This window comes from Pseudophryne corroboree, chromosome 12, assembly GCF_028390025.1.
Source record: "Pseudophryne corroboree isolate aPseCor3 chromosome 12, aPseCor3.hap2, whole genome shotgun sequence".
In the NCBI taxonomy this organism is placed as follows: Eukaryota; Metazoa; Chordata; class Amphibia; order Anura; family Myobatrachidae; genus Pseudophryne; species Pseudophryne corroboree.
In genome coordinates, this window is record NC_086455.1 from 30,176,875 (window position 1) to 30,248,963 (window position 72,089).

Genomic DNA, 72,089 nt, shown 5'->3' on the forward strand with positions numbered 1-72,089 from the left:
AATAAATCTCCTGGGCTGGATGGACTTCACCCCAGGATTCTTATGGAACTTAACTCAGAGCTATCGAGACCCCTATATCTGATTTTTTTCAGTGAGTCAGTTACATCAGGAATGATACCAAAGGACTGGCGTATAGCAGAGGTAGTCCCAATATTTAAAAAGGGAGGGGGGAGAGGGTTAGATTTAGGCTGCCAACAGGGAGGGTTAGGTTTAGGGGGCCATTGGGGGAAGGTAAGTATACTTACCTACTCCTGTCGGGATTCTGATTATCGGGATGCCGCAATTGGTATTCTGACTGCTGACATCCCGACCGCCGGCAACTCAATTCCATTCTAAATGTAATAGCCTGCACAATGAGTTCCCAGGGAATTTGCCCAATGTCTTGTTTTGCCTTTTAAATGACTGCCCCTTTAAAACACCGGCCAGACTCTCCGGGAACTCGCCAATGACTATTGCACAGTCTGTTACATTTATCACTCTGTTTGTTTTGGAAGTTTAAAAATAAAAATAAATTAGATAACATTCTTGTAAAGTATAGAGATTACTATCCTTCGTTTTTCAAAACTGTTAGATTTAAAACAGCAACAGAAATAAATGCTAAAACTGCCTAGTTTAGCATTTATTTCTGTTGCTGCTTTAAAATTATCAGTCAAAACTGCCCGCAGCTAGAACGTGATTGCTTGCTATAAATTGCAGCGCTTCTAATGTGCACCTGTTTTCAAAAATGCCCTAGAAAAGTTTAAAGATAGCAAAGGCGGAATTCAATTCTCAAAGACGTGCAGCCACAATGTTCAGCTGCATACATCCCAGAGAATTACGGTAGCCAAACTGTTGAAAGAGGAGTGTGCTACTGTGCAGAATCCAGCCTTCCTGTTCTTGCCCCATTCCAAGATGGCCACTGAGCAGTGGCTATCTTGTTCTTTATTGTGTAGTGTGACATGGTGGGAGACAGAAGTCTCCTGCTTAGCTCCAGAGAGACCTGTGATTACATGCAATCCACCACAAGTTCCAGCATCCCTGCACTGCTGCCTGTTTGCAATTTACATTCAGCTGCTGGTGAGGTGTATGAAACACCACTCTGCTCCATCACCAGTGTGCATGTAACAGTGAGTATATGTGTACCTGCTATCCATCAATAAATCAACCAACACCACTCGTTAAGTAACTGGGCTGTTCATAGTTTGAGTCATCATCTGGAGTGTGCCTATATGACTCTGCAATATCAACACCTGCACACACACCCCACTTCTAACACCAACATCATCAATTTTCCTGCTAACCTCTATGAAACGTAAAACTGGTGATGTTAATGTCAAAGAGGAACCAGCATTCTGACCATCCCCACAGCACTTCGTCGACCAAGAACTGAATTTCGCAGAAGAGTTTTACACATTTTTTATTTTTTTTAATGGAAGGTATTTTATTTTCAGACAGGAACATTAATTTTGTTGGTAGTGTTCCTGAAGCATACTTTGCTGCATGCAGAGATATGCAATCATATTGCACATACAGCATTTGCCGAGTTCTCAGAAATTACTATGGAAGCTGTGGCATGAAGTGCAATTTCAAGTGATCTATCTATTTGTAATACCTTGCAGAGAGCCAGGAAGAAGAGAAGATTTAGTTAATGGATTCTGAGGTCGTATATGAAACTCCAAAAGCTACAAAATTGTACCAAGGTCAGAAAAGATAGGAAGGGAACCATGCAGAAGATTACTCCGACAAGGTTTCCAACAACATTTTGTTATCCAGCACAGCTTCATAAGAGAACTTTTATGAGCTTCCCTATTATAGAAAAGGTACTTGTATTTCTTTAATTGTTGTAATGGCTTTTAAAAGTATGGTGTTTTTTTTAAAGTAAAACAGTTTGTCATGGACTGACAGTGATGTTGCAAACTGTGAATATGGACACACATCAGCTTGATTCAGAGTCACATGCTATTTTGTCGCATCTGCAGCTGCAGTGCATGTTCTCAAATACAGTGCATCTGGAAAGTATTCACAGCACTTCACTTTTTTCACATTTTGTTATGTACAGACTTATTCCAAAATGGAATAAATGCATTTTCCCCCTCAAAATTCTAAACACAATACCGCATAATAACAACGTGAAAAATTTTTTTGGGAGATGTTTGCAAATTTATAAAAAAATAATAAATCACATGCACATAAGTATTCACAGCCTTTGCCATGAAGCTCAAAATTGAGCTAAGGTGCATCCTGTTTACACTGATCATCCTTGAGATGTTCCATACAGCTTAATTGGAGTCCACCTGTGGTAAATTCAGTTGATTGGACATGATTTGGAAAGGCACACACCTGTCTATAATCTATATAAGGTCCCACAATTGACAGGGCATGTCTGAGCACAAACCAAGCATGAAGTCAAAGGACTTGTCTGTAGACCTCTGATACAGGATTGTCTCGAGGCACAAATTTAGGGAAGGGTACAGAAAAATATCTGCTGCTTTGAAGGTCCCAATGAGCACAGTGGGCTCTCTCATCAATGAATGGAAGAAATTCGGAACCACCAGGACTCTTCCTAGAGCTGGCCGGTCATCTAAACTGAGCGATCGGGGGAAAAGGGCCTTAGTAGGGAGGTGACCAAGAACCCGATGATCACTCTGTCAGAGCTACAGCATTTGAAGAAAACCTTCCAGAAGGACAACCATCTCTGCAGCAATCCACCAATCAGGCCTGTATGGTAGAGTGGCCAGACAGAAGCCACTCCTTAGTAAAAAGCACATGGCAGCCCACCTGAAATTTGCCAAAATGCACCTGAAGGACTTTCAGACCATGGGAAACAAAATTCTCTGGTCTGATGAGCTAAATATTTAGCTCTGTTGTGAATGCCAGGCATCATGTTTGGAGAAAATCAGACGCCGCTCATTACCAGGCCAATACCATCCCTACAGTGAAGCATGGTGGTGGCAGCATCATGCTGTGGGGATGTTTTTCAGCGGCAGGAACTGGGAGATTAGTCAGAATAGAGGGAAAGATGAATGCAGCAATGTACAGCAACATCCTGGATGAAAACTTGCGCCAGAGCGTTGTTGACCTCAGACTGGGGCGACGGTTCACCTTTCAACAGAACAACAGCCCTAAGCACACAACCAAACTATCAAAGGAGTGGCTTCAGGACAACTCTGTGAATGTCCTTGAGTGGCCCAACCAGAGCCCAGACTTGAATCTGATTGAACATCTCTGGAGAGATCTGAAAATGGCTGTGCACCGATGCTTCCCATCCAACCTAATGGAGCTTGAGAGGTGCTGCAAAGAGGAATGGCCGAAACTGTCCAAAGATAGGTGTGCCAAGCAGTAGCGGATCTTGCCACGGGCAAGCAGTACTTTTGCCCGGGGCGCCGCCTTCCGGAGGGCGCAGGGCGCCCTCCGGAGGGCGCCGCACCAGGGCAAGATCCGCTACTGGTGTGTGCCCCCTGCTGCCCGCTGCCCCCGGCCGCTACCGCTGGGAAGGGAAACTAGATGCGTACGCGTCTAGTTTCCCTTCCTGGAGAGGTCCTTTACTGTGCGGTGCGCGATGACGTCATCGCGCACCGCACAGCAAAGGTCCTCTCCACGAAGGGAACTAGACGCTACGCGTCTAGTTTCCCTTCGTGGAGAGGACCTTTGCTGTGCGGTGCGCGATCGCGTCTAGTTCCCTTCGTGGAGAGGACCTTTGCTGTGCGGTGCGCGATGACGTCATCGCGCACCGCACATCAATTCAGCTGTGCAGGGGGCGTAAATGACCACGCCCCCTGTACAAAGCCACGCCCCCTAAAGCCGCCCGGGGCGCCACAAGCCCCGGAGCCGGCCCTGGTGCCAAGCTTGTGCCATCATATTCAAATATACTTGAGGCTGTAAATTGCTGCCAAAGGTGCACCAACAAAGTATTGAGCAAAGGCTGTGAATACTTATGTACATGTGATTTCTTAGTTTTTTTTTTTTTATAAATTTTCAAAAATCTCAAAAAACTTTTTTCACGTTGTCATTATGGGGTATTGTGTGTAGACTTTTGAGGGGAAAAAATGAATTTATTCCATTTTGGAATTAGGCTGTAACATAACAAAATGTGGAAAAAGTGAAATGCTGTGAATACTTTCTGGATGCACTGTAAATGAGAATCTCTATCTGTACTTGCAAAAGCCTTAACCTTGGTACAGAAGATGTGTCTGAAATCAGATAGATCTCTGTCTACAAACCCACAAAATGCTCATCCTAAGTGTGAACACCCAGTTACACCGAGTAAACAACCAGTGAACTTTAGCTAAGATGATTGTGGCTGTAAATCACCTGTAGTTGCTAAAAGTTGTATATGCTTGCTGTAACATATGCGCAGTTGCTGAAAAATTGCAAGCAACTCTAAATAAGGTCTACTGTGCTGCTAACATCAGCTGCTGGGTCCCCAAAGGTACAAAGTCTAAATGGTTGTTTATGGGCTTAACTATTGATCCCATAAAAAATAAAAAAACAAATAAAAAATAAAAAATAAACATTTTGAGACACAACATAAACAGATGTATAATATATTGGATAATGTGCCTCTGCTGCAGGCCAAGAACTTCTGTCTTGTAATATCTAAAATTCTACACATACTATATACACCCATCAGCCAGAACATTATCAGGCAGAAGGAGTGATAAACATTAACTACTGTATGTTGTTATAGTGGCATATATTAGACCAGAGTAAATTTCTGAAGTGCGCAATAAATGTTACACTAGGCAGCCGTCACACATCACTGGGGGAACACCACATCCCACCACATACAAGGCAAACAAAGGAGAAAATGGATATGTGCATAGGCGCCCTTGTAACAAAGATGCTTGAAACTGTTTGTCAGATAAAATACAGTACTTTAATACAAAAAAAATGTATAATAGATATATCACATAGAAAATTATGCCAATCCCAAAATATCTCACCCTGGATGGGATTTGCGGTGGGCAGAGAGCCTTTGTGAAAAAGGCAATCCGGTCCCGGTGGAATAAATGTGGCACCACCGCAAATGAGCTTGTTCCAATTGAAGGTAGAGTAGGGAGTCAGGCAATGTAGATAAAAGGCATCCGTGTCGTCCAAACGACGCGTTTCGGAGATTGTTCTCCTTTTTCAAGCTTGGATAACATGGATCCTCATTGTGCAAATATTTATACCCACTATAATCACCCTAATTAGCCAATTAGGCTTTCAGTTCTTCCGGGTTTCGTCTACCGGAAGTGACATGTGCGGTTCATTACTCATTTCCGGTTGCGTTCCATAAATCTATAGCTCATTCTATTCCTACATAGAGCACCGCGTAAACCGCAAACATACTTCATATTGCAGAATCATCTAAATTAACAATTGACAGTCAGATAACTTTGAAGGGAACTTCCGTATGACGGCCGAGACGGTTTTCACTTCCGCCATCAGATACCGGAAGTGATTATGCGTTCCAAACAGCGGCCATTTTAGATAGAGAGATCCGGTCACGTGATCGGACTGTATTTTAGTGAAGAAGCGGTGTGGCCGTTTATTTTCGTTCTTCGTGGCCAGGAACATTATTATAAAAACAAAATGGTTCCGAAGGGCCTCCAAATACAGAAAACTGCCACTTTTGAAACAGCAACAAGGGATTTTCAAGACGAATGGTGTAGCATATTACATAATTGCTCACTATCCTTAATAGATTTGATTCTAAAAGAGAGACATAAAGATTTAAAAGAGGTAAATCATAATATTGAGAAACTCAAAACCTACATAGAACCCTTTGTAGACCTAGAAGAGGTCAAATTAAAAGATAAAGAGATCATAATGAAACTTGAAAAGAGTTCCAGAGATCTAAGAATTAAGAAACGGAAGAAATTCCAAAGAGATTTAGAAATCCTCAGAGGAAATAAAAAGGAACAGATAGAAGTAGATGAAGAGATTCCCAATACTCCCATTGAAATAGTCAAAAGGAAAAAAGGTTCCCAGTTTAAATATCCACGTCCCCAGCAGCCTGATACCACACTCAGGTTCAGGAGAGATACAAGGAAAAATGAACGGTTTTCGTTCAGACCTCCTGTTGCACCTCCAGACACTTATTCAGGAGATACTCAATATAAAAGAAACCCAAATGAGTATAGAACCAATTATTCACAACAAAAAAGGGAGAATCAATCAACATGGAGATATAATTCAAGATATGAGGATAGAGAAAGAAATTTTCGAGTACCTATTAGGAACAGATTCAATCCATTAAGAACAGATTCCCCTCATATAAGACAGAGACAAACATCTTTTTTAAACTGGGACCCTTGGACTCCAAGGAGAGAATAGATACAGAAGTAATCCCCAAAAAAACTCATAGAGGAAAGAGAGGAGGTATAAAAAATAATACTAAGAAACCAAGAAAGAAAGGGAGCACTACAGTAAAGGAAAAGATTGGGATGGGGAAGGTTTTTAATCTTAGTAACTATCCCCTGACTGAGACAGAACAATCTATCCTGGAGAAGGGGCTTAACTTTGCTCCCACATCCCAAGTTAATCCATTTGAGATGTTTTTAGATCTTCAAAAGTTTATTAGAAAGGTCAGTATAAAAAAGTTTTTTAAACAAAAAGGATCTGAAAATCAGGAGACTTTAGCCATCGACACTTCAACCCCTTTAACCCCCTTTAAACCAAGATCCAAGTTCTATCCTAAACACGTTAGAAATGGAAACATTGATTGTTTCAATTCAATCGTTACTAAAGAGTTAAAAAAACTTACGAATATTAAGAAGAAGAATCTCTCTAAAAAAGAATTTGCCGCAATAGAGTCATTGAGAAATAATGACGATGTAATAATCAAACCGGCAGATAAGGGGGGAGGGGTTGTAATTATGAATAAATCAGATTACCTAGAGGAAATAAATAGACAGTTGGGTGATCAACATACTTACAAAAACCTGCGAAGTGACCCCACCCCCAATATCACGAAACAACTTAATGAGCTTACTAAGAGGGCTCTAGGTAAAGGTCTACTGTCCAAAAATGAAGTAGACTTTATATGTATTCAGGATCCAACAATCCCTACTATTTATGTACTCCCAAAGGTGCACAAGCATCCTACAAAGCCACCGGGGAGACCAATCATAGCCGGAGTAAACAGCATCACCTCTAACCTCTTGGCTATGATTGATTTCTTTTTACAACCCCTTGTTTCTAAAACAACCTCCTTTCTGAAAGATACGGGGGATGTTTTGAGAAAACTGGAGGATATAGTATGGAACGAGAACTGCACTTTAATCAGTGCAGATGTCACCAGTTTATATACAATCATTGAATGGGAACAAGGAAAAGAAGCAATTTCCCATTTTTTAAATCTGAGTGACTACTCAGAAGATCTTAAAGATTTTATTTTAGAATCAATAGACTTCATTCTTAGAAATAATTACTTTTATTTCAATGGATCATACTACCTCCAGACTAGGGGAACCGCCATGGGCACCAGGTTCGCCCCCAGTTATGCTAATTTATTCATGGCCTATTGGGAATCCAGCACCATCGGCGAAATGGGGGCGAGCCTGGTTTGCTGGTGGCGGTTCATTGATGATGTCTTTTTTATCTGGCAGGGGGATGAAGTGTCTTTGAGTAATTTTTGTGAGGACCTTAATCGAAATACTTTTAACATTGTACTTACTTTTAAGATGAGCAAAGAATCCTTATCCTTTTTAGATCTAGTCGTGTATATAGAAAATAACCTCATATGTACAAAAACACATAGAAAACCCACGGACTCCAACTCATATATTGAAATATCTAGTGAACATCATAAAAGATGGTTGGAAAATATTCCTTTGGGCCAGTTTATGAGGTTAAAACGAAATTGCACTAATGAGAGCACTTTAGAAGACCAAATGGAAGAAATGAGCACACGTTTTAAACAGAAGGGATATTCAAAACACCTTCTAGAAACGGCTAAACAAAAAATACAAACCATAGACAGAACAGAACTTTTAAAAGAGAAATCAAAACCTACTGAAAAGGATGAACGTTATGAATGGGCTTACATTACCAAATATGGAGCCCATCATAAGAAAGTTGAGGGTATTATAAAAAAGAACTGGAGAATCTTAAGAGATGATCCCATTTTGTGTGACATCATACCCGATCAACCGAGGTTTATATATAAGAAAGCTCCCTCTATCAAAAACATCTTGGTGAAAAGCAGCTTACAGGAAAAAGGAGCTAGTGAACGTAGTGCTGGGTTCCACCGGTGTGGAATGTGCCTCATGTGTAGATCTACCACAAGAAATGGCATAGAAAGGAAAACTTCTGAGTTTGAAGCACATGGAAAGAAATATAAAATAAGAGAATTTATTACTTGCCATTCACGCAATATTATTTACCTCATAGAGTGCCATTGTGGAAAAATGTACATAGGTAAAACCTCAAGATGCCTAAAAACGAGAATGGCAGAACACATTTACAATATTAAAAAGGGTCTCAACACTCACCCCCTTTCTGAACATTTCTCTATGGTCCATGACAGATGTGAAAAGGGAATAAAAAGATTTCTGGGGATTCAACAAATTAGAGGTAATTGGAAGTGTAAAAATACAGAAACTAAATTAGCACAAAGTGAAATGCGGTGGATTTTTAACCTCAATACTCTTATACCAGAGGGGCATAATTCAGACTTTGAACTGAAATGGTTTTTAGAATGAATTCTATTTATTATTGTAATATATCTGTTATTTTTGGTCGTTATTTTAAGGGATTTTATTGTACTAATTTATCCTATTTTATCCTTTCTTTTCCTCTCTCCTTTCGAGGTACATACTTGGAATATAAACATCAATTGTTAACTAGATGCCTATCTCCTGGTATTTAGGGATGGACTGGCCTGGAATACTAAGTACAGCAAAGATTGGTTTAGGTGATATGGCTCTACGTTTACTAATTCAAATTCCAAGTGATGTTATCTCTATGCACAAATGAAAAGCCAAAGAGACTCTCCAAAAAGGCTGTGTGAAAAAGAGAGAGAAAAAAAGTTTAATACGGTGTATTGAGAATATACTAAGTTTTGCAAGTAACTATATAAAGAGAGAACTTTTTGGAAAGATGGCCACCATATGGAACGCAAATTGGAATGCATTCGTTAGTTCCTGGCCACGAAGAACGAAAATAAACGGCCACACCGCTTCTTCACTAAAATACAGTCCGATCACGTGACCGGATCTCTCTATCTAAAATGGCCGCTGTTTGGAACGCATAATCACTTCCGGTATCTGATGGCGGAAGTGAAAACCGTCTCGGCCGTCATACGGAAGTTCCCTTCAAAGTTATCTGACTGTCAATTGTTAATTTAGATGATTCTGCAATATGAAGTATGTTTGCGGTTTACGCGGTGCTCTATGTAGGAATAGAATGAGCTATAGATTTATGGAACGCAACCGGAAATGAGTAATGAACCGCACATGTCACTTCCGGTAGACGAAACCCGGAAGAACTGAAAGCCTAATTGGCTAATTAGGGTGATTATAGTGGGTATAAATATTTGCACAATGAGGATCCATGTTATCCAAGCTTGAAAAAGGAGAACAATCTCCGAAACGCGTCGTTTGGACGACACGGATGCCTTTTATCTACATTGCCTGACTCCCTACTCTACCTTCAATTGGAACAAGCTCATTTGCGGTGGTGCCACATTTATTCCACCGGGACCGGATTGCCTTTTTCACAAAGGCTCTCTGCCCACCGCAAATCCCATCCAGGGTGAGATATTTTGGGATTGGCATAATTTTCTATGTATTATACATTTTTTTTGTATTAAAGTACTGTATTTTATCTGACAAACAGTTTCAAGCATCTTTGTTACAAGTGGCATATATTAGGCAGCAAGTGAACACTCAGTTATTTAAGCAGTTGTGTTGGAAGCAGTAAAAATGGGCAAGCATAAGGATCTGAGTGACTTTGATGCGAGCCATATTGAGATGACTAGACGACTGGGTTAGAGCATCTCCAAACAGCAGGGCTTGTGGGTTGTTCCTTGTATGCAGTGGTTAGAACCTAAGAGCAGTGGTCCAAGGAAGGACAACTGGTGAACCGGCAACAGGCTCATTGACTAGCCTGCTTTGATAAAAAGGTGTCAGAACATACAGTGCATCGCAGCTTGCTGCGTACGGGGTGCTGAGTGGCCGCAGGCCAGACCTTTACTATATATCAGTTCCCTACAGGGTTGGACTGTCCCACAGCTGCACGGGGAAAATCCCCATTGGACCCCACTGGATGAAGGCCCGCCCCCTCCTCTAGGTGTAAGGTTCCATATATTGCACTTAAATTATACATTGTTACGCCTGTCATCCCAGTGTGCTTAATTATTATACATACAGTATGTTAAATTGTACTGCATTCCCAGGTTGATGTTGTATTCAGTATATAGTGCTTTGCAGTTATCAACCTACTACATTATCATGCATGCACTATTAGTATTTAAAATATACTTTACAATGGTTAGCCAATCCTCATTGGTGCTAGCAACACCCCATATGGCTGAACACACCCTTTAAGCATAGGCCACTATCACTGAACTCCCCTGATGGTGCCTTCTTGTCCCCAGTGAGACACCGGTTCCCTGGGACGGGATACTAAAGCATGTGATGAAAACTTGAAGCTCGGTTGAAATTGCATGGCGCACATGGCTTATAGATGCATGTGATCAGACCTGATCACTAGGGTGCATCCCAGCGATCACGTAGTCGCCACCTACAGGGGGAGGGGGAATTCGCTGTGTAGGTGTGCGATCATATGTGCAGGAGAGCTGCACAAACAGAAGTTTGTGCAGTCTCTGCACAGCCCAGGACTTACTCAGTCGTTGCGATGATTGGGGCCGCAGCTGACGTTGCGATTCCTCCCACAAAACGCCGGGTCCCACCTGCATTTTTCAGGACATTGCCTGAAAACGGTCAGTTGCCACCCACAAATGCCCTCTTCCTGTCAATCTTCTTGCGATCGCCGGTGCGATCGGATTTTTCGCACCATCCCGTTGCTGCGGACCATCGTGCCGGCGCATTGTGGTGTGCATAAGAAAGCGCAGTTCAGACCTGATCGCCTGCTTTGCGAAAACGCACAGCAGCGATCAGGTCTGAATTTGCCCCAGAGTGCACTAAGGTAAAATGCACCAAATAGTAAAATGTCCAGTACAGCATACAGCAGCGTGCCCCTATACACAGCCCCTATACAGAGCACAGTCACTTGCGAGTCTGGACACCACACAGACAATAAAACAGAGTACAGTGCAGCATCCGGCAGCATCCGTTAGAGTGAAATGGCGCTAAGTCCCAACTGCAGCGTTTTATATAGAAGCCAAGTCCCGTGAGAATCTGATGCCGGGAGGATTACGTTCGACCTCGACAAAGGATCTGAGTGTTTGGAGTGGTACGAAATCCTTGGAATCCGGACCCCTCATCTCTAGTTACAACATCAGTGTCTGCAGGGGGTGAAGAAAAAGTAACATCTTGTGACTGGGCTGCACAACTACGTTCCTAGCCAAAAAGAGACTGATTACTTATGTAATTGCGTGTTGCGGATTGTTACGGTGTTCAGGAAGTTTTATGGGGCAGAGGGGCATTGCACTTATTATGCATGATAACTTGAAATGTTTTATGGTGTGGTACCAATGGTAGGTGTGATGTGCAGTGCCAATGCTAGTTTTGATGTGTGGATCCTACTACAGTAATTTTAGTATGCGGTTTAATGTGCAATGTTCGGTAGGGCATTCTAGTTTCAATGTGTGCCAGTTTATTGCATGATACCAGTACTGGTTGTTAATGTGCAATGCCAGGGCTTATTGTGATTCTTTCATGCACTGCTGTTAACATGCTACTTATAGTGTGTGCTTCCAAATCCATTTTCAGTCGTGCCAATATTCGTCTTAACGTCATTGCCAAACTACTTGTAATATGCAAAGTCAAAGCTAATTTTAATTTTAATGTGTTTAGGCAAGGATACTGTAGTAGTATTGTCCTGGAGCAGTGCTACCCGGATGTTACAAGGCTTGGCTTGCATTTTTTACTCAATACTATTTTTTCCTGTGGCACAGAATTCTATATTGATATTTATATATGCTGCTATTGCTACTTTTATTGTGAAGCCCAAATCAATATTGGGGCAGATGTATTAACCTGGAGAAGGCATGAGGAAGTGATAAACCAGTGATATGTGCAAGGTGATAAAGGCAACAGCCAATCAGATCCTAACTGTTAATTTACATATTAGAGCTGATTGGCTGGTGCGTGTATCACCTAGCACTTATCACTGGTTTATCACTTCCTTATGCCTTCTCCAGGTTAATACATCTGCCCCAGTGTATGGTGCCAGTGTTTGTTTTATTGTATGCCACAATTCTGCTTTGCCAATGCTACATTTTAATGTGTGCTACCAATATGCAGTACCCATAATAGTTTTATTGTGTGATACAAATGTGAAGTACCAGTTACCAGTGCTAGTTTTATTGTGTGGTGAGAGATAAAGCATATTGTGAGGGAAGAGGTAGGGGGGAGTGAGGTAGGGAACAGAACGGGTATTAGAAAGATATATGGGACAGAGAAAGCGTGATAAAGGCGCCATACTCATCTCAAAAAATTGCTGCTGAATTTTTATAATTAACCTGAAGTGCTGTTTTTTTTCCACGTGTTGTGCGTACACACCTGGGCAGCACTAGGCTTGCCCCTTCGGTGATTCAGGACACTCCCCCTCTGCAGGATCTAGTTGTTCCTTGTTCAGTCTCCTAAAACATAGGCAAGTATGATGGCATTGTGTTGTACCTATTTTGGTTACCATGTTTGCAGTGCCCATGCTGGTTTTCATGTTTGCAGTGCCTATGCTGGTTTTCATGTTTGCAGTGCCTATATTCGTTTTCATGTTTGCAGTGTCTATGCTGGTTTTCATGATTGCAGTGTCTATGCTGGTTTTCATGTTTGCAGTGCCCATGCTGGTTTTCATGTTTGCAGTGCCTATGCAGGTTTTCAAGTTTGCAGTGCCTATATTCATTTTCATGTTTGCAGTGCCTATGCTGGTTTTCATGTTTGCAGTGCCTATGCGGGTTTTCATGTTTGCAGTGCCTCTGCTGGTTTTTATGTTTGCAGTGCCTATGCTGGTTTCCATGTTTGCAGTGCCTATGCTGGTTTTTATGTTTGCAGTGTCTATGCTGGTTTCCATGTTTGCAGTGCCTATGCTGGTTTCCATGTTTGCAGTGCCTATGCTGGTTTCCATGTTTGCAGTGCCTATGCTGGTTTTCATGTTTGCAGTGTCTATGCTGGTTTCCATGTTTGCAGTGCCTATGCTGGTTTTTATGTTTGCAGTGTCTATGCTGGTTTTTATGTTTGCAGTGTCTATGCTGGTTTCCATGTTTGCAGTGCCTATGCTGGTTTCCATGTTTGCAGTGCCTATGCTGGTTTTCATGTTTGCAGTGCCTATGCTGGTTTCCATGTTTGCAGTGCCTATGCTGGTTTCCATGTTTGCAGTGCCTATGCTGGTTTTTATGTTTGCAGTGTCTATGCTGGTTTCCATGTTTGCAGTGCCTATGCTGGTTTTTATGTTTGCAGTGTCTATGCTGGTTTCCATGTTTGCAGTGCCTATGCTGGTTTTTATGTTTGCAGTGTCTATGCTGGTTTCCATGTTTGCAGTGCCTATGCTGGTTTTTATGTTTGCAGTGCCTATGCTGGTTTTTATGTTTGCAGTGTCTATGCTGGTTTCCATGTTTGCAGTGCCTATGCTGGTTTTTATGTTTGCAGTGTCTATGCTGGTTTCCATGTTTGCAGTGCCTATGCTGGTTTTTATGTTTGCAGTGTCTATGCTGGTATCCATGTTTGCAGTGCCTATGCTGGTTTTTATGTTTGCAGTGACTATATTCGTTTTCATGTTTGCAGTGTCTATGCTGGTTTTTATGTTTGCAGTGCCTATGCTGGTTTTTATGTTTGCAGTGTCTATGCTGGTTTCCATGTTTGCAGTGCCTATGCTGGTTTTTATGTTTGCAGTGTCTATGCTGGTTTCCATGTTTGCAGTGCCTATGCTGGTTTTTATGTTTGCAGTGTCTATGCTGGTATCCATGTTTGCAGTGCCTATGCTGGTTTTTATGTTTGCAGTGACTATATTCGTTTTCATGTTTGCAGTGTCTATGCTGGTTTCCATGTTTGCAGTGCCTATGCTGGTTTTTATGTTTGCAGTGCCTATGCTGGTTTCCATGTTTGCAGTGCCTATGCTGGTCTTTATGTTTGCGCTGTCTATACTGGTTTCCATGTTTGCAGTGCCTATGCTGGTTTTTATGTTTGCAGTGTCTATGGTGGTTTCCATGTTTGCAGTGCCTATGCTGGTTTTTATGTTTGCTGTGTCTATGCTGGTTTCCATGTTTGCAGCGCCTATGCTGGTTTTTATGTTTGCAGTGTCTATGCTGGTTTCCATGTTTGCAGTGCCTATGCTGGTTTCCATGTTTGCAGTGCCTATGCTGGTTTTCATGTTTGCAGTGACTATATTCGTTTTCATGTTTGCAGTGTCTATGCTGGTTTTCATGTTTGCAGTGCCTATGCTGGTTTTCATGTTTGCCGTGCCCATATTGGTTTTCATGTTTGCAGTGCCTATGCGGGTTTTCATGTTTGCAGTGCCTATGCTGGTTTTTATGTTTGCAGTGTCTATGCTGGTTTCCATGTTTGCAGTGCCTATGCTGGTTTCCATGTTTGCAGTGCCTATGCTGGTTTTCATGTTTGCAGTGCCTATATTCGTTTTCATGTTTGCAGTGCCTATGCTGGTTTTCATGTTTGCAGTGTCTATGCTGGTTTTCATGTTTGCAGTGCCCATGCTGGTTTTCATGTTTGCAGTGCCTATGTGGGTTTTCATGTTTGCAGTGCCTATGCTGGTTTTTATGTTTGCAGTGCCTATGCTGGTTTCCATGTTTGCAGTGCCTATGCTGGTTTTTATGTTTGCAGTGCCTATGCTGGTTTCCATGTTTGCAGTGCCTATGCTGGTCTTTATGTTTGCGCTGTCTATACTGGTTTCCATGTTTGCAGTGCCTATGCTGGTTTTTATGTTTGCAGTGTCTATGGTGGTTTCCATGTTTGCAGTGCCTATGCTGGTTTTTATGTTTGCTGTGTCTATGCTGGTTTCCATGTTTGCAGCGCCTATGCTGGTTTTTATGTTTGCAGTGTCTATGCTGGTTTCCATGTTTGCAGTGCCTATGCTGGTTTCCATGTTTGCAGTGCCTATGCTGGTTTTCATGTTTGCAGTGCCTATGCAGGTTTTCAAGTTTGCAGTGCCTATGCTGGTTTTCATGTTTGCAGTGCCTATATTCATTTTCATGTTTGTAGTGCCTATGCTGGTTTTCATGTTTGCAGTGCCTATGCGGGTTTTCATGTTTGCAGTGCCTCTGCTGGTTTTTATGTTTGCAGTGCCTATGCTGGTTTCCATGTTTGCAGTGCCTATGCTGGTTTTTATGTTTGCAGTGTCTATGCTGGTTTCCATGTTTGCAGTGCCTATGCTGGTTTCCATGTTTGCAGTGCCTATGCTGGTTTCCATGTTTGCAGTGCCTATGCTGGTTTTCATGTTTGCAGTGTCTATGCTGGTTTCCATGTTTGCAGTGTCTATGCTGGTTTTTATGTTTGCAGTGTCTATGCTGGTTTCCATGTTTGCAGTGCCTATGCTGGTTTCCATGTTTGCAGTGCCTATGCTGGTTTCCATGTTTGCAGTGCCTATGCTGGTTTTCATGTTTGCAGTGCCTATGCTGGTTTCCATGTTTGCAGTGCCTATGCTGGTTTCCATGTTTGCAGTGCCTATGCTGGTTTTTATGTTTGCAGTGTCTATGCTGGTTTCCATGTTTGCAGTGCCTATGCTGGTTTTTATGTTTGCAGTGTCTATGCTGGTTTCCATGTTTGCAGTGCCTATGCTGGTTTTTATGTTTGCAGTGTCTATGCTGGTTTCCATGTTTGCAGTGCCTATGCTGGTTTCCATGTTTGCAGTGCCTATGCTGGTTTCCATGTTTGCAGTGCCTATGCTGGTTTTCATGTTTGCAGTGTCTATGCTGGTTTCCATGTTTGCAGTGCCTATGCTGGTTTTTATGTTTGCAGTGTCTATGCTGGTTTTTATGTTTGCAGTGTCTATGCTGTTTTCCATGTTTGCAGTGCCTATGCTGGTTTCCATGTTTGCAGTGCCTATGCTGGTTTTCATGTTTGCAGTGCCTATGCTGGTTTCCATGTTTGCAGTGCCTATGCTGGTTTCCATGTTTGCAGTGCCTATGCTGGTTTTTATGTTTGCAGTGTCTATGCTGGTTTCCATGTTTGCAGTGCCTATGCTGGTTTTTATGTTTGCAGTGTCTATGCTGGTTTCCATGTTTGCAGTGCCTATGCTGGTTTTTATGTTTGCAGTGTCTATGCTGGTTTCCATGTTTGCAGTGCCTATGCTGGTTTTTATGTTTGCAGTGCCTATGCTGGTTTTTATGTTTGCAGTGTCTATGCTGGTTTCCATGTTTGCAGTGCCTATGCTGGTTTTTATGTTTGCAGTGTCTATGCTGGTTTCCATGTTTGCAGTGCATATGCTGGTTTTTATGTTTGCAGTGTCTATGCTGGTATCCATGTTTGCAGTGCCTATGCTGGTTTTTATGTTTGCAGTGTCTATGCTGGTTTCCATATTTGCAGTGCCTATGCTGGTTTCCATGTTTGCAGTGCCTATGCTGGTTTTCATGTTTGCAGTGACTATATTCGTTTTCATGTTTGCAGTGTCTATGCTGGTTTTCATGTTTGCAGTGCCTATGCTGGTTTTCATGTTTGCCGTGCCCATGCTGGTTTTCATGTTTGCAGTACCTATGTGGGTTTTCATGTTTGCAGTGCCTATGCTGGTTTTTATGTTTGCAGTGTCTATGCTGGTTTCCATGTTTGCAGTGCCTATGCTGGTTTCCATGTTTGCAGTGCCTATGCTGGTTTTCATGTTTGCAGTGCCTATATTCGTTTTCATGTTTGCAGTGCCTATGCTGGTTTTCATGTTTGCAGTGTCTATGCTGGTTTTCATGTTTGCCGGGCCCATGCTGGTTTTCATGTTTGCAGTGCCTATGTGGGTTTTCATGTTTGCAGTGCCTATGCTGGTTTTTATGTTTGCAGTGCCTATGCTGGTTTCCATGTTTGCAGTGCCTATGCTGGTTTTTATGTTTGCAGTGCCTATGCTGGTTTCCATGTTTGCAGTGCCTATGCTGGTCTTTATGTTTGCGCTGTCTATACTGGTTTCCATGTTTGCAGTGCCTATGCTGGTTTTTATGTTTGCAGTGTCTATGGTGGTTTCCATGTTTGCAGTGCCTATGCTGGTTTTTATGTTTGCTGTGTCTATGCTGGTTTCCATGTTTGCAGCGCCTATGCTGGTTTTTATGTTTGCAGTGTCTATGCTGGTTTCCATGTTTGCAGTGCCTATGCTGGTTTCCATGTTTGCAGTGCATATGCTGGTTTTCATGTTTGCAGTGCCTATGCAGGTTTTCAAGTTTGCAGTGCCTATGCTGGTTTTCATGTTTGCAGTGCCTATATTCATTTTCATGTTTGCAGTGCCTATGCTGGTTTTCATGTTTGCAGTGCCTATGCGGGTTTTCATGTTTGCAGTGCCTCTGCTGGTTTTTATGTTTGCAGTGCCTATGCTGGTTTCCATGTTTGCAGTGCCTATGCTGGTTTTTATGTTTGCAGTGTCTATGCTGGTTTCCATGTTTGCAGTGCCTATGCTGGTTTCCATGTTTGCAGTGCCTATGCTGGTTTCCATGTTTGCAGTGCCTATGCTGGTTTTCATGTTTGCAGTGTCTATGCTGGTTTCCATGTTTGCAGTGTCTATGCTGGTTTTTATGTTTGCAGTGTCTATGCTGGTTTCCATGTTTGCAGTGCCTATGCTGGTTTCCATGTTTGCAGTGCCTATGCTGGTTTCCATGTTTGCAGTGCCTATGCTGGTTTTCATGTTTGCAGTGCCTATGCTGGTTTCCATGTTTGCAGTGCCTATGCTGGTTTCCATGTTTGCAGTGCCTATGCTGGTTTTTATGTTTGCAGTGTCTATGCTGGTTTCCATGTTTGCAGTGCCTATGCTGGTTTTTATGTTTGCAGTGTCTATGCTGGTTTCCATGTTTGCAGTGCCTATGCTGGTTTTTATGTTTGCAGTGTCTATGCTGGTTTCCATGTTTGCAGTGCCTATGCTGGTTTTTATGTTTGCAGTGCCTATGCTGGTTTTTATGTTTGCAGTGTCTATGCTGGTTTTTATGTTTGCAGTGTCTATGCTGGTTTCCATGTTTGCAGTGCCTATGCTGGTTTTTATGTTTGCAGTGTCTATGCTGGTTTCCATGTTTGCAGTGCCTATGCTGGTTTTTATGTTTGCAGTGTCTATGCTGGTATCCATGTTTGCAGTGCCTATGCTGGTTTTTATGTTTGCAGTGTCTATGCTGGTTTCCATGTTTGCAGTGCCTATGCTGGTTTCCATGTTTGCAGTGCCTATTGCTGGTTTTCATGTTTGCAGTGACTATATTCGTTTTCATGTTTGCAGTGTCTATGCTGGTTTGCATGTTTGCAGTGCCTATGCTGGTTTTCATGTTTGCCGTGCCCATGCTGGTTTTCATGTTTGCAGTGCCTATGCGGGTTTTCATGTTTGCAGTGCCTATGCTGGTTTTTATGTTTGCAGTGTCTATGCTGGTTTCCATGTTTGCAGTGCCTATGCTGGTTTCCATGTTTGCAGTGCCTATGCTGGTTTTCATGTTTGCAGTGCCTATATTCGTTTTCATGTTTGCAGTGCCTATGCTGGTTTTCATGTTTGCAGTGTCTATGCTGGTTTTCATGTTTGCCGTGCCCATGCTGGTTTTCATGTTTGCAGTGCCTATGTGGGTTTTCATGTTTGCAGTGCCTATGCTGGTTTTTATGTTTGCAGTGCCTATGCTGGTTTCCATGTTTGCAGTGCCTATGCTGGTTTTTATGTTTGCAGTGCCTATGCTGGTTTCCATGTTTGCAGTGCCTATGCTGGTCTTTATGTTTGCGCTGTCTATACTGGTTTCCATGTTTGCAGTTCCTATGCTGGTTTTTATGTTTGCAGTGTCTATGGTGGTTTCCATGTTTGCAGTGCCTATGCTGGTTTTTATGTTTGCTGTGTCTATGCTGGTTTCCATGTTTGCAGCGCCTATGCTGGTTTTTATGTTTGCAGTGTCTATGCTGGTTTCCATGTTTGCAGTGCCTATGCTGGTTTCCATGTTTGCAGTGCCTATGCTGGTTTTCATGTTTGCAGTGCCTATGCTGTTTTTATGTTTGCAGTGCCTATGCTGGTTTCCATGTTTGCAGTGCCTATGCTGGTTTTTATGTTTGCAGTGTCTATGCTGGTTTCCATGTTTGCAGTGCCTATGCTGGTTTTCATGTTTGCAGTGCCTATGCTGGTTTTTATGTTTGCAGTGCCTATGCTGGTTTCCATATTTGCAGTGCCTATGCTGGTCTTTATGTTTGCAGTGTCTATGCTGGTTTCCATGTTTGCAGTGCCTATGCTGGTTTTTATGTTTGCAGTGTCTATGCTGGTTTTCATGTGGGCTTCTAAAGTGCAAATGTAATGCTGATTGTATTGCAGAGCATATTTTAAGGCGTTTTCAATGGTAGGGCACAAAAATGTGAGGGTGATTGACCATTTGAAATGGGTAGGCTTGCAAGGTTGTTAGTCCTTAGTCTTGCGATAGCCATGCAGGACCAAAAATTGGATATTTATAAAATGAAAGTCTACATGTCTACAATATAAGGATGGAAAGTGGCAATTTCTATAAAAAAAAATGGAAATGTTAATTCATTTGGGCTATTTACAATTATAAAATCGTATAAATAAGTTGACATCCACTGCCTGGTGTTAAATCTACTATGTTCCATTATTTTTTTCTGGAGGTGGCATGGCCACGCCTCCTGGATCTGGCCACTTCTCCTTTATTTGACTTTTCATTGCCCCCTCCATATTGTGTCTGTCACTACCCGCTCCAAACTCTTTGTCCCTTCCATATTTCTGTCATTACCCCCTCCATAGCTCTCTCATTGTCCCCTCCATATCTGTCACTGTCCCTCCATAGCTCTCTGATTGTACCCTCCATATCTCTCTCACTGTCCCTCCATAGCTCTCTCATTGTCCCCTCCATATCTCTGACACTGTCCCTCCATATCTCTCTTTGTCTCTCTGTCACTGCACTCTCCATAGCTCTCTCATTGTCCCCTCCATATCTCTGTCACTGCACTCTCCATAGCTCTCTCAATGTCCCCTCCATATCTCTGTCACTGCACTCTCCATATCTCTCTCATTGTTCCCTCCATATCTCTGTCACTGCACTCTCCATAGCTCTCTCATTGTTCCCTCCATATCTCTGTCACTGCACTCTCCATAGCTCTCTCATTGTACCCTCCATATATATCTCTGTCACTGTCCCTCCATATCTCTCTCATTGTCCCCTCCATATATCTGTCCCTGTCCCTCCATATCTCTCTTTGTCTCCTCCATATCTCTGTCACTGCACTCTCCATATCTCTCTCATTGTCCCCTCCATATCTCTGTCACTGCACTCTCCATATCTCTCTCATTGTCCCCTCCATATATCTGTACCTGTCCTTCCATAGCTCTCTCATTGTCCCCTCCATATCTCTGACACTGTCCCTCCATATCTCTCTCATTGTCCCCTCCATATATCTGTCCCTGTCCTTCCATAGCTCTCTCATTGTCCCCTCCATATCTCTGTCACTGCACTCTCCATAGCTCTCTCAATGTCCCCTCCATATCTCTGTCACTGCACTCCAATGCTCTCTCATTGTCCCCTCCATATCTCTGTCACTGCACTCTCCATAGCTCTCTCATTGTCCCCTCCATATCTCTGTCACTGCACTCTCCATAGCTCTCTCATTGTCCCCTCCATATCTCTGTCACTGCACTCTCCATAGCTCTCTCATTGTCCCCTCCATATCTCTGTCACTGCACTCTCCATATCTCTCTTTGTCCCCTCCATATCTCTGTCACTGCACTCTCCATAGCTCTCTCATTGTCCCCTCCATATCTCTGTCACTGCACTCTCCATATCTCTCTTTGTCCCCTCCATATCTCTGTCACTGCACTCTCCATAGCTCTCTCATTGTCCCCTCCATATCTCTGTCACTGCACTCTCAATATCTCTCTTTGTCCCCTCCATATCTCTGTCACTGCACTCTCCATAGCTCTCTCATTGTCCCCTCCATATCTCTGTCACTGCACTCTCCATATCTCTCTTTGTCCCCTCCATATCTCTGTCACTGCACTCTCCATAGCTCTCTCATTGTCCCCTCCATATCTCTGTCACTGCACTCCATAGCTCTCTCATTGTCCCCTCCATATCTCTGTCACTGCACTCTCCATATCTCTCTTATTGTCCCCTCCATATCTCTGTCACTGCACTCCATAGCTCTCTCATTGTCCCCTCCATATATCTGTCCCTGTCCTTCCATAGCTCTCTCATTGTCCCCTCCATATCTCTGTCACTGCACTCTCCATAGCTCTCTCATTGTCCTCTCCATATCTCTGTCACTGCATTCTCCATATCTCTCATTGTCCCCTCCATATATCTGTCCCTGTCCTTCCATAGCTCTCTCATTGTCCCCTCCATATCTCTGTCACTGCACTCTCCATATCTCTCTTTGTCTCCTCCATATCTCTGTCACTGCACTCTCCATAGCTCTCTCATTGTCCCCTCCATATCTCTGTCACTAGCCCCTCCATATCTCTCTTTGTCCCCTCCATATCACTGTCACAACCCCCTCCCTCATTGTACCCGCTATGGACCTGAGAAGCAGACGCAATGCCAATGTATGCACAGTTGAGCTTTTTCTCTTTGTACTGCTCATGCGTCAGAGTCAGACTGTGCACAAGCAGCAATTGATCAGCAATGGTGGACCCAAGTGGCAAATAGTGATTAATTTGTGGAAGGTCATGGGGGTGGCTACAAAAATGCAGATATCGCAGCCGTTGCAGGGACGTGTCTGAACTTGCGACTGTGAATTCCTATGCAGTTGTGAAGGCTCTGACGGCTTACTTGTGACGGATTTCTGAGCAAGTGTTACTCAGAGTTTTGATGGAGCGTCTTAGTATAACTGTGGGCAACTTAGTACACAATCCCCATGGCAGCCCAATTAGCATATTTTCACAGATCCACTGAGTGCAAAAACTCAGTTGCGAATGCAACTGCGCCCACCTAGGAATCAGGCCCACTGTCCCCTTCTCCGATGCTGCCACTGCACCGTATGCTATACGCGCTCCCCCTATGGTGCTGAGCTGCTCACTCAGACAGGAAAGGAACAGACAGACACTTCCTGCCTGAGCACCGTGGAGTTTCTGTTGAGCTTCCTGACTGACATCTCCTCAGATCGTTCACATAGCCACCAGGCCTCCCTAGTTCTACCCTGCCATACAATGACCATTGTTATTAAGTCTAGTGCTGGACAGGCGATTGGCAGTATTTACTATACCAACTAAACTAAATAATTTCTTCCTCCTCCTCCTCCTCCTCCTCCTTCCTCCTCCTTCCTCCTCCTTCCTCCTCCTTCCTCATCCTTCCTCCTCTCCCTCCTGGCTTTATTTTGTGATACTAATGTAATGGATACCTGGGTGCAAAAAATATCCTGCAGGTATATCGTTTGCTTAATGTCAGGTTTTTATTTTAATATACAGTAGCTAATAAAATATGTAAACATATTTTATGTCAAAAAGCTATAGGGGCATATGTATCAAAGCTTGGAGAGAGATAAAGTACCAGCCAACCAGCTCCTGTCATTTTTCCTTCTCAGCCTATAACATGGCAGTTAGGAGCTGATTGGTTGGTACTTTTTCTCCGCCCACTTTATCTCTCTCCAAGTGTTGATATATACAGTATGCCTCAAAAATAAATACGGCACCTATCAGCCCCATCTGAATACTCTTCTGTTCGCAGACTGTTCTAGTGACCTTTATACAATTCCTTCTAGAGCATTTTGTGACCTAAATACACATTAATACAGACACATTCTAGTGACCAGTTTACAATGCACCAAGCAACACAGTGACACCTATACACAATGAAGAGAACATTACAGTAACAATTACACAATACAGAAGTCATTCCATTAATCAATATACAATACAGACAGCATTCTAGTGTCCTCTATACAATACCCACAGCATTCTAGTGATCCCTAGACAACACAGAGAGCATTTTTAATTCAGAGAGAATTACAGGCACTGATATGCAGCACACACAGCATCCTAGTGACCAATATACAACACATAGATAGCATCTTAATAAATAGAAATTAAGAGAGAACATTCTAGTGATCACTATTCAATACACAGAACATTCTAATGAACACTATACAATATGGAGAACATTACAGTGTCCTCTATATAATAGAAATAGCATTATCTAGTAACACTAATCAAAACACAATACAGTCTAGTGATTACTATTCAATGCCACTGTTCTGGATTTCACTATAAAATGCCTGCGCACAAATCTCTGGTGGCTTTATATGATGGCTTTGCTATAAAAAATGCATGCCTTTGGTGGCCTTACTATACAGATTCCAAGACCTATGATAGCTTTATTATACAGACCAGAGAACTGTGATAACTTTACTATACATACCCAAGGTCTCTGGTGGTTTTATAATAGGGATGGCCATCGACCATCGATTCGACCATCAATGATTAAAAATCATCGATGGTCTATGGCTGATATCAAATACTTTTACCATCGATGGGGGAGAACCATATGGTTTTCCCACGCCCACGGGCTCTGATTGGCCAGCATTTCATTACACAGTAATGCAGGGATGACCAGCGATGGGTAAAACCATTGATGGATGACCATCGAGGTTATCTATCAATGGTACCATCGATGGTGACCATTGATGGAGAACCCACCAATGGCCATCCTTACTATATAATGCAGCAGTCCGCCTCCTGTTCTATATTTGTGATAAGGTGCCAGAGGTCTGGTGGCCACTCTTATGAATGACAGTACTTCTTCCTTCTGCGGTCACATGACGAGTCTTATCACGCTGTAGGAGGATTTTTGCACTCAGAATGGTTGATACTTGATACATACAGCTATACATGAATCAGTATGTAGAGACCTCCTACTACTCTAATTGGTGAATGGCTAGTATTATCCACCAATCAGAGTACGAGGAGTTGTCCTCCGATCATTTTCAGCCTTTATGTTATCATATGATATCTTTCTGATTGACTGGCTTGTACAGTACATCCAACTTGTGCTCCTCTACTGCTAATCCTCAAAAAGGTTGGCTTAATAGGGATGGCCACTGGCATGTTTTCCATCGATGGCTGCCAGTGGTGGAAAACATAAACGGAACCATCAATGGTATGAAGAGATGTAATGCTATACTATCAATGGTTCCTACCATCAGAGTTTCACGAATTTGCACTGCAGATTCCCGAATCCCATGCATTTCTCTGCTGGGACCACGCCAGGGTCGGACTGATCCACAAGGGTACAGGGGAAACCTCCGGTGGGCCCCACTGCCTGAGGGTCCATTCCTTCCTGTAGGGATCAGGTTCCAGACTGTGCACTTGTATTATCCATGGTAGATATGTTGCATTACACTGCACAAGACTACTGTGCATTTCAAGCCCCTTTGTAGGCTCACCACACCCCTAAGTATGGGCCCCTATCACTGCATCCCCCCGGTGGGCCCTTCATGTCCCAGTCCGACACTGGACCACGCCCATAGAGGTGGGGCAAGACTATGGGTGAGAGTGGGCAGGGCTGCAGTGCACCTGACAGCACACACACAGCACGAAGAGGGAGGTGATGAACTCAGGTGCATATTTTCTGTATTTTACGCATGTGCAGGACCCGTGGTTTGATCTGATGCTGCATCCTATTCGCCTCCTGCTGGATCCGTTGGCTCACAGCCTAGTAGCTCTGTGCTACAGTGCCAGTGTAAACTGAAAACCATTGGCTGGTAAGTCAATGGCTCCCATCATTGGTGGGAAATTTGTTAGTTCACTACCATTAATGAAAAAAAATATCTATCATCGGTTGATGTCCATCGATGATTTGTCAATGGCCATCCATATGTTATACCATATTTCAGCCACGTATCACGTGTTGAAGTTCTCCCATCTTTCTGTTGTGTGGTAACCAAATTTGCTGGTAAATGTGATAGGGTCTGTATTGAGGGACTTCTGGGCGAGATTGACCGTATTTCTAAAGTGGAAATCATTACTGCTTTAAAAATCGGGCATTCTTGCCCGAAGTCCCGAACGTCCAGCAACGTATCCTTTCTTTTTCCAAATACTGTAATTATGTGTGCACCCTGAAGTATACTGAGCTAAACAGTGCAAAAATCTAATATTTGTGGTGTACATCCAATGCACGTGGGACAACAGCCCTCTCACCCACGTGCATTGCCGGCTTAAGCCTTCATGGCCGTATGCATCTCAGGGGTACAGTGTCCTTTGACTCTGAAAACATGTGCTTAATTTTTCGCAGCAGAGAATGCTGTACCTAACGTAAATGTGCAATCACCAAGCTTTCTCTGGCATTACATGTGAAGCTGCTTCCCATCCAATCCTCTAAAAATACGTATCAGCCACAGATATAAAATGTAAATAGATAATTATCACAAATGTTTATCGTTCTGGAGAATTTTAGTTTATAAAAGCCATGTGTTGTACTCAAAACAGTCATCAAAAGATTATGGAAAACAATGACATCAATCAAGAAAATATATATAAATAAACCAAGAAGTGCAGTTTAGCTGACTAGTCACAAAGATGTGGATCTAGGAGGAATTGGAGAAGGAAGAAGTAAATGAAGAATAGAGGCGTCCTTCAGCGCTAGTAATAAATGCAGCTACAGTACACGGAACCTTACCTCCGGAACCACGCGGGCGGCATCTCCTTTAAAAACAGTCTGCTACGGCAGGGTGCTGTGTCCTCCTGTCTTCTGTTCTGTGCTAGCCGGCTGTCTCTCCTTCACAGATGCATTACTGGGAGGAGGCTAGGCTGGGCTATCTCGGGACCGTGGCCACGCCTCCTCCCAGTAATGCATTTGTGATGGAGAGACAGCCGGCTAGGACAGAACTGAAGACAGGAGGAGGACACAGCACCCTGCAGTAGCAAACTGTTTTTAAAGGAGATGCCACTGGTAAGCGATCCACCGCACCTGCGCCTCTGTCATATTTGGGGGGGCAAGCTGCCCCCTTGCCCTCCCATTCCGACGCCCTCAGGTGCACCCCCTCCCAACTGTAATACAGATGGGTCCATGTTTATCTTGACCTTTAATAGGATTCATTGAGCCAGGTCAATCAGACTTAATCCCCTGCTGTAATGACTTAATCCCCTGCTGTATTGTTCTCTATATTGTATTGCAGCTGAGAACAATAGATAAAGGGTTTATGTTAATAAACCATGTTGTGACTAGGCACAGCAAACTAGCCAAGATAACCGTGGACCCATCTGTATGTCGGCAAATGTGCCCACCCACAGTGCAATATGGTTTTGCTAAAGTTGGGTACACAGTGACCGATATAAATTGACCGTTCGTTCAAATGGCCTATATATCGCAAGCGGGTCGGTGGGTAAGTACAAGCTATATGCTTGTAAATGTCAATGTTCACAGACAGGAAGAGCTAGGGGGGGACATAGCGCTACACTTAACCCTATAAGTTACCCAACCTATATTTGTTTTACCAGAAACAGCGAGGAAGGAGGGGGGGGGGGGGGGGTGAGCACTCACCTTGTGTGTATGTACGTGTATATGGAGATTGACACTATGTGTATAGATTATATAATTTAATTTGTACAATATTACAATAAAATCAATTCACAAACTGGAAAGGAAAGTGGTATACACACATAGGTACACGGTGTTTGCACAATGCACAGTGTTGCTTCAGTGTAAATGCAAATGAGCGGATGCATCAGATGATAAAAGTTCCAAGGTTAAGAAAGTAAGTTTATTCGGTTGGTATAGAACCAGTGAATATTACTCCAGCGCTTGCATGCTGTTGTAGGGTAAACCCATTATTGTGCTAGACAGGTTGGAAATGCTCCAGTGGTTGCATGCTGCTGGAAATTGTAGTCAGGGGGTTGTGACTGGATGGCCGGCGTCCCGTACCCACCAGTTACACTAACTTACCCTTCTGATGTCACCTAGGGCTGATCGTCCTAGGTGACATCAGAAGGTGCTGCGCCCGCGATGTGGTCCACCATCCCCGCTGGTTCCTATGGTGACACGTGTGTGTTGTTGGTATCTTGCGTCTGGTAGCCGCGAGGACTGCCGGTTACCGTGAGATTACCCTGAGTTGCGGTCACGTGAGGTCGTGCAGCTCAAGGTACTCTGCAGTGGTTCCTGCCCGCTCAACTGCGCCGGATGGCGAGGAGACTTGGGGGGGAAGGGGGTGTGCTGGGCTGCAGTCCTAATGCGGGATGTCATATTCGGCCTCCTGGCCTTCTTCAGGCTGTGCCAAAAACAAGTCTCCTCGTGTTCTTCCTTCTGGACAATTACTTCCTCTGTCTGTACCCTCCAAGCCATGGACTCATGTCGGCATTTTGACCTGTCAACATTTTACATGTCGGTATTTTAAATGTCGGTATTTTGACCATGTTGTGATTTTGACCATTGGTCAATTGCTGTCGGTATTTTGACCGTCAGGATTTTGATTGTCGGTAAATTGACTGCATCCCAGATAGATAGATAGATAGATAGATAGATAGATAGATAGATAGATAGATAGATAGATAGATAGATAGATAGATAGATAGATAGATATTGCTACTACAGTAGTATAGATATTTGTAAATATATAATATTTCTTACTTTTCTGTATAAAATATAATTAAAGACAAAACCATATATAAATTCATTGGGGGTTTTTTTTTTTTCATTTTAAAAATAGAATAAGAGTCTTCTTTCCTGTGCTAGTCTAAATGAAAATGACCATTAAGTAATGCAAATAGACAGCCACAACATCATAAAATATAGCCTCAACTCCAATGATGTAAGAATGGCTGGGAGCAGCCTTCAGCATCAGGCGCGTAAAGTAGATCTATAAATGCACAGCGTAAGACTTAAGTATGAATGAGTTAATGCAAACCTGCAATGTCACCTGTCTACCCCTCTCCTTGATTAAATAATGTACATTAATCTTACTAATTTGTAGCATTGATGAATACCCTCATTTAGTAACACACAGTGCTCTGAAGAAAGTTCAAAATAAAGGCTGTATGTACCAAAACTGAGTCTTATTCTGACCAACAGATTACAGATAGCCTGAAGGCCAGGGGCGTAACTATCATAGGTGCAGGGAGTGCAGCTTCTATGGGGTCCAGAGGTGAGAGGGGCCACTTTCACTGTCACAGTTACATGTGTTACATACAAGGGCGTAGCTCATAGCCATATTAAGGGAAGGGAGGGGAGACAGGGCATACTGTATCCGGCCCTCCCCTCTGTCATGTGGGCCCACTGGCCAGAGCACACTAACATAACTAGCTCTCCCTCTTGTGCAGCAGCAGAACTTGGCTGCCAGAATTTGAGCAGGACAATAAGCAGTATCAGGTATCATGTGATACAGTCAGAGCTTCCTGACCAGAGGAGAGACAGAGCTGTAAGTGATCCAGGGTTCCCAGCCTCTCCTCTTCTGCGCCTGGGTGTCCGGGTCCTGTGTAACCTGTTACCTAATGAAAGCATTTAGGTCTTTAGAAAGAGACACACACACACACACACACACACACACACACACACACACACACACACACACACACACACACACACACACACACACAGATAAACCTCATAAGTCATTACCATTGTATAAGTAGTACAGAGGCTGCTGCTATTGCATCTTTTCAAGAGAATTTATACATTTTATTTTTCTATTTGTATTTTACAGTTGTTTAAGTTGTCCTTGTTCCAATGTAGAAAAACTTTAAACAATAGTGATTACTCAATTATGTGGAGCTATAAACAGTACCCAGGCATTATTAACCTATTAGTTTAAATCTAATATACACCACTGGTTTATATTTAAAATACACAATCTAATATACACCCCCTTCCCCCGGACCACCCTGTCTTAAGTGCCCCCCCCCCCTCCCTCCAAGGCTTAACTTGGCCTTGGTGTAGCTACCATAGGTGTAGGGAGTGTAGCTGCTATGGAGCCCAGAGGTGAGAGGGCCCACCTTCCCTGTCATAGTTACATGTATTGTATACATTTTTCACCACTGGGTATAACTAGGGGTCCTTACAAATGTTTGCCTTGTATCCTACAATATATCTAGTTATGCCTTGGATCTGACCATTTTAATGTGGTATAAAATGTACTGGAGGGAATTATAATGTAACATAATATGAAGTGGAGGCACTATAATGTGGCATAATATTAACTGTGGGCACTGTAATATGACATAATATGAACTTGGGTCATTGTAATATGGCATAATATAAATGTGGGATATTGTATTACATAATGTTTACTGCCAGTCCTACAATGTGACGTAATGTGAACTAGGCCACAACTATGGTTTATTAAATAAACTAAGGGGCCTAAAATTAACAACTGCTGCACAGAGGTGTCTCTCTAGAAGCATTGGGACAGGGGCCCCTTCAAAATGTTGCTGTGGGGCCCACAAAGTTCTGGCTACTCCCCTGCTGAAGACAATACAAAGGCCCAAATGTAATAGGATCCCATGTTCTGGTCCTGGTACAATACCGGCAAGATAGCTTCTAGAATTAAAGTGGCAATTAGATTTAAAGTAAAAGCAGATTGTTCCTGCCTTAAAACTGACTTAAACCAATATTACAGTAATCCAAGTTGTGCTTTATGCGCCAAATATGGGAATAAATCTCATAGCTATCAGTGGCTTAGAGCAAAGAGGTCACAGAGTGCAGTTCGCAAAGAGAAGTGCATTGTACTGAACAAAAGAGGGTGTTTTGAACCACTGCGGTTCATCATTGTTGTAGGTCCCAGACACTGCTGGACTACAGGGACACCACTTCAAGTTGGCTGTGGGGGTTGCTGGTACCAGTGGTTGCTGGGGAACTGGGACTCTTCTGGCCACTCTGTTCTCTGATCCAGGCTGTTGCCTAGCAGCCTGGGCTCCTGTGTGTTTGTGCAGCTCTACAGCTGCAATCTGTTTAACCATTAAGGAGCTGGTCTGTCTGGCTCAATGCCATTGGTCCCTGCTCCTGATAAAAGGCAGCCAGCCCTGCACAGCTTTGCCAGTGATAGTTCCAGAGATCCTATTTCCAGTGTCTAATAGTATTTGCTCTGTGTTTGTGTATTTCTTGCTAATTATTCACTGAAACTTCATATTGGACTGCTGAGTAAACTCTGCATACCTTGTGCTTTGAATTTTAACTGTGAGTTCCTATGTTACACTTTATTACTCTGCTGCCTAAATGAAGTACTGAGTATACCTTCATTACTGTGGATATTTATTACAAACTGCAGTAGTCATTGTGCTACATTCTTGTACTGCATTTAATTTCTGGTTCAGATCTGTGCACTCACTCATCAGCTGCTTTCCACCTGTGCTAAAGTATTGTGGTGCACTCCTGACCTCACAATACTCTCTTTTGGTAAAGTCCACATCCACAGACTGCTTATCACTACACTGAGAGATCCCTGCCACACCTTGCTTTAGTATCCTGACCACTTCTAGTATTTCACAGTCAATCTCCTGTTAACTGTTTCCATGCTATTCTGCATTTGCCTGCAGTTACCACTCTAGATAATAATCATGCAGTCTCCAGCCAATTGAGTAAGCCCCTACTGCTAGAGGCTTAAGTCCTGGTGACCACCTAAGTACTGGTGTGTTCATCAAACACTAAGGGAACATTGGGTGGCTGTTATCAACAGATGAACCTTTTGTGGTCCCTAGGGGTCTTATATAATTGAGCTGGAGTTCCCTAACAGAGAGACTGCAATAACAACAGGAACCCAATGCCATCAGTTATATACAGAGCTGTAGAAAGCTAGGCCAGGCACAAATATGTTTTGCAGGACAATCATCAATCATAGAAGTCATTGCCATGCCCCATCAGAAAAAAATAGAATAAAGATTATTTACTGCTGCACAAAGAGTCACTGCGTTTTCAAACCAAAACAAGTATGGAGACATATCTGAACCAGAGACTACCAGCGTGGACATTGAACCACAGAAAAGAACTTCCGCAAGATCAAACATTGGAAATCTACCAAAGAGGTAGAATAAGGAGTTTGCAAACTTTGCATTCAGTGAACTTCAAGATATCCAAGAAGCTAAGTCAAGAAATGACTGGTGTGAGTGGAAATTCAAAATAGGCAAAGAGACTTTGATTGAGCTGAGTCTAATAAGTATAGAACACACCATCAACATTGAGATTAACATCAGTAGTAAGTTCATGAAGAAAGAGACTGTTGATATAGGGCCTAATACAGAATTGTATGCAAACCCAATGGTTTTCATGCAACTCTGATGGTGGTAGGACTGTGCAAGCACAGAACCCATTCTGCTAATGTGCAGATTGTGTATTTCATTGTCGCACACATGCTGCGGCCATTTGGTGGGTGGAGCGAAGGTGGCAACGGGCACAGTTATACACAATGAAGGCACGTCACCCCCGTTTTGTAAGCATGTCCGAGGCCTGGGTCTGTGTTTTTCCAACACAGATTTCTTAGCTCCAGCAGAGGAGTTCCGGCGATCCTTTTGAGTAAGCTTAGGCTTACTTACATGGCTGATGGTTGCTACCGTTGCAACAAATGGTGCATCTTTGGAGAATCTATCATGTTATAAAACCAAAATGCATGACGACCTCTTGTATTCAGTCTCTGAGAAATCCTGGATAGGTGCAATCTCTTTAAAGTGTGATTAAAGTCTCGTAAAATACTATATGTCGATTCTGAAAAAACATTTACCTATTTACATTTTTAAAACTCACTATTGCTTAAAGCATTTTCTTTATATAAAAGATAAGAGTACCTCTTCATTGCTGGTAAAAATAGATATATGGCTATCCTTAGACTGTAAATATATAAATAGAAAAAAACAACCTGGTCTGTAACTTGCCCACAGACCGAGATCTGTGCTTGGGAAGATAAATATGGGCAAAATCCCAGCTCTATTAGTTATAGAAAAATCTAGGAGTACAGAAGTATTTCAGTCACAATTCTTCACAGCAAGCAACAAATGTACGTCTGCGTAGTCCCCGGTTTTCTCAGATTGCTTGCTCATTCCTCAGCGTTGTCACGTATCATTGGACAATCTGTTACTATTACCTAGGCAACCTCTGATGGACCAGAAACATCACCTGACAAGTGCAACCATTTAGCACGAATGCTCTATTTGTGATTATTACGGAATAAATTAGAGGTCATTTAGTGCACTACAATGATCAGTGTGTCATCTGCATAACTGATTGGCCACAGAATTATCATGTAAGCACACACACACAAATGAACGTATTCATTCTATATTCAAATGCGCGTGATGCTGTGACTTCTATATGCAATATACCAATCTTCATTACTCTCCACATGTCTGGTTACAACAAATCTGCTTAGTTTTTATTTCTTTCAGCCTACCCAGATTAAATTTAATTCAAAGTATCATAACTAACAGATGGCGTTTAACCTTAAAGTGGATGCCAGATCTCTTGATGACATAGAGGTTAAAAAAGTATTAGACTATGCATATACAATATAAGAGCTGAAACCATAGGGAACACTTAACTAGCTGTGAAAACATACCCAGACCTCCACCTTGAGATTATCACAGAGCCATGAGGGAGTTCCTGACCTATTTGTAACAATATTTTATCCAATAGCATTTGGAGACGTGTAATTAAGGGGGAAGGGGGGGGGGGACAGGCACAAGTTCTGTTCCACGCTAGTGAGTGGGAATTGCTTGTTTGTTTCCTCTCAGCAGCGCTGGCACCCTCCAGACAATACTGAACTGGTGGATCTGACATCTGTTTCTACAAGTCTTACCATCAAACGTTGATAATCATTTTGGATAGCGTATTCCCTCTAATTGCATTGTAAATGCCACTCAGCTACAATTACAATTACTGATGCATAATTAAGAAAGATGGACGGAGAAGAAACACATCCAATGGCAAAGTAATATTTTTTTTATTAGTGTTGGAAGGAGGTCAGTGTAAGGGTGCCCTCTCCAAACACACAGCAGCCAGGAAAACAGAACGCCAGACCAGGGTTTTCATGCAATCTAGCCGTGGCTACTTTTATTGTATCCCCTAGTGACCCTAGAGCCAAGAGCTTCAGCGCTACCGGCTGGAGAGGAGGGGGCATAGACGGAGCCTGCACCTGGGCCTCCTCCTCTCTAGATTCTCTCCTGGAGTATGACATAAGCGACTCCTTGATACAGTAGTTGGAATCACATTTTTTTAGCGGTTAAGCTGCCTACAAGATATGTTAACAGTAAGCAGTATATAGGTTCTGATTCTGAGTTGCTTTAGTAACTATTGTTATAGTGGTGCCTGAGACTATATGGTAATCGCCCATCCCCTGGTGTATAAGTGTACGTCTGAGGAGGGGCACTTCAAGAGAGGAGGAGGTCCGCATGCAGACTCTGTCTGGGACCCCTCCTCTGTAGCCGGCTGCTCTGTAGACTCTGGCCACTAGGGTCGCTAGCACTGGCCCAGAGTCTAGTGCGCATGCGTAGGTCTCGTTATTTTCTTACTGTGCATGTGCAAAATGGCGGTAAAATGCCTGACATGCCATTTTCCTGGTGATTTCTGCAATGCTGCTGACGCGGAATTCCGGAGGGTAAGTATTGAAAAAAATGGGTGTAGAGTGTGTTATAAATCCACCATTGCATCTGAGTATGCAAGGACTGAGACACCATCTTTGAACGTAATCAGATGCATTAATACCATTTAGTGTGCCTTTAGACGCCACCATCGGTAGCAGCCTTGATCCAGCCCTACGGTAGGTGCACATTTTCTGTTTGTGTATGTCCTCCAGTGTGAGCGATTAAGCTCCTGTGTATGCAATCAGTTCAGTGACATGCCCACAAAACTCCCATACCACGGTCATAAGACTGTACATCTCCACGTATCTGAATTGCCACCGCCCAGGAACCCCGGACACATTGCCAATACATCTCTCCATGCATGCATCTGAAATCACAGCTGCGTGGTGCGACTTAGACACATAACCGTAAATATAAGAAAAGGCACAATGACATTCCATATCAACGTAGCGTGCAATTTATAATCAGGCCCGTAAGGTGCTCAATGATAAAGATCTTATTATTCCATATGGTATGCAGATCCAGTGGCGGCACGGGGGCTGGTGACACCTGGTGCAGTCAATAGCCCTCCAAAAATGGGGTGTGGCTTTGCTGAAGTCCCCTTGGTTACGTCACTATGTGGGGCGTGGCCTCACGGGAAGCCTTCCTGTTACATCACTCTCGGGGCGTATCCAGTATCCCCGGAGATGCTGACCTGCCCCTGGAGACTGTCTGGGTGCACTGCTGGCTCCTTCTCAATGACAGGGGCGGGGCGCTGCCCTATAATGCCACACTGCAGGACCCGGCTCCTGCTCTCTGTGGGGGAGCCAGTATTTTGGTGTCACCCCCTGGAAGAAGGAAACCCAGATGTGGTCCTCACCCTCACACCCCCTTACTGACGCCACTTTGCAGATCCATATCTTACACCAAGACTAATCTGCAGGCTTATACAGTTTCTGGTACAAATATAAATATATGAATATCTGGTTTAATATCGACCACTATCTCATCAGTGACTTTTTGGTTGTAGTAGTAAAAGTTGTTTTTTTTCTTTGTTCCCTTCTTTCTCCTTTTTTAATTACACCCTTATTGATTGGTTTAAAAAAAAAATGTATGTTTTAAGCTTTGGAAAATAAAAAAATAAAAAACAAACAACCTCGGTTTCGAAATAAGGATTTTTTTTTCCGCACATCAAAGCATTTGTTGCACTTGCACAAGGCTATATTAGCTTAGAATGCCGATTCAACCATTCAGTGCTGTGCGTTCATCTGTTGTCACTGCTGGGGAATGCGTCACAGAGGAAAAGATTAATGTTGTACATACAGTATACACCTCCGGGTGTGCCTGATTCAGCCAAGCTTGCTCCCCCACATACCTCCAGTCCCAACATTTCATAGAGGGATATTTGCAATTTTTGAAAAACATCCAGTATTTCATGATAATACATTCATGGATACACATCTCTAGAAACTAATCTAAAACTAAAATATATAGCTTGCTATGCACTATACTGCCCCAAATAAAATGCTAAAAGTTGTAAGAACAGGTTTAGGCAGTGGGGACACTAGGTTAGGTTTAGGCACCTCTGGGGGGTGGTTAGGGTTAGGCTGCGGGTAGGGAGGGTTAGGGGGTTGGGGAGAGGGGAGAACACCCCTTACTGTCCCCTGTTGGCTGCTTCCACATCTGGATCCCGGCGTCTGTATTTTGCCCATTCCTCAAGGCTGCTCCAGCTCCTTCATGTTGGATGGTTTCCGTTTGTGAACAGCAATCTTCAAGTCTGATCACAGATTCTCAATTGGATTAAGATCTGGGCTTTGACTAGGCCATTCCAACACATTTAAATGTTTCCACTTAAACCACTCGAGTGTTGCTTTAGCAGTATGCTTTGGGTCATTGTCCTGCTGGAAGGAGAACCTCTGTCCCAGTCTCAAATCACAGGCAGACTGAAACAGGTTTTGCTCAAGAATATCCCTGTATTTAGCACAATCCATCTTTCCCTCGACTCGAAACAGTCGGAGTCTACCAGTCCCTGCTTCTAAAAAACATCCCCACAGCATGATGCTGCCACCACTATGTTTCGCTGTGGGGATGGTGTTCTTGGGGTGATGGGATGTGTTGAGTTTGCGCCAGACATAGCGTTTTCCTTGTTGGCCGAAAAGTAAAATTTTAGTCTCATCTGACCAAAGCACCTTCCACCATACATTTGGGGAGTCATCCACATGCCTTTTGGCAAACTCAAAACGTACCTTCTTATTTTTAACACTTGTAATGGCTTTTTTCTGGCCACTCTTCCATAAAGCCTAGCTCTATGGAGTGTACGGCTTATTGTGGTCACATGCGCAGAAACACCAGTATCTTCTGTGGAACTCTGCAGCTCCTTCAGGGTTACCTTTGGTCTCTGTGCTGCCTCTCTGATTAATGCCCTCATTGCCCGGTCTGTAAGTTTTGGTGGCTGGCCCTCTCTTGGCAGGTTTGTTGTGATACCATGTTCTTTCCATTTGAAGATGATGGATTTGATGGTTCTCCGGGGAAACATAAAAAATGTGGATATTTTTGTATAACCCAACCCTGACTTGTACTTCTCAACAACTTTGTCCCTGACTTGTTTGGAGAGCTCCTTGGTCTTCATGGTGTGATGCCTCTTGCTTAGTGGTGTTGCAGCCTCTGGGGCCTTTCAGAAAAGGTGAGTTTATACGGACAGATCATGTGACACTTAGATTGCACAAAGGTTGACTTCATTTCACTAATTATGTGACTTCTGAAGGTAATTGGTTGCACCAGAACTTTTGAGGGGCCCTTCTTGTCTTATTGAAAACACCATATTGTAGTCATATGACAAACACTAACCACCTTTCTAAAGATATAAAATAAAGTACTGATTATAATAATTTGGATGTGGTGCTGAAACTATCTGAGAGCAGAGTAACATGGGAATGAAAACAGTGAAACTTATATTTTATCCCTGATACACTACATCATACATGACACCCATTCAGTGTTGGACTGGGGTATAAAGGGCCCACTGGGGGGGATCCAATTTCAAGGGTTAAATGATTATCCACACTACACCTGTCCTCCTTTTCGTTCACTGACTGCTTGTATGATGGCTAAACTTTTTCACTATCGGCTTATTGATTTTCAAAACCCATATGTAACCAGGGTACACAGTGGCAAACGCAGGATTTGCATGGGGGGGTTTCCAGAACTGGGTGGAGCCAATCACGGGGGTGGGGACCCAGTATATGCTGGGTCCGTAAAACTGGTGTTTCTGTGTGTGTGTATATATATATATATATATATATATATATATACATACATACATATACACATATACCTTACATTTTAAACATGCATACATACATATATATATATATATACACATACAGTACACGTATATATACACATATATATATATATATATCATATGTGCGTGTGTTTATATGTATGTATATACATGTGTATATATGTATGCACATGGATATATATGTACTATAATTAAAATAAAGTAAACTTTTATTAAGCACTTACAAGTGCCACCAGGAAGACAGCAGGCTGCAGAGGACGCTAGACAGCGATTAATAATACTCATACAGCAAAAAAAAATAATAATATTTTTTTTGGGTGGAAGGGGGTTTCTGGGTGCTCGGAAACCCCCCCTGCGTGCGCCACTGGTACAAGGTACCAGGAGAATTTGATTCCTTATACTCCCACTAGCTCATTTCAATCGCAGCTGAAAGACTATTAGCAATATCTAGAATCTCCCATATTTCATTTGAGGCTGGAGAACTGAAGCATTGTAGCTGCCACTCTCTTCAACTCACTGCCTCACTCAGTTCAAGAGGTTTCCACTCTAGAAACCTTCAAAAACAGGCTCAACGTTTTGTTTGTGCCATTTATTTTTCTAAAAGAAATGCTTACCTCCCTTTTCTGTAGTTTTTAATACTTCCTGTATATGTTTATTTCACATCATGTCAACAAATGTCAAACGCTTTGACTCCCAGAGGGAGGAAAGTGCTATAATTATTAATATTATTAGCATTTACACAACACAACTGATAATATCCCCAAGTATGATTCCTAGCCTATCTCAAAATTGAAAAAGAAATTAATTCAGCATTTTACTATTATGACAAAAAAATATATATAAATACGAAGCACTACAACACTAAAAGATTAGATAGAATTATAATTAATTTGGGAATTAGGAATTCACATCTGAGCTTCAGTGAATGAAAGTGTTTCTATTGAAAAACAGAGGAAAATATAAACCGTAGAACTTGTTATGTGAAAATAAACATTGAAATTACAATAATTGTTTTTAAATTAAGTTACTTTCTCTCTCTGGCTATTATTATTATTATTATTATTATTATTATTATTATTATTACTGTTATTATTATTATTATTTAAATTTTTCAAACATTTTTCTATCAACTTATTTAAGAAGTCTAAAGATGCCACTACAAAATGTGTGATGCAATTAAGTATGGCTGTGGTGTGAAATGAGTAGCACTATCAGTAGGGGTGTATTACAGCCCAAGGGGGCCCGTGTGCAGCAGGCTTCCTCCTTTGAGTGGTGGGCCCCCCAGACCCGCACCTTCCCTTGTGCCTGAAAACGGGCCCCTTCTCCTCTGTAGCGCCAGTGATATTAGGGAAGACAGCGCATGTGCACAATAGAGCTCAAGAGGCTCTAGAACAGCGATGGCCAACCTGTGGCTCTTGAGCCACATGCGGCTCTTTCTTTCTTCAAATGTGGCTCCTAACACACAAAGTCACATGACCACAACAGATCCGGTAACCACTGCTGTCCGGAAAAACAAGCAGCAGCACTACAGGGACTTAGAACTGAGGGAGCCAGACACTAGAGATGAGACTCCCACCAGCAAACAGAGTACACATAAGGGGCTGCTGCAGTGGCATGAATTGGGGGAAGCTGAAGTGACACAGGAGGGTGCTGGCTGAAGTGACACAGGAGGGTGCTGGCTGAAGTGACACATGAGGGTGCTGGCTGAAGTGACACATGAGGGTGCTGGCTGAAGTGACACATGAGGGTGCTGGCAGAAGTGACAAGAGGGTGCTGGCTGAAGTGACACATGAGGGTGCTGGCTGAAGTGACACATGAGGGTGCTGGCTGAAGTGACACATGAGGGTGCTGGCTGAAGTGACACATGAGGGTGCTGGCTGAAGTGACACAGGAGGGTGCTGGCTGAAGTGACACATGAGGGTGCTGGCTGAAGTGACACAGGAGGGCGCTGGCTGAAGTGACACAGGAGGGTGCTGGCTGAAGTGACACATGAGGGTGCTGGCTGAAGTGACAAGAGGGTGCTGGCTGAAGTGACACATGAGGGTGCTGGCTGAAGTGACACATGAGGGTGCTGGCTGAAGTGACACATGAGGGTGCTGGCTGAAGTGACACATGAGGGTGCTGGCTGAAGTGACACAGGAGGGTGCTGGCTGAAGTGACACAGGAGGGTGCTGGCTGAAGTGACACAGGAGGGCGCTGGCTGAAGTGACACATGAGGGTGCTGGCTGAAGTGACACAGGAGGGTGCTGGCTGAAGTGACACATGAGGGTGCTGGCTGAAGTGACACAGGAGGGCGCTGGCTGAAGTGACACATGAGGGTGCTGGCTGAAGTGACACATGAGGGTGCTGGCTGAAGTGACACAGGAGGGTGCTGGCTGAAGTGACACATGAGGGTGCTGGCTGAAGTGACACAGGAGGGTGCTGGCTGAAGTGACACATGAGGGTGCTGGCTGAAGTGACACATGAGGGTGCTGGCTGAAGTGACAAGAGGGTGCTGGTTGGAGTGACAAGAGGGTGCTGGCTGAAGTGACACATGAGGGTGCTGGCTGAAGTGACAAGAGGGTGCTGTCTGAAGTGACACATGAGGGTGCTGGCTGAAGTGACACATGAGGGTGCTGGCTGAAGTGACACATGAGGGTGCTGGCTGAAGTGACAAGAGGGTGCTGGCTGAAGTGACACATGAGGGTGCTGGCTGAAGTGACACATGAGGGTGCTGGCTGAAGTGACACACGAGGATGCTGGCTGAAGTGACACATGAGGGTGCTGGTTGGAGTGACAAGAGGGTGCTGGTTGGAGTGACACATGGGGGAGCTGAAGTGTATTATGTGAATATGGATTTTTCAATTTATTTTATGTGGATCTGGCTTTTACAATTATTTTATGTGGAAGTGGCTTTCAATGTATTTTATGTTGGATCTGGCTTTTTCAATGTATTTTATACCAGGGGCGTGGCCTAGAAGGCACAAGGCCACACCTCATTTTTGCATGTGCGCCTTCGGCTCGATGTCGGCTCTTTGACGTGCCTAACACATTTTTTTGTCTCTTTGTCTCTGACTGGTTGGCCACCCCTGCTCTAGAACACTGCCAGAGTCTTTCACTGGGAAGAGTGCAGAGTGTATTGTGCGGTGCTCCCCCAGGACTCAGGGTCCCATGTGCACACCCTGCACCCATTGTAAATAGAGAGTAAAAAAAAAAGAAAGCCAGGCTCTCATGCAGGGGCGCTTTAAGATGAGGTGGAGGCCCGTGTGCAGCCTCATCCATTCGGGCCCCCTCCTCTCTGCCGCCTGCGCTGAGGGCTCAGACTCTACTGCGCTTGCTCAATAGTGTGGTGGCCATTTTCCCAGTGTTTTCTCTTCTGCACATGTGCATAACTCATTGAACATGGCCGCTGCACCATTTTCATGGTCATTTACCAGGACTTCTGAGGTCGGTGCCGGACTCCGGAGGGGTGAGTATTAAAAAAAATGGGTGCAGTGTGTGCAGTGTGCACCACACACACTGCACCCATTATAGATACGCTTGTGCTCATATGAGTAAATGACACTGATTCTCTGCAGCTGAACGAGATAATCGTCCTCTCGCTACAAGAAACAAAAATGGAAAAGGCAGCACTGAGTTCAAATTGTTACAACAAAGACCCACTATTATAAAAACAAGATACAATTTATTTAATAAATAGCAGAATAATATAAGTAATGCCACATCAGTATTGTTATGATGTTTATTTTAAAAAATCCTTTTGTTGCTGATTGTCATATAATACTGTATATTGTTTCTGTGCAGGGTAAATACTGGCTGCTTTATTTTTACATTCAGATTTCAGTTTGAACACACCCCACCCAAATCTAACTCTCTCTGCACATGTTATACCTGCCCCCCCCCCCCCCCCCCGCAGTGAGGGCAGATATCTGCCCCCCCTGCAGTTGTGTGCTAAATCAGGAGCAATTTCCCATTTACTCTTTTACAAACCTGAATCAGGCACACTGTACGCAAGCATTATTTACTTTCAAAACAAGGGTGAGTAGCGCTCTTATTGCTGAAACAAACAATCTTACTATCAGGTCTGTTGGCTGCTTTGATTAAAATCTCTATAATAGTTATTGTTCCGCTAACATGAAATGTAGGTTGTTTCGTGTTTAGTCACATGGGCAATATAGGGCATGACACAAATAACATTATTTTCCTCACATTCCTTAACCACTTAACTGACGTTTTGTTCCCCAAAAAAACGCTCTGAAATTGTCGGGGTTTTTTTATGAGTGAATGAGATGAAGACCCTATCCAACATGATTTTAGCAACAAATTTTTTTTTTAATTTTTTTTCCAAAAATTTAAACATTGATCAAGAACATTGTGACCATCGGAACATCGGAAACATCGCGGCTTTCATTTTGAAAGCCGGGATAGCCTCCAGGTACACAGAGGGGCTTGGGGAGGGATTAATTTACACTCTCCAGCAGCTGCTATTGTCTGCAGCCGCTGAGGGGGGTGGGGGGTGGGGTGGGGATTCTGCCATGCTGACCAATCAGCAGTGATCGGCAGCACGACGATCAGTAGGGGAGAGTGCAGGGAGGCAGAGGGACCTGCTAACACAGTTTATCTGACTGTTCGCACTTGCAGGCATGGTCGCATCTGATGCGACCATGCCAGGCAAGTGGTTAATCACAGATTGGTCTATGGAAGGAATCATTTGTTTTTGAAGTACAGAGCACTAACGTCTGTGTGTAATGCAAACCTGTTCCACCCCCTTATTATACAGTGAGTTAGGGTGAATAATCTCGGCACAATATGTCCTTTCCAGCCAAATCGTTAAGTGTGTACCTCTGATTGCGCTCTCCTGTGGGTCGCATGCAGCATCTTCTGGTTGCCCATGCTGTCATGCACGATGCCATGTTGCCGAATGCAACATGCAAGTGTGTATGCATGGCACAACGCAGGGTCCCGTCGCCCATCAGATCAGCCAGGAACACATAGCTCGGCCTTTTAGAGTGCAGAAGAAAAAAATGGAGCAACCTATGTGCACTAGATCAGGATTTAGGGGGTTATTCAGAGTTGTTAGCAAACCAAAAAAAGCACACAACTGGCCAAAACCATGTGCACTGCAGGTGAGGTGGATGTAACATGTTGCACTGCAGGTGGGGCAGATGTAACATGTGCAGAGAGAGGTAGATTGGGGTGGGTTATATTGTTTCTGTGCAGGGTAAATACTGGCTGCTTTATTTTTAGACTGCAATTTAGCTTTCAGTTTGAACATACCACACCCAAATTTAACTCTCTCTGCACACGTTACATCTGCCCCACCTGCTGTGCACATGGTTTTGCCCATTAGGGTGCTTTTTTGGTTTGCTAACAACTTTAAATTACCCCCTGACTGAGCTGCCAATCAGTACTTGTGATGGGTTCAGCTTACCCCCCATGGTTGGAAAATGTATGCATTGGTAAGTACCCACATTTGGGCACTCACCCTAATAACATATTGGCTGGAGCCAGTGCTGTTGAGAGAGTGGGGGAGAGGGTACAAATTACCCGGGCCCAGGTCTGATGGAGGGGCCTAGTAAGGGCCCCGGCCCCCTCCCACTTACATGGCAGCAGCAGCTGCAGATCTCAGCCCAGCACAAGCTGCAGTGTGGCCATGCAGGCACTTAAAGTACCATTTTTTTCCAGTCTTTCTTTCTAAGGGTGCTTGATCACGCCTGCTGTGATTAGGCCACACCCCCTGAAAAGTACCTGGGCCCGGCCAGGCTCTCTGCTGCCCTGGCTGGAGCACCATTTATCATACGCAACAAGTTTTAACATTCACAATGAGTTATATCACTGATTGACAAATGAGCCCCATAGTGTATTATGGGTCCGATTCAATACAGAGTGAATTGAATATGGCTGGGTAGGAGCTCCCAGCGCTATTCAATTCAACACAATATTATCCCCGACTATAGGATTTCGTCTTGTACCCCTACGGGGTGCGAGCAGAAATCCGCCAAAACTAGGTCCGCTAGGTTTTGTGCCCAAGCGTAGTACAAACAGCATCATGCCAGACATTTTAGTTGGAGAATGCGAGCTCTTGCGACTAAACACCCTGTTTAGTCCGCGAGTATGAGCACTGTCCGACATGGCATCGCGCTGAATTGAATAGCTCCAGGAGCTCCTTCCTGGCGATATTGAATTCGCTCTGAATTGAATCGGCCCCTATGTTTGACAAATTTAGTTCAAAACCAGTAGCGGATCTTGCTACGGGCACACAGGATTTTTGCCCGGGGCACCACCTTCCAGAGGGCGCCACCGCCGTGGCAAGATCCGCTACTGTTGGTGCCCCCTTCCCGGTGCCAGTACTGCTGTTCGGTGTGCGATTAAGTCATCACGCACCGCACTGCATTGTGGGAGCGGCACTTAGACACTAGGGTTCATGATTGACCTCTAGTGTCTATGCAGTTCTATGGGAGAGACGCCATGACGTCTCTCCCATAGATCAGAGAAGCGGCGCCAGCGGCCAGAGACAGAGGGCAGCAGCGGTCGGGAATCAGGAGCGGGGATGGTAATTATTTTTTTTTTAAAGCGGCACAAACGGGGGCAATACTACTGGGGGCACAAACGGGGGCAATACTACTGGGGCCACAAACGGGGGCAATACTACTGGGGCCACAAACAGGGGCAATACTACTGGGGGCACAAACGGGGACAATACTACTGGGGGCACATTGACCACACCCCTTTAAGAAACCACGCCCCTATTTTCGCCCAGGGCGCCACAAGCGCTAAAACCGGCCCTGTTCAAAACCCTCTTGTGCTGGAAAAGTAGAAAGAAGTTTCTTAGATCTCACAAATCATTCAGGACAGATGAATACGGGAGACTAAAAATCCCTGCTCCTGTGGGTTTTCCCTTACTGGGAATGACTGTATAACAAGCCGTATCACAGGCTCTTTTAACTCCAAACTGACCACTGGATATGGTATATTCTTTACTGAATCCCCAGACCAATATGTAAGCAGAAAAAGGAAGGACAGTGCAATACGTCTATACAACTATTTTATTATAAAACACATATTGTGCTCACATGAAAACATAACTATAACAGCATAGATATCATATGATCACAGCATGGCCAACATCCAGGGAGATGTTAAATACGTCCGCTTGACCCATTTCAAGTACTCTTTTTCTTTTTCTTTTTCTTTTTTAAATGATCTACTCGAAACCTATTCATTTATTGCTATTTTTCACTTGTGACATCTGTTGAGAAAATGTTCTGAGCACTTATCAATACATACATTTTAACGAGGACCTCCCTCGTCTGTACACGTTCAGACGAGGGAGGGGGTTGTTAACGATGCGCATCGTTAACGACATAGAGTACACACTAGACGAGATTGTAAAAGATCTCCCTCAAGGGCCCTACACACTGGCCGACATGACTGCACGATATGAACGATCTTGTTCATTAATGAACGAGATAACGTTCATATCGCGCAGTGTGGAGGCTCCAGCGATAAACGATGCGCCGCCCCGCGCTCGTTCATCGCTGGTCCCCCGTCGGCTGTACATGCAGGCCAATATGGACGATCTCGTCCATATTTGCCTGCACTTCAATGCAGCCGGGTGACGGGGGGAGTGAAGAAACTTCACTCCCCCCGTCACTGCCCCCCCATCCCCCCGCCGCCGGGTCGGCCGTATCCGCCGTCGGGCAGCTCGGCGGCGGATCGGCCAGTGTGTAGGGCCTATAAGATTGGCCCTTCTGAGCGATATCTTTTACTTTCTCATCTAGTGTGTATGGGCCCTAGTAGTGTAGTGGAGGGATGATGGTCCCACAAAGGCATAGAGTACTAAGTTTCTATTAAAGCAGCGCAGTAAGCGTTGGAACTAAATGTACCGTACCTCTGTATGAGATCCAATAGGTTTCGTCAAACTTACCATTCTGTTATCAGAATTTAGGAATTTGAGCTAGATTGGTTGGTAATTAGGTGGGTAATTCAGATGTGATCGCTAGGCAGTGATTTTTGCAGCCCTGTGATCAGATAGTCGCCGCTACAGGGGAGTGCATTTTCGCTGTGCAAGTGTGCGAACGCCTGTGTGCAGTCTCTGCGCAGCCCAGGACTTACTCAGCCGCTGCGATCACATCAGGCTGATCGGGGACCGGATTTGACGTCAGACACCCTCCCTTCAAATGCTTGGTCCCGTCTGCGTTTTTCAAGACACTCCCTGAAAACGGTCAGTTGCCACCCACAAACGCCCTCTTCCTGTCAATCTCCTTGCGAACGCCCGTGCGAATGGATCCTTATCACAAACCCGTTGCTGACCAGCGATCCACTTTGCAGCCGTCCGTCGCGCCTCAGCATTGCGGTGCATGCGCAGTTCAGATCTGAACGCTGCTTGGATTAGGGTTTAGACAAATACTTTTGCTTGGATTAGGGTTTAGATCAGTGGTCTCCAACCGTAATTGGGGTGTGAGCTACTTTCAGAAAATAAAACCTTTGAAGGAGCTACCCCCTCCCCCAAATGCGCGTGCGGTCCTGCGAAAGTGGGTGTGGCCTCACAAACGTGGGTGTGGCCTCACAACTACAAGTAATGCCCCCCGCGTAGTGCCAGATACACAAATAATGCCCCTCAGCAGTGCCAGATACACAAATAATGCCCCCCCAGCAGTGCCAGATACACAAATAATGCCCCCCCCAGCAGTGCCAGATACACAAATAATGCCCCCAGCAGTGCCAGATACACAAATAATGCCCCAGCAGTGCCAGATACACAAATAATGCCCCCCAGCAGTGCCAGATACACAAATAATGCCCCCCCCAGCAGTGCCAGATACACAAATAATGCCCCTCAGCAGTGCCAAATACACAAATAATGCCCCTCAGCAGTGCCAGATACACAAATAATGTCCCCTCCCAGCAGTGTCAGATACACAAATATGCCCTCAGCAGTGCCAGATACACAAATAATGCCCCCAGCAGTGCCAGATACACAAATAATGCCCCCAGCAGTGCCAGATACACAAATAATGCCACCCAGCAGTGCCAGATACACAAATAATGCCCCCAGCAGTGTCAGATACACAAATAATGCCTCCCAGCAGTGCCAGACATACAAATAATGCCTCCCAGCAGTGCCAGATACACAAATAATGCTCCCAGCAGTGCCAGATACAAGTACCCCCCGCAGTGCCATTTAAAATGCCCCCCGCAGCACCAGATAAAATCCCCCCCCCCCCCCCTCCTGCAGTGTCCGATACAGTGCCCCACACAGTGCTAACCCTTGCTGGCTTCTTCTACTGCCTCCGGTGCTGCTCCTCCTGTATGAGGGACGGAAGGGGAGGAGAGCGCAGCGCGAGCCTCTCCTGTGAAGTTCGGAGAGCGGTGACAGAGTCTCCGGCGGCAGCGGGCATTTAAAATATGGTGCCGGTAAGTGAGCCAATCAATACTCGTGGTCCGGCAGCCAATCAGGTGCCGCCACTGCTGGTCCACGAGCTCTGATTGGCTGACGACCGGCACCATATTAAAAATGAAGGGAGTAGAAGTGCCAGTGACTGCCCAAGCTCTGTGAGCTACTGAAAATCCTACGGCAAGCTACCGATAGCTCGCGAGCTATGGGATGGAGATCTCTAGTTTAGACAAATGCTACTGTACTGTATGTAAACATTCAATCCCTACACAGAAAAAACAAAAATAGGATACAAATAGGATGTTCACATTATAGTCCATTGTGCTCATTACAATATTATCAACAGTAAAATGAAAACTTCTTTCTGCACTGCTCTGCAAAACAAGTTGCCCCGGGTTGCTTACCCTGTACTTCACTAGGGACGCTTTCAATATGCCCAAAAGCTTTTCTCTATGCGTGTTGCTTCTTTTACTCAGCAGTCATATGCCCCACCAGTGGAAACATCTGCATCTTGCACTGCAAAACATCTTTTTGCTCTATAGGGGTCATTCCGACCTGATCGCACGCTAGCTATTTTTTGCAGCGCTGCAATCAGGTCAAAACTCGGCAAAACTGCGCATGCGTATGCACTGCAATGCGCAGACGCATCGTACGGGTACAAACAGCATCGTTGCTGGGCGAAGGATTTAACGAAGAATCCATTCACACAGCTGATCACAAGAAGATTGACTGGAAGAAGGCGTATATGGGTGTCAAATGACCGTTTTCAGGGAGTGGGTGGAAAAACGCAGGCGTGTCCAAGCGTTTGCAGGGCGGGTGTCTGACGTCAATTCCGGGACCGGACAGGCTGAATTGATAGCAACAGCTGAGTAAGTTCAGACCTACTCAGAAACTGCACAAACTTTTCTGTTCCACTCGGCTGCACAAGCGTTCGCACACTTGCAAAGCGAATATACACTCCCCCATAGGCGGCGACTATCTGATCGCAGCGCTGCAAAAAATAGCTAGCGAGCGATCAACTCGGAATGACCCCCTTGATACATGAGTACTGTATATAAAATATATTCCTGTGTTGTGTTATATGTGTTTTTACAATAAAGCAAAGAAATGATTCAATGAAATTACAAGTCTATTTTCTGCACTGTTATTCTGGGGGCAAGTGTGTTTTATTAGAACTATCATAGACTTCTCCATTAAACATCTTCCTGCTGTCCTATATAGCCATGAAATGACCGTTTAAGGGTCAGCAACTCCCGTTCATGCTTTGCGGTGTCTCATAACTCAGAAAGCTTTATTGTTCCAAGAGTCATCTCACACATCCTGTTTGATGGAGCCGGGGTGGAGAATTTATTGACATAATTTGTGATGCAATAAAGCAGAGGGATGCTCTGTTATAGGACTTACTGACCTATCAAAAAGAGAACTGGTCATTCCATTTAGATTGAGGGCAAGGTCACAAATATTATCTTATGACATTTTAAGAATTTTTAATCTTTCACTTTCATCAAATTTTTTATGTTTCTACAGAGTCTTCTCCACAGAACTTCTCCAATTTTATATATATATATATATATATATATATATACACACAGTATAATAATATATAATACCCTTTTAGAAGGTGCCTCAAGTGGTCTGCAACACTCTAGCATACAACACAAGGTAAAACAGAACAGTACAGTAGCCAGTACACTACAGTAAACAAGTAGCAATTAATCACTACAAATTCTCAATACAGTAACAGAAGCAAGGGGGTGCAAGGACTCTTCAGTGTAGGCCGAGACCTGGACCCATTTGCATGGATGCAGCAAACAGGATGAGAGCTGCTGATAATGTGCAAAAGCAATGAAAGAGTGGAGTATTGGGGCAGAGTGCCTAAGGAGGAGGTTTAGAGTACAGTATAGCTGGGGTGCAATAAGAGAAGTAGGCTGTGAGAACAGAAGGGAGTAGGCAGAGCCATAACTAGACTTTTTGGTGCCCTGTGCCAGAAAGAGAATTGGCGCCCCCACCCCACCCCACCCCTATTTTTCCAATAGTAAAATAAGGCTCATGCAAGTGGGGAAGCTACAAGGGAAAGTAATGAAACCATACAGTAGTTGTGAAGTGCTGCCAACAGCGCCCCCTACCTTGTAGCGCTATGTGCGGTGCACACTCCACACACACCTAGTTACGGCCCTGGGAGTAGGTACCCTGCTACTATACAGTACTTAGCATGTACAATCTAAAGAATGAAAACAAATGGATAACATGAGGAGTGAGCTAGTGTGAGTGGAGTGAACCAGTGTAAGGGGATCTGAGAGCAGGAGGCAAGAGTGATAAAAGACGGGGGATGCAGGAGGGTGAAGTAGACTATGAGGGTACAGAGTCATTTTTAGCAAGTATGGCAGAGCTGTAGCCAGGATGGACCCCAATTCCTGGTTAAAGTACTGGTAGGTAGCTTATTACATAACTGGGCAACAGTGTACACCTAGAAGTACCAGGCCAGCCCATGCAATACTGAAACAGCAACATCAAATATTTTGTATTATTTGATATATAGCACAAGAGCATTACAGACACAGACTTCCCAATACGGCACTAGTGATGGGACATGGTGTTTTGGCACTTAAGGCAAAGATTGTAGAACAGTCTAGTGCATAGTTCAAGTGTATTGGTGGAGTAGAAATAGCTGTGCACTCTTCCATAAAGTAAGGACGGCCTCTAACAATACCTGACTGTTCTCCAGAGCTTTACCTCACTCCAATAATGTTTGCACTGCTCTGCAGAATTAAGGGCACTGGTGGACCCACTCCATAGTAAGAAATGCTACCCTCACTGCATACAAATCCTATCTGAAGGTGAAAACTTCTGTTCCTCCATAAACACTTGCATTTTGTTGGAAGTCAAGATGCATGGCACCACTAAATAGGCCATATTTGAACTTCATAAGTTAAGTTGACTGACTCAGTACAATATAGAGCATAACAAACACATTTCAATGACCAGAATACCATAAGGAGCCCTTTCTTAAGACAGGGGGGTATATTTACTAACATTCGTATTTGTAGGGATTTGGTGGGAGATTAAACACGAATGACATCGGTAGTGTGAATTTGCAACTTTTTGGGTTTTTTACGTGTCATTTACTAAGCTGTCGTATTCCACATTATCGTTTTTTCCGATGTTGATGTCATTCGTAATGTCAATGTCAGGCAGTGTTTTATGGGAGTGATTGGTAAAACACTGCCTGACTTAAGACAATGAATCCCGGCCGGATCAGTGTGATCCGTGCAGGGCTTCATTGTGTACATTAAATGAAGTGTGGAACATGTTAAAAGTCACACAAAAAAAAATTGTGTGGGGTCCCACCTCCTAAGCATAGCCAGCCTCGGGCTCTTTGAGCTGGTCCTGGTTGAAAAAATATAGGGGAAAAAATTAATAGGGTCCCCCCATATTTAAACAACCAGCACCGGGTTCTGCGCCTGGTCCTGGTGCAAAAAATACGGGGGTCAAAAAACGTAGGGGTCCCCCGTATTTTTAACACCAGCACTGGGCTCCACTAGCCAGAGAGATAATGCCACAGCCGGGGGACACTTTTATATAGGTCCCTGCGGCGATGGCATTACCCCCCCAACTAGTCACCCCTAGCGGGGTACCCTGGAGGAGTGGGGACCCCTTAAATCAAGGGGTCCCCCCTCCAGCCACCCAAGGGCCAGGGGTGAAGCCAGATGCTGTCCCCCCATCCGTGGGCGGTGGATGGGAGGCTGATAGCCATAGTGTAAAAGTAAAGAATATTGTTTTTTTGTAGAAAAACTACAAGTCCCAGCAAGTTGGTACTTGGAGAACCACAAGTACCAGCAAGTGGGAGAATAACGGGCCCGCTGGTACCTGTAGTTCTACAAAATAAAAAATACCCCCAAAAAAACACAACACACACACCGTGACAGTATAACTTTAATTTACGTACATGCACACTTACACACATACATACTTACCTATGTTGACACGGAGCCCCTCGGTCCTCTTCTCCAGTAGAATCCATGGGGTACCTGAAAATAAAAAATATACTTACAAACAATCCTGTGTAGATCGGTCCTCTTCTTTAAGTTTGTAATCCAGGGACTTGTTGAAATAAAAAAACGAACAACCCGAACCACGCACTGAAAGGGATCCCATGTTTACACATGGAACCCCTTTCCCCGACTGGCGGGACCCCTGGTGACTCCTGTCAGTGAAGATCCCGCCAGCCAATCAGGGAGCGCCACGTCATGGCACTCTCCTGATTGACTGCGCGCTCCTGCACTGTCAATCAGAAGAGCGCGCTGGTTACAATGTAGTGTAGTGGCGCTCCATTATAACCAATGGTGGGAACTTTGCGGTCTGCGGTTAACTGCAAAGTTAATTGGGGTCACTCTTGTGACCCGGGGTAGCGGCGAGTAACTCCTGGCCAGCCGCCGGAGCTGCGCTGGCCGGGAGTTACTCTTCAAGTACAAAAGCATCACCGCTGTGTGATGCTTTTGTACTTGTGCAGGGGGGGGGGGGGGGCAGGACTGACATGTGAGGTGGGCTAGCCCTGTGCTTGGCGTCCCACCGCATGTCTGGGAAGATGATCATAGCTATGATCAACTCAGAGTAACCCCCACAATATCAACGGTCATAATCCCGACAGTCATTGACCAACAGTCAAATTATTGTCACGGTCACAATACCGACATGGATTATGCTGACGTGTTCAAAATGCCGACATAGTCTGAATACCGTCATTTGAAATGCCGACGTGTCAAAATGCCGAGATGCATTTTTAAGGACTATTTGCCCGTGTATTTTGACCATGTCAGTATTATGACTGTCAGGCAATGGCTGTTCGGATTATGACCGTCGGTATTGTATCCATCGGTAAATAAACTGCTGCCCGTCTAAAGGAGTTTAAAACACATAAAACAGTAGGACTACTTGTCTTTCAGCTCTGGGCAAGAACGCTTCTTGGGAATTGACTTTTTGCCTTCATTATTGGCCTGGCTGCTGCCAGTAACACCCTAAGGATTGTTTAATAATACTGATCGCACCGCCAGTGTCCAGTGGGACTATTTTTCCTGGGAACCGTTGCTACAAATGGAACTTGGTGCCAAATGTATTAATAGTAAAGAAGCACAATAGAAGCAAGGCTGACGTTTTATTTCTCCCAAGAACAGGTGGCAGCCCTTATTGTATCTATCGGAGACAAGAATAGCAAGTGCCTGTATTTTGTTTAGTTACTGCTCATTCCGTAGCCAGATTCCAATTCTTTTTCTTCCCTAAATTACGTTCTGCTGTTTGCCTTTATATGAATGCTAGTTGACTCTGCATTCAAAAAACCACAACACAAAGAGCAGTAGCTTTAATTTATACCAAGCAGCCTCCTGCCCTTTATAATTAACTCCATCGTTGTCACAGGATTTAATTACGTTACATATACTTTGGGTCTATCATTAGCGTTGTTTGATCTCATGCAAAACCGGCTATGTCAGTGATCTAAGGCTGGTAGTACAATCTGAAACCACACATTTAAATGGCGTTAGATGCATCTGAATTGCAGATTCTATTTTGAAATACAACAAATTACACAGATTCAGTTTTGTGTTTTGGATGACCTTCACATTCCCAGCATCACTCATTAGAAGATAGCTCACTGTGTTGCAAATCTGAGCATGTTCATGTTAAAAACAGTTTCAAGGACATAAAAGAATGAATTAAGTCAACATCCATGACTAGCGCAGATCTCGACCTTTGCTTTCTCTAATGTTCTCAGACATCTTAATATTGTCATGCATGTCATAGGTTCTGTTGGATTATTTTCATTGTAATTCTGTAATAAACAAATCCTCCTTATACTGTGTATGTACAATATATGTAAATAATAGCTATTTCCTCTGAGGTCATTGCTTATATTCGGTGACTTCAAATTTTATGACTTCCGTGTCTATTAGGAAAACATGTGCATTATTAAGAATACTGCACCCCCTTCCCCCGGAAGGGGCTTAGCCACTCAATGTTGTAAGCTATGCTTCCATTGTGCATGGTTGTGTGCACAGAAAGGGGAATGGTCGCAACATAGTAGCGGGCATGGTTATTCCTCCCCTGACTCTGCGAACGCTAAGCACATTAGATCCTGGAAGAGCTTGTCCAACAGAAAGAGAAGGAAACTGGTAATTTCCCTCACAGCACCATTGTGGGAGGTGAGCTATGGTGAGTGAATTGAAGCTAGATGGGTGGCCATAAAAGAGGATATTTATAAAATTATGCAGTTGGGTTGTGATAGTGGAATCAACATGTGAGGGATCTAGTCCCAAAATATTTGTTCCTAAATCATACGGTACCATTAGGTTCTGTAACGACTTCAGATGCTTAAATATTGTGTCAAATATTTCCTTTTCTATGGTGGATAAACAGGTGGAATTTAGCTAGTGCCACTTCCTTTGGACTCTTCCAGTGCAAGGCACTCCAAATGGTTTGACAGAAGATAAGCATGGAGCATAAGCAGTGCTGTCCTACTGCTCAGGTACGAAACCATTCTCACTGATCATCAGCAGCAGTCCTTCACATTTCTATTCTGTAGAGCAGGAGAGACTGCCCTTACACTCCTACATTCCCTCTCCTGGACTGTAATCAAGACTTATTCCCAAAGGCTCTACAGGATCTGTATGCAGTCCCAACGGACAGGATGCAGACAGTCACAATACCGATGCCAGCAATCCGGTGGTCATGATCCCAACAGGGGTGAGGCAAGTATTCTACCTCCGCCGCAACCCCCTTAACCCTATCCATCCCTTATCACAGCCTAAACCTCACCTCCCCCCTAGTGCCTCTAAACCTAGCCCCCCCTTTCTGCAGCCTAACCCTAACCCTTTCCCCATAGTACCTAAACCTAACCCCCCTTCCCCGCAGCCTAACCCTAACCCCCCTTCAGCCTGACCCTTATCCCCAGCAGGTGCCTAAACCTATAACCCCCCCTTCCCCCCTCAACCAAATCCCAACCTTTCCCATCTATACTTACCTTCGGGATCCCGGTTGTCGGGATTCTGTCATCAGTGTTCTGACGGGTGTCGGGATCCCTACAGCCAAGATTCTGAATGTGTACCTAGGAAAGTAACTAGTTCTGGCAGGATTAAAAAATTAATTGTTGGAGTTAATTTATACCACAGTAACATACAGAAGGGAGGTTGCACTAGCATGTTGCTAAAACTTGTCCTGAATTCCGCAGAGTCCTTCCCCAGTGTAAAGATAGAAAGCAACTGAGATATGCTTTAATCATGCAGACATTATCAAACCTATTGAAAGCCCTGTAGCATAATTGAAGAAAGCCATCAGATTGGAAAGGAGGAAACTTATCTTTATTCATTGAAAACACACTTTACATTAAGAAATTGTAGTTCTCTAAACAGTGGAAAGTAAAAGATCACCAAGATTTCCTTAAATCCCCCTTCACCGATTTTACTGATAGAATATGCACATACCCCTGCTCATTAATAATAAATATTTCAACAGTCTCATGATTATTACAGAAAGGATATGACTGCTGGAACACCATATATACACATTATGACCCGGGACATCCTATTTTTTATTTTATTTTATAGAGCAATGGCCCTCATTCCGAGTTGTTCGCTTGTTAGTTTTTTTTGCAACGGAGCGATTTGTCGCAAACCGCGCATGTGCAATGTTCGCAGTGCGCCTGCGCCAAGTAAATTTGGTATTTTACTCAAGGCCTAACAAAGATTTTTCATCGTTCTGGTGATCGGTGTGTGATTGACAGGAAGTGGGTGTTTCTGGGCGGAAACTGGCCGTTTTATGGGAGTGTGCGGAAAAACGCAGGCCTTTCTGGGAAAAACGCCGGAGTGGCTGGAGAAACGGGGGAGTGTCTGGGCGAACGCTGGGTGTGTTTGTGACGTCAAACCAGGAACGAAACTGACTGAACTGATCGCAGTGTAGGAACTGATCGCAGTGTAGGAGTAAGTCTCGAGCTACTCAGAAACTGCTAAGAATTTCCTATTCGCAATTCTGCTAATCTTTCGTTCGCAATTCTGTTAAGCTAAGATACACTCCCAGAGGGCGGCGGCTTAGCGTGTGTAATGCTGCTAAAAGCAGCTAGCGAGCGAACAACTCGGAATGAGGGCCAATATATAGGCCATATATCAATTATTAAATTGTTAGATAATATATGGTATATGTATATAAGAAACATTTCCCTGGAATGGTTATAATGCAATAGCCAGATAGGAAATATAGATTTAACTGTATATAAATATCTCATTAGGTTAAGCAAACAGTCATAATGAAAATTAATGAAAATGAAGTCTGTAATTTGTGAATGAATTATCTTATGACACAACCTATTTCATTATAGTGTAAAATTGTTTAGTAACGTTAGATGTAAACATTATTAAAGATAAGAAGCTGTTATTCATGCTCAATATGTTTAGTACTAATATTTCTTTATTAGACTGCATATTTGTTTATAGAAAAGTTGATAAGTAAGTGATAACCCGAGGATTGCATTTCAGGATTGGAGTTAAATAAAGTCTTTTATATATTAGCAACTGTCGGTGATTGAGTTGGGGGAATGGTGAGGTCCTTGCCTCTCTACCAAAGACACTCCACTACAGAGGTAACTCCATTGGATGTAGTTGGCTACCCAATGTACGGGATTCTGGCAACCAGAAGACCGGTGACGGAATCCCAACACCTGTCAGAATGCCGACGCAAGAATCTTGACAGTCAACATCCTGAACAGGAAGGGTTAGGCTTAGGCTGCGGGAAGGGAGGGTAAGAGTTAGGCTGCAGGGTGGGAGGTTAGGGTTAGGCTGCAAGAAGGGAGGGTTCGGATTAGGGTTTGGAAAGGGTTAGAATACTTACCTTCTAGGTGCCGGGATTCTGACTGTCGGGATGCAGGTGTCGGTCATGTGACTGTCAGCATTGTCAGCGGCGGTATGCCGTATCCAACCCAACTCCAGCTTACAAACACTTCACACCATTTATCATCCTTAACTTTACGGGGTATCACACTAGTCTAGTAATGAAAGCATAACACCACACTTTTGTCCGAATAGTTGGCTATTAAAAAAACGTTTGTAAGCTACTTTTACCACTAGGGCAGACCCATAATCAGATATTTTAAAAAATATCTAACGATCAGTTAGTTTGGTATCATGCAGCGGAAGCTGCATTTGAAAAGCTTCACTCTGTGTTGTCTTTGGCGTAGCGCTGGGACAGAAAGTCCAGTTCTGTACCTGAGCCATGAGTTACTTCCTAGTGAGCACAAGTATGCTACTGTTGAGAAAGAATGTCTAGAGATAAATAATCTAAAGGATACACACCAAAAACAAGATGTGCCATGTTAGATCATATGGGGGCATATTTATCAAAGCTTAGAGAGAGATAGAGTACCAACCAACCAGCTCCAAACTTTACAGGCCGTGTTTGAAAAATGACAGGTAGGGGCTGATCGGTTGGTACTTTATTTCTCTCCACCTTATCTCTCTCCGCAGTCTTTGATACATGCGCCCCATGGTTTTTTTTATAGTTATGGTTTGTGGCTTGGATGTAAGGATAATTAGAGTATGAGATCATGTTAAGTCCAGGGCAGGATTAAAAAAAATTTGTGGTGCTACCAGAGCTTCATAGTCATAAAATGAATGCCACATTGTCAAGTCAAGCAAAGTCTGTATCAGAGCTCAAGGCACCCAGCATGCAAAACTTTCTGAGAACAGTGCAGGTTGCATTACTGCAGAATTAGGAGGGTTCGGGGGCTGCGAGACAGGTGAACTAATTGGTTTATACAAAAGGTGCAAGAACACTATAGACTGTGCACAAATGAAGACACTCCTAACTACATGCAAAAGAAGAACATTGCTTGCAAAGAAAAAAGTGACGTAAAATCACAGCGATCCCACTTATACAATTGGACAGGACATCACATCACAGTGTTTTGCAACCTGCACATCTGAAATACCATAAACTTATCACAAAGTGACTGTAACACTCCACAACTATATAAAAAGTCTAACAGTACTGTAAAGGGGAGTACACCCATATGAGATATGTGAAGAAATTAAGTAAAAATTGCTCGGTGTGTACCCCCCTTAAGAACCAGGCCAGCGCTGATAGGATGGAATCACATAAAGGGGTCTTTGTACTAAGCCCTCGAGAGAGATAAAGCGGGTTCGGGAAGTGCCAAATCAGTCCATTGCCTCAGGTGACAAATCCTTGTTTTGGCACTTTCTGAGGGAGTAAAGATTTTACTGGTGAATGCCATGGAGACCATATTGTCTCAGTGGGTGGAACCAGGAGCCCCCTCTATATCGGTAATGTTACCTAGACTGGTGTATTTATATCAGATGGATGGACAGAATTTACCATAGATATAGGAGGCAGAGCGGATACATATTTCTCTATCTGGTTACCATATGGTAATACCATCCCTCTTACTGGCAGATGCAACCATCACACAGAAAGTTAGCTTTGCCTCCTGGTACCACCTGTGCCCCTTACTAGAGGAACTCCTCATTTTGATAATGTGAAGGGTTATTGTAATTCAGTCTCTGTTTTTCTTTCATTGTTTTTGTAAATCTGGAGATTTTATGGGTCTATATTCACCCTACGTTTTCTCCTAATTGATATTTTAGTTAATACTATGTATTTGCATATCCCTGCCCTGTTATACCCTATGAGTTTTTTTTATATACTGTATATACACCACAAAGGCTGTTCATGTTCAGATGTGGGTGAAGCTTTTTCAGCAATCAGTTTAACTTGGTTGAACCTGTAAAAAAATATATATTTATATAGAAATGGGTGGTTGCACTGCAAGGGCACAGATTCTCTATGTGGACAAATAGAAGGAGGATGAGTAGATCAAGGTTCTCCTCCCTGTTTTCCTCTGAATTATTATATGGTGAATACCATTATCTCTGTGTGTTTGAAATAATCACCTTTGGTTGTAAATGATTAAGGCCATATTTTAACTGAAGACCGCTATTGGTGAACGCAACCACCTGCTTCTATATGTATATTTCCTGCAGTGTCTTATTTTGTATGTACACTTGTGTTGCACACACATTGGCTGCACTTTAACCGTGCACTGGTTTTAAATATATTATTCATACTACAATAAATATATATTTAAAAAAACAAACAAACAAACAAACAAACAAACAAACAAACATCTATTTGAAGGTAATCCTGGGTGTTTAGTGCATTAGGGGGGCATGTACGAAGCAGTGTTAAAAGTGGAGAAGTGAGCCAGAGGAGAAGTTGCCCATGGCAACTAATCAGCTGCTCTGTATATGTTTATAGTATGCAAATTATAAATGTTACATCAATGCTGATTGGTTGCCATGGGCAAATTCTCCACTGGCTCACTTCTCCACTTTTATCACTGCTTCGTACATGTCCCCCTTAGTCACAAAGCACAGAACACAAGTAACAGGATCCAGTCAGCAACAACACATATCATACCTGGTGACTTACCTGCCCCTGAAGGCATTCTGGTAAATATATCTCCACTATCCCTAATGCTAATTCCTACCACTCCCTCTAGTCTAGTGCCTAACCCTAACCACCCCCCACCCCCTCCACTCCCGAGCCTAAGGCTGGATACACACCAGACAGACAGAACCCACCGCCATGCTGACAGATCTGCCAATGCAGGTAAGTAGACACACTTACCTATCAGTAGCTTGATGTGTCGGTCAGTACATCCAGCTGGTGGGAGGGGCAAATTTGAATTTGCCCGCCCATGCTATGACGTCAGCCCTTGGAGCAAATGAATGGACGATCGGTGGGCGGGCCATACACACATCTTGATGCGCTGATATATCTTTAGATAGATTGGCCATTGGCTGTGCTGCACAGCCAACACGTATGTATGTGAATGACGTCGTTCATAGATGTATCGGAAGTACACACTTGCCGACGGGCCTCGCAATATGTCGGCTGTTCGCTGGAGTGGACAATATAATCACTTAGTGTGTATCCAGCTTGACCCTAATGTCAACATTCTGTAGTTCTGTGTAGTTGACCTTTTCACTACATTCTTTATATACAGTATATAGGGTGTGTTTCTGAGCCGCTTACAAATGTGTGTCTGGCCGCAACAGCCACCGGACTAAGGGGGTCATTTACTAAGCAGTGATAAGAGCGGAGAAGTGAGCCAGTGGAGAAGTTGCCCCATCAACCAATCAGCAGCTCTGTATAATTTTATAGTATGCAAATTATAGATGTTACGTCAATGCTGATTGGTTGCCATGGGCAACTTCTCCACTGGCTCACTTCTCCGCTCGTTTCACTGCTTAGAAAATGTCCCCCTAAGATACACTAATTAAGATATATGTCAAAGACAAACTTGAAAAGGAAGCACATTCTCTGAAGAGCTGGTACATGCAGGTGACAAAGAAGAAATCAGGCAGACACAATATATACTGGAGGATATAGCTGAGCAATACAGACTTCTGACTTTCTCATACAGCTCAGGACTGGGTTGACTAAGGACAGGTGTGTCGTTCACAAACAGATGGCAAGAACAGACAGCGTTCTTAATAGAATCAAAGCACAGAAGCTGATCGCTTAGATGCCAGCTGAATTCAGTCTATAAAATAGGCCAGGGTTATAACAAGAGCCAAATAGCGTAACACCGGATACAGGACTGGAGACACAGCAATGGCAGCGTGGAAGTCCAGAGACAGGGACACAGGATTCTACAAAATAGCTGACGCCACTGTGTCTAGGTGACCGATATTCTTCTGTAGATCTGCTCTGAAAACTTAGATTGGGTACGTCAGAATAGGTCACCATTTCCAAAAGCGAAAAATAAAATAAAATTCCTTTGTCTTGAAATCTCATTCTATTCCCAATCCCCCGACTGTAGGGGGATCGGCACATTGTACCAATATATCTTTAATGTATGGGGGCCATGACTCTTAAGGGCCCCATACACAACAGCGACATGTCGGACCCTCATGTCGCATAAGATTTCCCTTGAACCGTCCAGCAGCTTCCTGGGCGGCAGGATCACATAGGATACATCGTAGGCGGTCCTTTTACATACAATGTATCGTATGCGATCCCAGCCATGCCTGCGGGATCCGACATTCACGAGTGCAGCACTAACGATCTAGGGGCTCTGATCCGATGCTCACGGGACCGCACATCGGATCGGATCGGATGGAAAACACATCCGATTTGACACTTTTCATCCGATTTATCGGCCCAAAAGGTCGAAATCGGATGAAAATCGGGCATTATCGCTCTAGTGATTGGGGTCCTTAACACAGGTCCGGGATACTTGTGTTGTGGGGCTTTCTGGATGAGCACTGCCACCAAGAGGGGGTCTCTTCTGCTTGTGGGGGAGGGGTAAAGGTGAAGCAATCACACTGATTGTGACCCTCTCTGGATTTGCCCCTGGCTGAGGGGCGCGATAGCGCACCCCCCCCCCTCCCTATCCCCACATCTGCACTTAGTGCCGCTTGGTGGTTCTGGAAAATCTTTCTTTTTACATTCATTTGCATAAGGGGGCATGGTCATGCCTCTTGCGATTAGGTCATGACCCCTAAGAAGTACCTGGGCCCACCACAGATCTCTACACCCCTGTAGATGAGGCGTCTCTACATCATTTAGAGCAGTGGTTTTCAACCTTTCTTTACCCGCGGCACACCGAACAATATTTTAAAATTGCCAAGGCACACCATCAGTTCCCCACAGAAAAAAAACAAAAAACACACATTGGCCCTCCTAGTAAAAAATATCCACACATACATTGGCCTACACAGGAAAAACAATCACATTGCTCACCACATAAATCATATTGCGCCCTACATAAATCCTATTGCTTCCCACATGAATTATTCACATTGTTTCCCCCATAAATCCATAAATCCTTATTCTCCCCACATAAATCCTATTGTTCCCCACAGGAGAAAAACAACAAATATTAGCCCCTACCGGTCAGCTGTCCTCCTCCCTGTCCCTCAGTGGCGGGGATTGTTCATAGTGGAGTGCTGCGAATACTGAGCAGCAGGCGGTTGGACAGGTGTGGATGTGGGTGGGCAAGGAAAGCTGTGTATGCAGGCAGGAACTGGAAGATGTGTATGCAGGCGGGTGGGCTGGCTGGGTGGTGAGACGCGGCGGCTGTGACCTATGATATCACACTGCCACGTCTTCAAGGCATAAATCACAGCCGGAGCACGACTGATCCTCTAAGAAGAGCCTGGGCCAACAGTTCACTCTGAAGATGCGGGAAGCTGCTCTGGCTCCGCGCCACACCTTCCACGGCACACTGGTTGAAAAAGCCTGATTTAGAGCATGGTGACTAAGGGACACAAAGTTTCCCCTGCATTTCCCCGCACTGCCTATTGCATTCTCTAGCTCAATAAAATATTTAGAAGAGCTTCTACAGTGACTGATGTATGAATCACTTGATGATCGTATAACATTATCACAGTACAGCAGATGGTTGTTTTTTTTATTCTAGTTTTTGTCATCATACAGGGAGCAGAGCCTAAGGGACCCTGTATCTGCCTAGCGGAGTGCCTGGAATGTGAATGGCAGCCTGCAGCTAGTACTGCTACTGTAGTGCCACTGCTGCAGCCTGTACAGCTGCCTGGAGCATCCTGAGAAGCAGTGCTGTACTTCCCAAAGTCATGACGTCATGCACTCAGGCCGTGGGCAGGGCCGGATTAATCTTGGGGGAACTCGGGGGGAGTCGGGGGGGGAGGGTATATTAGATTGTGCATACCTCCCAACATGACCCATTCCTGGAGGGACAAAATGCTCTCTACTTGGACTTCCCTTTTAATATATGATTGGCGTGTTGAACTATTTAATTGATAAGAAAGTATTCCAACAGAGATGATTGCAATTTATAGATTAAGGGGGAAGTCTCCTGGAATGGGTCATGGTGGGAGGTATGAATTGTGTATATTAGATATAAAACAAAGGTGTATATTAGATGTAAACTAATAGTTTAATAATGCCTGGGTACTGTTTATAGCTCCACCTGATTGAGAGACAACTGTGTTATAAAGTTTTCCTGTAGTGGAACAAAAACAACTTAATCAACCTTAAAATACTCATAGAAAAATAACATCTATAATTTATCTTGCAAAACTGCAATAGCAACAGCCTCTGTGTAACTTACACACTGGGACAGGACTCAGGAGGATGCTCTGTGTGTGTCTCTAGGCCCGAATCCTCTCATTAGATAACAGGTTACACAGAATCCTGACACCCAGGTGGGGAGGAGGAGAAGCTGGGATCCCTGGGTCACTTACAGCTCTCTCCCCCCTCCTATCTCTCCTCTGGTCGTGAAGATCCATCGGTAGCTCATGAAACCTGATACTCCTCTGTCTCTGCCTGCACTGCATACTGTCCTGCTTGCATTCTGCAGCCTGTTTCTGCTGCTGAAAAAGAGGGAGAGCTAGTGATGTCAATGTGCTCTGGCCAGAGGGCCCCCTGACATAGGGGGGCCTGGGGTACAGTATGCCCTCCCCCCACCACCTCCTTAATCTGGCTAATGTGCTTGGGGCTGGCACAGAGAGCAGTGCCGCCCTGTTACAAATGGAAAACCTGCATTCCAAATGATGACAAAGCTCATAGGAGAAGATTCCTTCACTGCCGCTGGGGGATCTAAAAGGGCAGTATTATTTGCAAATCCAGGAGTTTCTTTGCATTTAATATTATTGCCCTTTTATAGCCTGCCCCCAGTACTGCCAACAACCACTGTTTTTGAATGTATAGGGGCATAAATATCAACATAAATTACCAGGATAAGTAAAATGGGAAATACGAGTAATCATTTGTGCTTTTCCTATCTATAGACAGGTGTTCTGTCTCAAAACGTGTACATTCCCTAAAGTAGGCATAAAAGAAAACATGACGTACAGTATAAGGCTTAAAAAAAAAAAGGCTTGAAAAAAAAAAAAAAATCAGAGGTTACATTAAAACACAACTACCTGCCCAATGCTAAATACAATAAAGTACTTGTAACGCAATATAGACAGTGCACTTAACATGAGGAATGGCTGCCTAGCACAAGAGACATGAATGAAGTAAAGTTCTGCGTTCATAGAGTATATAAAAAGAAGCCTTTACAAAAACAGTTGGTCGATTGAGATTTTTTTTTAAATGGAAATGTCTCCTGTCTAGTGGCTCATTTTTATTCATGGTATTCAGAAGTGTGTATGCCGAGTAACACTGAATAGAACTGGCATCGCTTTAATAAATTGTTTAGTGTTCAGAAGTTTTTCTTGGATGATGAGACAATTGGGACTTCATATTCATTCTAGAGAGATGGCGGTCTATCTCGCCGCTGTGACTAATTGAAGAAAAAAAAAAAGAACGTTTTTCTCCGGTGTATGAAAATGTACACATTTAAAAAAAAAAAAAAAAATTTGTTTACTGCAATCATTTTTTTTTTAACCACAAGATTAGCAATTCCCTGCTACAATGTGTGACCCAATCAGGCAAAAACCTGCTTATTGCATCCACCTGTCCATGACTTAAACTGCAAGTCATGGCTGCGCGCACGGCCCAGACGTTGCGATAGGCGCGCCTAAGCGGGCGCGCCCTGGCACAGACTGAGCCACGATTAGCGCGGCTTCATCTGTACTTACTGTTAATGGTATATGTGCTAAAGTGTGTGTTTATAGAGGTGGAGATGTTGCCCAAAGCAACCAATCAGATTCTAGAAGGAGCCAGATAAATGATAAGTATCAACTGATTGGTTGCTATGAGCAACATTTCAACTTCTAAAAACCTGCACTTCAGTAAATATAGCCATTGTTCCTTACTATATTCTGCACAACATCCTGTTTGCTTGTAAATGCTTTTAAAATAGTAATAATACTTCCATTTACCACCTTTTATTCCTCCCAATGTAACAATTATACTACTAGCAGAGGGGTTGGGTACGGGATCCCGATGGTGGGAATCCCGGCGGTCAAAATACGGACGCCGGAATCCCGACTGTCAGAATGCCAGCAGGGGGGCGAGTGGAACGAAGCCTCTTGCAGGCTCACTATGCTCTCCACCCACTCCATGGGTATCGTGGACACCCAGGAATGGGAATAGCTGTGGCGGCGCTGCCGGCATTCTGGCGTCGGTATTTTGACAGTTGGGATTCCCACCGCCGGAATTCCAACTACATCCCCTAGGAGAGCCATCCTACTTACCTCCCTGTCTTCACTGATACTGATGTGTTGCTGTAAAGCAGAAAGTTACTGGTGTGTCAGTCCTGTCATCAGGGGATACAAGATGCCAATACTGCAGCTGACCCCCTCTGACACGCCATCCACCTGGCATCAAGGAATTCAAAATAGCAGCGTGAACAGAGTTGTGCCAACAGGGCGTCTTTCTAACATTGGGCATGATGAAGCGGTAGGGGGCAGCTCTTACATACTACTGCGGAATATGTGCTTTGTATTTTAGAATTTTGTTTTGACATTTGGGTAAACATTTGAATCTAGTTTTATATCATCCCCCCCAACTGTCTTACTTCAGGTAGAACAGCTAGAATTCTGGGAAATGTTGAAAAACATGTCACACGTGCCTGCTTCTGATGCGTGGGGCAAGGTGGTAGTAGAGGAGGAAGTGACACCTAACCACTGTAGATCAGGGACGTGTGGTGAGCTAAATGGCTCAGGAGGCACTGGCTAGCACCAGAGCCAGATTTACATGCAATATATGAGCCAAAGTGTACACCTGGGCATTATACACAGGTGCAGCAGTATATACATGTGGTCATTATACACAGGTGCAGCAGTATAAACTTCTGGAAATTTGGTGAGTTTTGATCAGAGATGTGCGGATAAGATAAGGAGAGATGAGGCACTGCCTCACCTGCCATAGACTTTATACTCCAGAGTTTTGGCTACAATTTTTTTTTCGAATAATACAAAGAAGATATTTTAAACAAAATCTTTGTATTTTTCATATACTTTATACAGTCCAAACTCTGGCACAAACGTAAGTATGACAGGAAAGGCTCTGCCTCACCTCACCACACGTCACTGCTGTAGATACAGACACACCTTCTCATTTTGTATCAAAGTTTCAAGAAATATAATGTAGGGAGTTATTGTTTGCAGGTTTCTACTGTTAATGGTGACTTGAAGAGTAAAGGCGTGGCTGGATCTTAAATGTACACATCCAGGGTTGGACTGGCCTACAGGGGTACAGGAGAAACCCCCGGAGGGTCCACTCCTCCTCTAGGGCTCAGGTTCCAGACTGTGCACTTAAATTATACATTGTGCATATGTTACCTTATACTGCACAGGACTATGATACAATTTCTACAGTGCATTGCTGTTATTAATCTGGTGCAATATAATGCATGCACTAGCAGTATTTAGGGGTGTAGTATGGTATGCCGGCGGCCGGGCTCCCGGCGACCAGCATACCGGCGCCGGCATACCGACACCGTGGCAAAGGATCCCCTTGCGGGCTCGCTGCGCTCGCCACGCTACGGGCACGGTGGCACGCTACGCGCGCCATGCTATTTTATTCTCCTTCCAGGGGGGTCGTGGACCCCCACAAGGGAGAATATATGTCGGTATGCCAGGTGTCGGGATTCCGGCGCCGGTATACTGTGCGCTGGGATCCCGACATTCGGCAAACTGAAGACCACCCGTATTTAGAGCTGTGTACTGTGTTTATTGTTGCTGTGAGTGCCGCCGGACCATTTGCTATATATAGATATATATAGATATAGATATAGATATATATATGTATGTATATATATATATAATTTATTTATTTATAGATTTTTTTTATCAAAAGCCCAGACCATGCACTCTAAAGATCAGCCAAACCTCTGAGGCAGCCTGCCCCCATTGCCTCAAGCAACTGGCCACATTCCCAAGCATGGGCCCCTACCACTGCATTCCCTGGTGGGCCCTTCATGCCCCAGTCCGACACTGTACATGCATACATTGCCATACATTGTATTTACCTCTTCTGCATCAGAGTCGCGGATCTCGTGGAAAATGGCGCGGCTGCTATTTTCATAAAGACCTGCGCATGCACAGTTAGAAGTCTACTATTTTCCAACACTAATCACTGAAAGTATCTGTCCCGATTTTTTACGTATCACAAAAATAAAATCCGTTGGAGCACAAAAGTCACTGCAAACAGGGAATTGAAAAATACAAAAAAAGTGGAAGCGATAGAAAAGATACCAGGGGATCCCCAAAGTAAATTGCCGGTGGTGCGTCTGTTTATTTACCCCTACGGTATCTCGCTATGTGGGTTTTAGATAGGAGCGAGGGTACGGTTAAGTGTGATGTTAGGGTTTTCCATATTTGTTTTTTTATGTTGAAAAATGTTTTAATTTTTTTTAAAAAAAGGTGTACTAATTATTTATATTACAAATGTGGCAGCAAACATTTATTTCTTTTAGTTTATTTATACATGGGCAAATATTATAGGGTCCACTTTTATTTTGTTTATGAAGCAATTAATTTTTATTTCAGGGGGCACTACTTCATATTATAATGACAAAGTAATATTTTATTACTTTTCTAAGGGGGCGCATTATATAGTCTTATTTCCCTGGTACCCACAGGGCAAGGCTACCAGGATGGGCCCAATGATATTCAGTCTTGGTCTGGTTATCTTTAGGACACTTTCTTAAGAGCAGTTTGGGTTTTTTCATCCACCTTCTTACATCCACGAGGACACCCTATTACATCCTCCCCCACAGGCTTATAGCAGCCATCTTCAGGCCATGTCTCCCACCGTACCCGAATATAAGTCCATTATTTTTTGGGGTTGCAAGTTGCAATGTAAGATAATATCATTTAGAAATAATCACATTCCATTTTTATTTTTTTTGTGCCTATAAGTATTAGTTTCATTAAAATTGTATTTATATAGTAACCATCTCCTGACAATTTTTTGAAAAGTGGAAGAATTTATATCAATCAAAATAAGAATTTATAATAGTATACACCAGCGATGTTATCACATCATAGGCCTCAGCAGGCTCAGGGCAAAGGGTATGCAACAACACCCTCCTCTGGGACAAAGACTACTGACCCGAACACTTCCACCACCACCTCCACTACTCCCAAGGACACAGTCTACCCAAAACCCAACACCTTCCCAACCCTTCCCAAAACATAGGCTACACAACCAACACCCCAGCAACACACTCCTCAGGACAAACATCACATGCCCCCACCCCACATTGAAATGGCTGGTGGTCACTGCTTTTGTCTCCTCCCCATATCTCAGCTGGCTCCCAGGGAAAAGTCAGCCTCATTTTAAATTCCAAGATGGACAATATGAATGAAACTACTCTCTCCAGATAAAGAAGTTTCACATCAGTCATCAAAGAGGCTTCCTCTTCCCAGGGAACTGTCTGAGATCCAGGATGGAGATTCTTTACGTAGGGGTCAAGTCTGTCTAAGGGGTGTGTGTCCGGGACATGCGGTGAGCTAAATGGCTCAGGAGGCACTGGCTAACCCCAGAGCCAGATTTACATGCAATATATGAGCCAAAGGGTACATCTGGGCATTATACACAGGTGCAGCATTATATACATCTGGGCATTATACACAGGTGCAGCATTATATACATCTGGGCATTATACACAGGTGCAGCATTATATACATCTGGGCATTATACACAGGTGCAGCATTATATACATCTGGGCATTATACACAGGTGCAGCATTATATACATCTGGGCATTATACACAGGTGCAGCATTATATACATCTGGGCATTATACACAGGTGCAGCAGTATAAACTCCTGGAAATCTGGTGAGTTTTGATTAGAGATGTGTGGAAAGGATACACAGGGGAGGCACTGCCTCACCTGCCATAGACTTTGTACTCCAGAGTTTGGGCTATAAAAATTATTAGAATAATGCAAAAAAGATATTTCAAACAAATTATCAGTATTTTTCATATATTTTATTCAGTCAAAACTCTGGTTTAAACGTAAGTATGACAGGAAAGGCTCTGCCTCACCCCACTGCACGTCACTGGTGTGTGTGCACCAACCCTACACACCCCAGTATGTACGCCTATGCTAGTCAGATAAAGCCTAATTGTGCATTGGTTACTGTGGTTTAGTGCAAAATGTGCACCTCAATGCAAAGTTTGCTAACGGGCACTATCATCTTAAGGTTCCCATACAACACCAATAAATTGCAGCAATGTCCCAAACCCCCGACAGAAGGGTCGGTGAATTCAAAAATATTAAACATGTTTAAAAATCTCAATTTCCCAATCCCGACCAAAAACAGTTGGAATTGGCAAATCGTGAATTACTAAAATGAACAAATATCCCCACTTCCCTGATGGATCGCTGATCAGCAGTACCGGTCAAGTTGGGGAAACGGGCTTTAGGCAGATTTAGTCAAGTAAAACGTTTCCTATCGTTTGTTAAATTTTTTTTTTTTACCTCCGTTACTGTATAAACAGGACTTAACATTTCAGTTCAATTATTCCAACACCAATTTGTCATTTAAGGCTAAAGCGACTTCTATTCATTGCATACATAGTTCAAGACTACCAGTAATCCTGGTCACCATCTGGTCAGGACTAGCGGAAAATGTAGCCTGATGATTACTGCAATGTCACATTGTCTGTGCTAATTGGGTCCCATAGGATGTGACTGTTTGACTCAAGCACTGAAAGCTTGTATTTCTCAAATTTGGGCTTAGAAAAATTTTGGCACACTTTGTATAGCGAGAGATTCAGGATCTGGTTGGCATAGTTTACCGGAATTCTGCTTTTTTCTACAATTTTATGTTGTCAGTAAAGCTTGAATTTTCAAGTATAATTTAAAACAAATAGCCAAATTGTTGTATTGTTAACTGGAGAAATAATAGCTCTTTGTACCAATAATTTCAACACATTTGCTGATAACAAAAAAATCACTTTGGCACTAGAATGTGACCTAATTTCTGCAAACTATATTCATATTTTATCATGCATTAATCAGATGAAGAGAAGGAAATCCTCTTAACCAAAAGTATAGTAAGTGGCATGTTTGATTGGCTGAATGCAGCTGAAAACCCCTCGAACCATTTAGTAATGTGAACGCTGTGGAGAGTTTTACAATCAGAATCTAATGTGTTGCGATGATAACACTATTCGCCTGGTCTTGAAACTCCAGGTAATTTGTTAGCCAGACTCATTTCTTTGTTTGCAGTATAATTATAGCGCCGTCATTAGTCAAACAGATAAACATAAGTTGTGCTGTTCTTCAAATCCACTGTTGCTGGAACTCGGAGCGATTCATATTAATTATGTATAAAATGTATACTCTTAGAACTTATTTTAACCTCTCCAATTCCATATGTTATTTCATATGGGGCTGAATAATGCATACAGTAATTGGAATATGTGAACAAACTGTTCTAGAAAAAACGGACACTGGGGGTTATTCAGGCTTGTTAGCAAACCAAAAAAGCACACTAATGGACAAAACCATGTTGCACTGCGGGTGGGGCAGATGTAACATGTGCAGAGATAATTAGATTTGGGTGGGTTATAGTGTTTCTATGCAGGGTAAATACTGGCTGCTTTATTCTTACACTGCAATTTAGATTTCAGTTTGAACACACCCCACCCAAATCTAACTCTCTCTGCACGTTACATCTGCCCCACCCGCAGTGCAACATGGTTTTGTCCATTAGTGTGCTTGTTTGGTTTGCTAACAAACCTGAATATGGCTCATTGGGGGTGATTCCGAGTTGTTAGCTCGCTAGCTGCTTTTAGCAGCATTGCACACGCTAGGCCTCCGCCCTCTGGGAGTGTATCTTAGCATAGCGGAACTGCGAACGAAAGATTAGCAGAATTGCGAATAGAAATTTCTTAGCAGTTTCTGAGAAGCTCGAGATTTACTCCTACACTGCGATCAGCTCAGCCCGTTTCGTTCCTGGTTTGACGTCACAAACACGCCCTGCGTTCGGCCAGCCACTACTCTGTTTCTCCAGACACTCCCGCGTTTTATCCAGGCACGCCTGCGTTTTTCTGCACACTCCCAGAAAACGTCCAGTTTCCGTCCAGAAACACCCACTTCCTGTCAATCACACTCCGATCACTTCAACGATGGAAATTTTTTGGTCGGACAGGAGTAAATCTACTAAGTTTTGAGCTAAAATACTTAGCGCATGCGCATTTTCGCCTTAATCACTCCGTTGCAAAAATCGGCAACGAGCGAACAACTTGGAATGACCCCAATTATGCCATTATTGAGCTCAGAACCATACATAGACATTTAAGCGCCTTTGGCGAGAGAGAAAGCCGATGCCCCCTCATTTTGGCGGGCCAATAGTAGAAAGTCATGACGTCATACGCAGCCGCTGCGGGCAAAGGAGCGATGAGTAGCTCCCGGCCAGCTCGCTAAAGCTGTGCTGGTCAGGAGCTGCTCTTGAAGTGCAAAGGCTTTGCCGCTGTGCGATGCCTTTGCTCTTCTGCGGGGGGGGGGGGGGGGGCGGCACTGACATGCGGGGCGGACTAGCCCTGTGCTGGGCGTCCACCTGCATGTCAGTGTGAATGATCGTAGCTCTGCAAAATTTTGGTAGCTCTGCAAAATTTTGCACAGCTACGATCAACTCGGAATGACCCCCATAGTGCCACGAAGTGTCCCCCCTTCCACTATTGGGATAATATGTTGGGAAACAAATAATTTACCAGTATATTTTTTGGATTAAGGGAGGAAACCCGGGAAGTGTGGTGATATTTCTTGCGGAGTCTGTGGAGAAGAATGGGAGGCGGTCGTTATGTCGACAAGAATTAGGTCGACATACATTGGGTCGACATGTACTAGGTCAGCATGCAAAAAGGTCGACATGACTTTTTCACCATTTTTAAAATTTCTCTTACGTCCTAGAGTATGCTGGGGACTCCGTAAGGACCATGGGGTATAGACGGCTCCGCAGGAGACATGGGCACTGTAAAGCTTTAGAATGGGTGTGCACTGGCTCCTCCCTCTATGCCCCTCCTCCAGACCTCAGTTAGATCCTGTGCCCAGAGGCGACTGGATGCACTGCAGGGGAGCTCTACTGAGTTTATCTGAAAAAGCTTTTGTTAGGTTTATTAATTTCAGGGAGCACTGCTGGCAACAGGCTCCCTTTTCGTGGGACTGAGGGGAGAGAAGCAGACCTACTTAAATGATAGGCTCTGCTTCTTAGGCTACTGGACACCATTAGCTCCAGAGGGAGTCGGAACGCAGGTCTCACCTTTTTCATACTTAACGATCCACGTGGACTACAGTTGGGAATGGTGACTGAGCGCAGTGGTAGCGGAGCCAGGGGACGCGGTGCACTAATTGGGGTTCCCGGTCACTTTACGAAGAAAATTATACCAAAAACTAATGTTGACCTTTTTCCATGTCAACCTTGTACGTGTCGACCAAATGAACCACACCCAGAAGAACACTGAGGGCTGCGTGTGTACTGAAATCTCTGAAAGTAAATTAAAGTATCACAATATGCCACAAATTGTTCCATAGATCACAGTATGCAACACAGTGCCTCCCCAGATTACAGTATGCCACACAGTGCCTCCCCAGATTACAGTATGCCACACATTCCCCTCTCTATCACAGTGCGCAACACAGTGCCTCCCCAGATCACAGTATGCAACACATTCCTCTCTCTATCACAGTGCGCAACACAGTGCCTCCCCAGATTACAGTATGCCACACATTCCCCTCTCTATCACAGTATGCAACACAGTGCCTCCCCAGATTACAGTATGCCACACATTCCCCTCTCTATCACAGTGCGCAACACAGTGCCTCCCCAGATTACAGTATGCCACACATTTCCCTCTCTATCACAGTGCGCAACACAGTGCCTCCCCAGATTACAGTATGCCACACATTCCCCTCTCTATCACAGCATGCAACACAGTGCCTCCCCAGATTACAGTATGCCACACATTCCCCTCTCTATCACAGTATGCAACACAGTGCCTCCCCAGATTACAGTATGTCACACATTCCCCTCTCTGTCATAGTATGCAACACAGTGCCTCCCCAGATTACAGTATGCAACACAGTGCCTCCCCAGATTACAGTATGCCACACATTCCCCTCTATCACAGTATGCAACACAGTGCCTCCCCAGATTACAGTATGCCACACATTCCCCTCTCTATCACAGTATGCAACACAGTGCCTCCCCAGATTACAGTATGCCACACATTCCCCTCTCTATCACAGTATGCAACACAGTGCCTCCCTAGATTACAGTATGCAACACAGTGCCTCCCCAGATTACAGTATGCCACACATTCCCCTCTCTATCACAGTATGCAACACAGTGCCTCCCCAGATTACAGTATGCAACACAGTGCCTCCCCAAATTACAGTATGCCACACATTCCCCTCTCTATCACAGTATGCAACACAGTGCCTCCCCAGATTACAGTATGCCACACATTCCCCTCTCTATCACAGTATGCAACACAGTGCCTCCCCAGATTACAGTATGCCACACATTCCCCTCTCTATCACAGTATGCAACACAGTGCCTCCCCAGATTACAGGATGCCACACATTCCCCTCTCTATCACAGTGCGCAACACAGTGCCTCCCCAGATTACAGTATGCCACACATTCCACTCTCTATCACAGTGCGCAACACAGTGCCTCCCCAGATTACAGTATGCCACACATTCCCCTCTCTATCACAGTATGCAACACAGTGCCTCCCCAGATTACAGTATGCC